Source organism: Erpetoichthys calabaricus, chromosome 14, assembly GCF_900747795.2.
Source record: "Erpetoichthys calabaricus chromosome 14, fErpCal1.3, whole genome shotgun sequence".
In the NCBI taxonomy this organism is placed as follows: Eukaryota; Metazoa; Chordata; class Cladistia; order Polypteriformes; family Polypteridae; genus Erpetoichthys; species Erpetoichthys calabaricus.
The window spans coordinates 90,118,943-90,191,031 of record NC_041407.2 but is presented as its reverse complement, the minus strand read 5'-3'; the positions used below and the strand labels follow the sequence as shown (position 1 = coordinate 90,191,031).

At 42.1% G+C, this 72,089-nt stretch overlaps 2 protein-coding genes across 2 annotated transcripts in view; one reads left to right on the top strand and one right to left on the bottom strand.

Annotated features, from left to right (window-relative positions):
• The window catches only part of rpa2 (replication protein A2), a 20,256-nt gene extending 11,560 nt beyond the window's left edge, over positions 1-8,696 (bottom strand). Inside the window, exons 1-3 of the mRNA XM_028819468.2 lie at positions 8,522-8,696; positions 7,685-7,782; positions 945-1,046 (exon numbers count right to left, since the gene is read on the bottom strand). Coding sequence (XP_028675301.2) covers positions 945-1,046; positions 7,685-7,782; positions 8,522-8,537 — 216 coding nt within the window. The 5' untranslated portion in view covers positions 8,538-8,696. The remainder of the gene's footprint in view (positions 1-944; positions 1,047-7,684; positions 7,783-8,521) is intronic.
• Positions 8,697-19,178: 10,482 nt separating this feature from the next.
• smpdl3b (sphingomyelin phosphodiesterase acid like 3B) lies at positions 19,179-59,956 on the top strand. The gene is made up of 9 exons (XM_028819540.2): positions 19,179-19,326; positions 26,136-26,235; positions 27,758-27,971; positions 35,164-35,261; positions 40,286-40,426; positions 44,062-44,231; positions 52,540-52,720; positions 54,965-55,098; positions 59,519-59,956. The coding sequence occupies exons 2-9, from the start codon at positions 26,169-26,171 to the stop codon at positions 59,876-59,878; spliced, it is 1,365 nt and encodes a 454-aa protein (XP_028675373.2). The 5' UTR covers positions 19,179-19,326; positions 26,136-26,168; the 3' UTR covers positions 59,879-59,956.
• Positions 59,957-72,089: the final 12,133 nt, after the last annotated feature.

Sequence of the window (72,089 nt, the reverse complement as noted above, 5' to 3'; positions counted from 1 at the left end):
TAATCAGGTCCGTCAGATTTATGATTTGCTGTTTTGAGATATATGTTTGAATCAGTGCAAGCAGGAAATATTAGCTGGTTAACAACACATATGGAAAAGCAATATTTAAAGGACAAGTCAAATTAATGGGATGTCTAGCGATTATGGAATTTTTGAAACACCAACTCAGGTTTCACTTAGGAATGACTGTATAAAGCAGTCAGTATCAAACACGTCTGCATTGGTTTTCTTCCTAATCCCTAAAGACATGTATATTAGGTTATTTGCTGCCTCTATATTATTGAACTATGACTAAGTGTGGGTGTGTGAGTGAGTATGCCCTGCAGTGTACAAGTATGCTGATCAAGGTTCCAACCTCTTATCCACCATTGCCAGGACAGGCAGTAGCTCCCCACGACTTTGAACTGGGTAAGTAGGTTAGAAAATGAATGGCCAGATGGATGGACTACTGTAGCCCCGCCAATTACATCCAAGGGAAAAATGCAAACATTAAATTCCCTTATTAGAGCAAGTGATTTAACAAGTTATCTTTTCAATACTCTGTATTAAATGTGAGCTGCTACAAAGTTAATAGCATTATAATTCCCATCTCATTTGTCCCACAACTGGACTCTAAAAGCATGCATGAATCATGCATGTTTATTTCTGTACTCAACCCAATAATGGGATAAAACTGTAATCAGCGACTGCTTTTTTGTCTTTAAAGAGAAGCAAAGTATCTTGTTTAATTAAAAGCTAAAACATGCAGGATTTTGGCAAGATACCTGCAAATCCCATTCTGAAATTGAAGTTCTAAAAATGTAAAAGTATATGAAGAGAAAATAAAGAACTAAGAGTTTCAAACAAACACTTAAAAAAATTAATTCTACTGATTTCTTAAAAAATAATATTTCTGTCACCACTATGTCTGTCTTTTGAATGTACAAATTATATTGGACACTGACCTGTGACAGTTCTACGTCTCCGATTCTGAACACCTCATCAGTCTGGGACGCAGACAGCAACTGGGACACTGTGCAAGGGATAATTTGTTGTGCTCTGGAGCGCTAAAAAACAGAAGCAAGACAGATGAAGTTTATGTAAACCTTCATAGTGGCTTAATTATAAAACAATACATTGACAAAACATGTGGGTCACAAAAGACAAACAGTATTACAAAGTCATTTAAAAAGATGGTTAACCGTCCATATTTACTGAATTACCGGTAATTAACTCGCAGTTAAAATGCAAATAAATAGGTTCTGACATATTCTGACTTGTATATAATTTTAAACAGACAAAACAGTGATCATAAGGTTACGTTAACAAACCAAGACCTCATCTTCAGTACTGAAGTTTTGTTTACTCTGAATAGAAGCTGTAAAAGTAGATCTGCATAACCTAAATACGAATGTGCCAAAATAAAATGCTGGAAATAGAGTTGCAGAAATTGTAAAGAGGATTACTCAATCAGCTATCATTATTACAGGAATTTAAAAATATGGTAATGCTTTGTGTGTCCTGGGTAGTGTGGTGCTGCAGTGATTATCAATTCTGTCTTAGACTCGGGAGATCTGGGTTTGAGGTTGGATCAAACCCAGCCAAACTGTTCAAGTTTCTATATTCTCCCCACATCCATACGATTACGCAGACACTGCCTTTTCCTCACACATTCTCAAAAATGTCTGTCGGGTAAACTGGCATCAATGAGTAATTTCAATCTGTACACAGGTATACTTTGCAAAGGACTCTTATGCTATTCAGAGATGGCTCACACCTTGCTCCAAGAATTGCTATAACAGGTTACTACTTTTGATTAATGTGTCTTTCACTGGAAAAAAGCAGAAATTTCCAGTTTTGTTTAACTTGCTCTAGTTTAGTGCATTCATAAATATTTTCTAAAAGCATTTCATAATGCATTATTTTTCCAACTGATACAGCTACAGCATGTGGTTTTTTTTTCCCCAAACTGTACGAGTACATTTTTTTTTATATCCCTTCAACTTTAAATTTAAAAACTGGAAAACATCATTACAAGTTCAAAAGTAAGAGACACAAAATTCCACTTTTTATATATACAGGTATGTGCCACTTAACGTTTAGGACACATTCTATGAAATATGATGCTATGCAATTTAGACATTGTGTAAACACTATATTACATAAAGTACTTAGTAAAGCTATATGGGATACTGTACTGTACCTGTCTTGACTAAACACAGAGAGAGAATACTATAAAGAGCCAGAGACGCGAGATACACTGGGTGCTGCTGCCAATGAGTCGAAGCTTACATGGTTATAAGTTATAAACTTTTTATTTGTAAGTAGGCAAAGCCCACAATAAAATAATGATTAAAAAGTATAGGAATTGCTTTGCATACAAGGGACATGAGACACACATGTTGCATGAAGGAAGCTCCTCTGTCCCATTCTCCTGATTTTTGAACTCTGTTTCTGAACACTGAGTTGTACGAGGACAAACATAGCCCAAACTGACATTAGTTGGCACATAGCTGTACATTTGTGAAACACTTAGCTTTCTTAGTGTCCCTTAAAATACAGACTTTTTAGATTCTTTAACAGCTCCTCTAAATCCTAGTGGGCTAACTATATATCTAATTAACAAACAATTGATTCTGACAGTTATTAAGCAAGTAGTATGGTTCAGGGGCACATCAGCAAGATCCAGAAGCACTTATTCAAAATATGTTTGTTTAGCTAGAGTTAACAATAATGCTGGAAGCATGTTAAAACTTTTAAGTATCATTAAGATCATATCATAAGATACTGCACTTTAGAACACTCTTAAAATGGACTGTGGAACACAGCAAAGCTATTCACCTTTATATCTCCAGATGAGGAATCTTAATCAAGTGAAACATCAGTCCATAAAGGCCACACTCACATCCACAGTCAATACTTAAAATAATATGCATGCATGTGTGACCTGGGAGGAAAATGGAGCTATTCAGAGAAAAATTACATGAACAGAGTGTGCAAGTGACAGCATCAGAAATCAATTCTAACCTTGAACCTGTCTGACAAAAGTATCATCCATTGTATTTGCTGTCTCTATTCCTTGCTCTCCCATCATTCTACTCCTTTAAGATTTCTCTACTTTCTCACTCTCTGTTCATCAACAGTGCATTATTTTAATAGTGACAATAGCAGCCAAAGATCTTATAGCTATCAGATAGAAAAACCCTGACCTTGTTACTTTCTCTGTCTGAAGACACTTTTACAGCCTAGCTCTGTTAAAATCATCAGCCGCCTGTATCAACAGTGTATCAGCTCAAACTCAGCAAGCAGGAAGACACTATTACTGTAATTAAGTCATTGATGACAGCGAACAGATAGACCAACTTAGTCTGTAAATTTTACTTTTCTCTCGTTCAGCCACACGTGTAGGCCTCCAGGTTTTTCCAGTGACCAGCTTGTTTTATTAATTTACTTTTTACTGCGTTTTCTTTTGTATAATTCCGGGGTGGGTTGAAGGTTCAAATTTATATATGAAAATGTTTTACTTTGGTATCCTCTTCCACTTTTTGAAATTAAGTTAAAAAATTTTTTAAAAAAATCATTGTGTTACCATGCCACCTCAAAAAAACTGTAGAATGAGTATTTTGAAAACAATTCTCTACAATAATAATATATAATAATACAGCAGAACAGAATCGGTGACAAAGGGCAGCCCTGGCGGAGTCCAACTCTCACTGGGAACAGGTTCGACTTACTGCCGGCAATGCGGACCAAGCTCTGACACCGGTTGTACAAGGACCGAACAGCCCTTATCAGGGGGTCTGGTACCCCATACTCCCAAAGCACCCCCCACAGGATTCCCCGACGGACACGGTCGAACGCCTTTTCCAAGTCCACAAAACACATGTAGACTGGCTGGGCGAACTCCCATGCACCCTCCAGGATTCTGCTAAGGGTGTAGAGCTGGTCCACTGTTCCGCGACCAGGATGAAAACCACACTGTTCCTCCTGAATCTGAGGTTCAACTATCCGACGGACCCTCCTCTCCAGAACCCCCGAATAGACTTTTCCAGGGAGGCTGAGGAGTGTGATCCCTCTGTAGTTGGAACACACCCTCCAGTCCCCCTTCTCAAAGAGGGGGACCACCACCCCGGTCTGCCAATCCAGAGGCACTGTCCCTGATGTCCATGCGATGTTGCAGAGGCGTGTCAACCAAGACAGCCCTACAACATCCAGAGCCTTGAGGAACTCCGGGCGTATCTCACCCACCCCCGGGGCCCTGCCACCAAGGAGTTTTTTGACCACCTCAGTGACCTCACCGAGTCCCCAGGCTCTGCTTCCTCATTGGAAGGCATGTTAGTAGGATTGAGGAGATCTTCGAAGTACTCCCCCCCACCAACCCACAACGTCCCGAGTCGAGGTCAGCAGCGCACCATCCCCACCATACACAGTGTTGACACTGCACTGCTTCCCCCTCCTGAGACGCCGGACGGTGGACCAGAATCTCCTCGAAGCCGTCCGAAAGTCGTTCTCCATGGCCTCCCCAAACTCCTCCAATGCCCGAGTTTTTGCCTCAGCAACCACCGAAGCTGCATTCCGCTTGGCTTGCCGGTACCTATTAGCTGCCTCCAGAGTTCCATAGGACAAAAGGGACCGGTAGGACTCCTTCTTCAGCTTGACAGCATCCCTCACCGCCGGTGTCCACCAACGGGTTCAGGGATTGCCGCCACGACAGGCACCGACCACCTTACGGCCACAGCTCCGGTCAGCCGCCTCAACAATAGAGGCACGGAACATGGCCCATTCGGACTCAATGTCCCTCACCTCCCTCGGGATGTGGTCGAAGTTCTGCCGGAGGTGGGAGTTGAAGCTACTTCTGACAGGGGGTTCTGCCAGACGTTCCCAGCAGACCCTCACAACACGTTTGGGCCTACCAGGCCTGACCGGCATCCTCCCCCACCATCGAAGCCAACTCACCACCAGGAGGTGATCAGTTGACAGCTCCGCCCCTCTCTTCACTCGAGTGTCCAAGACATGTGGCCGCAAGTCCGACGACACGACCACAAAGTCGATCATCGAACTCAGGCCTAGGGTGTCCTGGTGCCAAGTGCACATATGAACACCCCTATGCTTGAACATGGTGTTTGTTATGGACAATCCGTGACGAGCACAGAAGTCCAATAACAAAACACCGCTCTGGTTCAGATCGGGGGGGCCATTCCTCCCAATCACGCCCTTTCAGGTTTCACTGTCATTGCCCACGTGAGCATTGAAGTCTCCCAGCAGTACAAGGGAGTCCCCAGAAGGTATGCCGTCTAGCACCCCCTCTAGGGACTCCAAAAAGGGTGGGTACTCCGAACTGCTGTTCGGTGCATACGCACAAAAAACAGTTAGGACCCGTCCCCCCATCCGAAGGCGGAGGGAGGCTACTCTCTCGTCCACCGGGGTAAACCCCAATGTACAGGCTCCAAGTCGGGGGGCAATAAGTATACCCACACCCGCTCGGCGCCTCTCACCGGGGGCAACTCCAGAGTGGTACAGAGTCCAGCCCCTCTCAGGGAGATTGGTTCCTGAGTCCAAGCTGTGCGTTGAGGTGAGCCCGACTATATCTAGCCGGAACCTCTCGACCTCGCGCACAAGCAGGCTCCTTCCCCTTCAGAGAGGTGACATTCCACGTCCCAAGAGCCAGTTTCTGTAGCCGAGGATCGGACCGCCATGGTCCCCGTCCAACTCACACTGCACCCGACCTCCTTGGCCCCTCCCATAGGTGGTGATCCCATGGGAAGGGGGACCTACGTTGCCTCTTCGGGCTGTGCCCGGCCGAGCCCCAGGGGTGCAAGCCTGGCCACCAGGCGCTCGCCATTGAGCCCCACCTCCAGGCCTGGCTCCAGAGGGGGGGGCCCCGGTGACCCGCGTCCGGGCAAGGGAAAACGTCGTCCAAAGTTTTTATTCATCATAGAAGGTTGTTTTGAACCGCACTTTGTCTCATCCCTCACCTAGGACCAGTTTGCCTTGGGTGGCCCTACCCGGGGCATAAAGCCCCAGACAACAGAGCTCCTAGGATAACTGGGACACGCAAACCCCTCCACCACAATAAGGTGGCGGTTCGAGGAGGGGCTTTTATGGACAGAATTTCTAGGGACAGCCATGGTGTTGAGGGGGTCCGGTTTAGTGGCCTCAGGATTGGGTCACTGCTTTTTGCAGATGATGTTGTCCTGTTTGCTTCATCAGGCCGTGATCTTCAGCTCTCTCTGGATCGGTTCGCAGCTGAGTGTGAAGCGGCTGGGATGGGAATCAGCACCTCCAAATCCGACACCATGGTCCTCAGCCGGAAAAAGGTGGAGTGCCCTCTCAGGGTTGGGAGCGAGATCCTGCCTCAAGTGGAGGAGTTTAAGTATCTCGGGGTCTTGTTCACAAGTGAGGGAAGAATGGAGTGTGAGATCGACAGGCGGATCGGTGCGGTGTCCGCAGTGATGCAGGCTCTGCATCGGTCTGTAGTGGTGAAAAAGGAGCTGAGTCATAAGGCAAAGCTCTCAATTTACCAGTCAATCTATGTTCCTACCCTCACCTATGGTCATGAGCTATGAGTAGTGACCGAAAGAACGAGATCGCGAATACAAGCGGCTGAAATGAGTTTTCTCCGCAGGGTGTCTGGGCTCTCCCTTAAAGATAGGGTGAGAAGCTCAGTCATCCGGGAGGGGCTCAGAGTAGAGCCGCTGCTCCTCTGCATCGAGAGGAGTCAGATGAGGTGGCTCAGGCATCTGATCAGGATGTCTCCTGGACGCCTCCGTGGTGAGGTGTTCCGGGCACGTCCAACCGGGAGTAGGCCCCGGGGAAGACCCAGGACACGCTGGAGGGACTATGTCTCCCGGCTGGCCTGGGAACGCCTTGGGATTCTCCCGGAAGAGCTAGAAGAAGTGGCCGGGGAGAGGGAAGTCTGGGCATCTCTGCTCAAGCTGCTGCCCCCGCGACCCGACCTCAGATAAGCGGAAGAGGATGGATGGATGGAATAATACAGCAATAGAAACAATAGTGTCATTTTCATAAACATCATATACACTGTATGCAGAAGACACAGGCACAGTAACAGTAAACAGAAAAGTTGTTTTATTATAAGTGCAGCTTTCTTTGTTTAAATGTCAGGTTTTCTGAAGTTCATGTAATGGGCATTGCTTCAAAGATGCCTTCACCATTTTACCCTTAGGCAGACACCCAATCAGCAAACAGTGTATTAGCTAAAGCTATGGTCTTGAACCTGCAACATGCCAGCTCACTTACTCTGTGACCCTAAGCAAGTCACTTAACTTGTTTATTAATAAAAATATATATATATATCTCAACAGTTAGCTCCAGGCAAAAACATAATATCAATAACAATAATAATAGTAAAGTGATGATGATTCCCAAACTATACCTCACATGGCCAAGTCACCAAACCTGCAACTACCAACAAGAACCTCACAAAAATTCTCTCTAAAAATACACATTGCCACATTCTCCTTTAGGGGAATTATTGAGCATGGGAAAGGCGCTATATAAATAAAAAGTATTATTATTATTATTTAAAACATCTGACCTTACCTATTTTAGGCCTTTCTAAAATGGTTTCCCACCTCACATCTTGCTCAGGATGCGGAGAATATTTAGCAGTTTTTCTGGAGTATTGAATAGCATTACACACTTCTTTATAATCCAGTTGTATTATTTCCCTCCAAGAAATACTCACCGATTTTTTTTCTCCTTGTGTTGCAGCTGGAGATCCGAATCCTCCGGGGGACTGTGTATAGCCTCCGGCCATCGATTCGCTGTAGCCTCCACCAAAACCTTGGGCAGCCAAATACAAAAATTATGGTGCTACTTGTAAAAATTGGCCTTTTCCTCGTAAAATTACAGGCATCTTAATTCCTTACATCAGTCATATTTTTTTTCAATAAGTGGCTGTGTTTTCTGCAAAATAATGGAGGTGTCCCGCCTTGGATTAGTTCTTGTCTAGTACTTCAAAAGTGTCCTCTTTAAAATGTAATAAACGTGCAATACTGCCAAATTCAGGTTTTGTATGCTTTAGTATTTTCATAAAAACCACTTTGCTTGTTAATTACTTAGTTCACAAGTACCGTAAAGATCTCTTGTAAAGATGGCAACGATGCTCCGTCTATTTTTCTTTCTTTCTTTAATTATTTTTGCTTATTACAGTTCACTAATTATTCACTCATGCAAACAAGGTTTATTAGTAAAGTGCTTATTTATTTATCTGCCTAATTCCTGTATGGTTTAAGTGTATCTAGTTATGTAGATGACGCGGCCAAGGACCGTAATTAGGCTGTGATAAAATAGTTATAAAGTATTTCGGTTTTGGTTATTCCTAGACATGTAACGTCAAACAGGTGATTTTAAGTTATCCTGGTAATAACACCTCACATATGCAGAAGAAAAGAATTTTACTTGGACAATTGACAAAGCCCTGCCCCCAAGCGCAGGTATCAAGATACTATTAATATTACGACTATTAATACTAGGATATTAAAGTAGCTATAAAAGCTACTATAACTAGGCATACACTTACCTTCGTTGTTCCACATGTCTGGAATCAATGTGTCCACTCCACCTACTGTGTTTTGTGGATTATTTCTTAAAAAGCATCCAGTGTTTTCAAGTGCACGTTCTTTGCAACTGCACTTTTTTCCGCGCGCTCTGAGGCTGACAGACAGAACCGCCAAGAGACGCAGTCTGAACAGCTAGACCAATCACCGGCCACCATCCTGAACAGTAACAACCAATGAGAATTGCTTATGTTTCGCCATTTTTCGTCGTCATCAAATCGCGCGAACAACACTTGTTCGTAGTAGTAAAGGCCGATCTGCTTTCCCGGGTCGGTTTGTATATTTACAAAAACTTGTAAAAATGTGCGTTGAGCTAAATCAGTTACTCGTCTACTAGTGAAAAAACCTATCATGTTTCACGCGTTATGAGCTGTTGTAGAAAATATTAAAGTACAGGTTCTTTTGTATTGTTTAATGCATTTTGTCTTTGACAGTAACACTAACTTTGATAAGAGAATAATAGTGCGTCAAGCTTGCTTGGGTTAGCTAAATAGCTGGTTTATCACAAAAAGTTAAACTTAAAACCAATAGCAAGCCGATGTTCTGTGTTTACGATGTTGTTTTATAAATCGCATCTATCAGTCTATTTAATGAAGCCTACCCAGTGTATGGTCTTGGAGACATCACTGTGCTCCAGTAACGAATCAGGCTGTCACAGAGCAAATGTACACACGCACTCACACTAAGTTCGAGTCGACCAGTTCAGGACTTAAAAATAATCGGAGCATGTAAGGAAGCCTATCCGAACGTGAAGAATGTAAAAGGTCCACACAGAAGAAAATCCAGTAAGGAAATTCAAAAAGATTATAAATGCCAGAGTAAAGTGGATTGACGTCATTAACCAGCAGTATCTCCAACGGATATGAGAGACTCCCGTTTAGCTCCTGGTCCTGTATGAGACCCTTTATTTGAGAGCCGGAGTACGCTTCGCTGGGTTTATTTTTAGTTACCAGAGAGACAGCTGGACTACACAGCAATGGACGGCAAATTAGGAAAAAAAAAACGAGTAGGGGCCATCCTCACATTATCCAGCGAGGTACGCTCAAGCACGACATTGACCGAGGAAGGGTCAAAATGCTGACAAAAGACCACAAAAGATGGAGACTCCTAGCACTCCAAATGCAGTGGAAAGAAGTAAGACTAAGGTAAACAGTATAATTTTCAGCTACACTCATGTGAAAGATAAGCACACCCCTTTTCATCAAATGTGGACAAGATTTGATCTTCATTTAAACAGTATCTTTAAATAAAAGTGATGCAGCAATGAACATTTGACATTACTCTAATTTATTCAATGAAAAATGAACAGATATGCCATGTCCATCTGTGGAAAAAGACAGTCTTGCCTTGAATGTAATAGCTGATGCTGCCCCCCTCAAGTCAGGTAACTGCCTAGTAGTCTCTGACATTGACTGGATGGAAGTTTCTATTTCTCCTCCATACAGAATTCTTTCAGCTGTGTGATGTCTGAGAGGTGTCTTGTGTGCACATCCCATTTCAAGTCCCCCCACAGTATCTTGATGAGATTCAGAACTCTCCATTTATTTCTTTCAAGCCATTCCTTGGTACATTTAGGGTTATTGTCACATTAAGCTTCAGTCTTCTGACAAATGACCCTCAAGCACCCTGTAGTATAATAAGAAATTCCTAGTGGATTTTATGATGGTGGGCTACCAAAGCCATGATGCAGCAAAGCAGCCACAAACCAGAACATTTCCACCACCATGCTTTACAGTTGGTATCATGTTCTTCTGGTCAAATAGTGTCTTTGGTTTTTTGCCAAACATGTCTTATGACTACTGCAGTCAAATAACTATCGTTGCCTCGTCTGTCCAGAGCACATTGTTCCAGAAGTCATGGTCTTTGGCTAGGTGTTCATGGGCAAACTTTAGTCTTGCCCTGATATTTGTTTCTGTACAGCAAAGATTTCCCCCTGACATACCTTCCATGTATAGTCATGGCCGAAATTATCGGCACCCCTGGAATTTTCCTTGAAAATGCACCATTTCTCCCAGAAAATTGTTGCAGTTACAAATGTTTTGGTATCCACACGTTTATTTCCTTTATGTGCATTGGAACAACACAAAGAAAAAGAGAAAAAAAGCCAAATCTGACATCACGTCACACAAAATTCAAAAACCGGGCTGGACAAAATTATTGGCACCCTCAACTTAATATTTGGTTGCACGCCCTTTGGAAAAAATAACTGAAATCAAGTGCTTCCTATAACCATCAACAAGCTTGTTACACCTCTCAACTGGTATTTTTCGACCACTCTTCTTTTGCAAACTGCTCAAGGTTTCTCAGATTTGAAGGGCACCTTCTCCCAACAGCAATTTTGAGATCTCTCCATAAGTGTTCAATCGGATTTAGATCCGGACTCATTGCTGGCCACTTCAGAACTCTCCAGCGCTTTGTCTTCAACCACTTCTGGGTGCTTTTAGAGGTATGTTTGGGGTCATTGTCCTGCTGGAACACCCATGACCTCTGATGCAGACCCAGCTTTCTGACACTGGGCCCTACATTGCGCCCCAATATCTTTAGGTAGTCTTCAGATTTCATGATGCCTTGCACACAGTCAAGGCATCTAGTGCCAGAGGTAGCAAAACATCCCCAAAACATCATAGAACCTCCACCATGTTTGACTGTAGGTACTGTGTTCTTTTCTTCGTAGGCCTCATTCCGTTTTCTGTAAACAGTAGAATGATGAGCTTTACTAAAAAGCTCTACCTTGGTCTCATCTGTCCACAAGACGTTCACCCAGAAGGATTTTGGTTTCCTCAAGTACATTTTGGCAAACTCCAGTCTGACTTTTTTATGTTTCTGTGTCAGCAGTGGGGTCCTCCTGGCTCTCCTGCCATAGCGTTTCATTTCGTTCAGATGTCGACGGATAGTTCGAGCTGACACTGTTGCACCCTGAGTCTGCAGAACAGCTTGAATATGTTCTGAAGTTGATTGGGGTTGTTTATCCACCATTCAGACTATCCTTCATTGCAGTCTTTTATCAATTTTTCTCTTCCGCCCACGTCCAGGGAGATTAGATACAGTGCCATGTGTTGTGAACTTCTTGATTATGTTGCGCACAGTGGACAAAGGAACATGAAGATCTCTCGAGATGGACTTGTAGCCTTGAGATTGTTGATATTTTTCCACAATTTTTGTTCTCAAGTCCTCAGACAATTCTCTGCTCTTCTTTCTGTTCTCCATGCTTAGTGTGGCACACTCAGACACACAACAGAAAGGTTGAGTCAACTTTTCTCCATTTTAACTGGCTTCAGGTGTGATTGCTATATTGCCAGCACCTGTTTCTTACCACAGGTGAGTTCAAACGAGCATCATATGCTTGAAATAAAACGATTTACCCACAATTTTGAAAGGGTGCCAATAATTTTGTCTGGCCTATTTTTGGAGCTCTGTGTGACATGATGTCAGATTTGGCTTTTTGTCTCTGTTTTTTTGTGTTGTTCCAATGCAAATAAAGGAAATAAACATGTATATACAAAAACATTTGTAATTGCAATAATTTTCTGGGAGAAATGGTGCATTTTCTGGGAAAATTCCAGAGGTGCTGATAATTTCGGCCATGACTGTAGATCTGAATGGTGTAACCTCCATCTAATAATGGTAGACTCGTGCCCTTTGATATCAACAGTGGCAAGAGTTACCTGGAGGTCCCATGTTTAAATTCTGGTCAGTAACTTGTCTTCTGTTCTCAGAAGATCGCTTGCAGTACCGATTTATTTGCTCAAATCCCAGAGACATGCAGAGGGCCGAGGGGAGGGGGGCAGGGTCCTCCTTGAGGTGTGTACCTTACCTCCATTTAGCTAGTGAATGAGAAATCTGCTTAACAGATTTAGATTGGGTTTTTTTTTTCTGTAATTTGCTTGAACATTGCGGTTGATTTTGAGACTTCTCTCATCACCCTAAGAATCATAGTTTGCTTGCAGGAGCGATTTTTCACGCTAATGTGAGACAGAGGCTGCAGGTTGAGGGGAGGGTAAAGCATGACGTCAGGAGTAGGGAGCGGGGCAGGGCCCTCCTCACTGTCCTGTTTCATTACTACATGGGCGAAGCTGCAGGAGATGGCTAGTAACAACATATGTCAGTGGGTTGGGCATGAGCTCATGGGTCGAAATTCCAGGTCGACAATAATGAAAGGAAAGGATAACTAACACAGACAACACTGTTCACTATTCTCTTTCTTCTTCTGATTCTTCTGTCTTTGGTTGGTGGGCTGAATATATAGGAAAACATCATGGAGCCTGCCCTTCAGAGCTGCATACAGACATGAAGAGGTCATTGGTGACAAGCGCCCCCTCTCACTCCGGGGTGGAATTGCTTACCTTGGCAGAGCCCTGAGAGTGCACAGGTGTGACGCATAACATTCTTAAACCCACTTTATCTTATTCCGGTTCACTGGCTGCCACAATTCAGCCCATAATAATGTTCTGTAAAGAACTTACAGCCACTGAGTAATTAATTGCAATGTAATAACTGTAAAAAACAGTATGTTATTGAATGAGCGGCACTATTAAATTTAGTACTCTGAAGACTTTCTCAGTGCCAAAGTGGTTTGTCAGTGGCTGAGACTCAAGTTGCTATTTGTATTTTACATCTCAGCCACTAGTGGGCCACACTGGCCAATTTTTAGTTTTCAAATACTATATGCCTATAGTGGTGAGGAGATCTATGCTTATAAAATGTTTTATGCTAAGTCTGCTGTGTCTGAATTACCTGTTTATAATGTGTTGGTAAATGAAGTATGTGAGTCAAAATTACATTGCTTGCCAAATCATCCAAAGAGTTATATAAACTTGTTTGATTTAACAGTATTGCCTGAGGATGATGCCATAATTGCCTGTCATACATGTCAGTTTTTGATGACATGGCTGTCTAAAGGTGATCTTTATGAAAACACTATTAAAAAATGAGGTCAAAGTTCAGAGCCCTTAAATATACAGCATACAGTATCATGACCTTCAGTTCCCATCTAACCCCACAGAGTTTGAGAGAATAAAAAAAATGAAGAAGTTATTAAAGCAGAACCCTTCAAGAAAAAAAAAAAGGTAGCAATGGCCCCCACTGGAGTGTCAATCAGAGACAGACAGAGAGACAGATGAGGTAAAGGCAACTTTTACATGACTGGAGTCCCATAAATCTCAGCTTTTGTGTAAAGTAGAAGTACCAGAAGACTCAAACCAGCTAGGTAGTCTAACAATGCACAGGTTACCCCGTACACATAAGTGTTTAAGACTGTGGTAATGATGTAGAAATTGTGAGAGAAAATCTGACTCTGAGATCAGTCTTAATTAGTAGATGTCACTTTGTGTATCTGTTGTGATCCTATTTCTCACATCTAAGAGAAACTTTTTTGTCAAAGTTCTGTGTAGTGAGAAATGTGAATAACAGGATAGTTATGGCTCATAGACATGATAGCCATAAATATGAGGGGATGTTGAAAACTAAGGTAACACACTTTGTACACACCTACGGTGGATTCCCAAAGTATTCAGACCCCTTCACTTTCTGCCACTTTATTGTGTTGTAGATTTCATTTTAAATGGATATATTTGCCATTTTTTGCCCATCAATCTACACTCATAATCTACAACCCATAATGACAAAGTGAAAACAAGTTTTCAGAAAGGTTTATAAATGTATTAAATATCAAAAACCAAACTCACTGATTCATATCAGTAATTCGGTACTTTGTAGAAGACCTTTTGGCGGCAGTTCCAACTTAAGTCTTTTTGGGTAAGTCTCTACAATCTTTGTCCACCCAGATTTGGGCAGTTTATCGCATTCTAACAGGCAGATCCTCTCAAGCTCCACAAGATTGGATGAGAAGCGTCTGTAAAAACTTCAGTTCCCTCCACAGATGTTCTTTGGAGTTTATGTCTGGGCCACTCAAGGACAAGTTAGAGAATTGTACCAAACCACTCCATCATTGTCTTGGCTGTATGCTTCAGGTCATTGTGCTGAAAGCTGAACCCTTGCCCAAGTCTGAAGTTGCATACCCTCTGGAGCAGGTTTTCTTTAAGGGCCTCTCTGTATTTGGATTCATTCATCCTTCCCCCAATTTTGATCATTTTTCCAGTCCCTACCAGTGAGAGGTCCCTGCACCTACATTGTAAGATGCTGCCACCACCATGCTTTACTGTAGGGATCGTATTAGGCACGTGGTGAGCACTGCTAGGTCTTCACCAGACATAGTGTTTGGAGTTCTGCCCAAGGAGTTCAGATTTTGTCTTATTGGACCAGAAAATCTTTATCTTCATGCTCTCAAAGTCCATGTGGGCTGTATGGCAGATGGCTGGGACCCTTGCCCAGCCGGGACACCTCAATGATGGAAGGACTGGGAGAGAGACAATACCTCCCCCGGGACATGAGAGGGCAGCCCCCCTGGATTGCTGTGGGGCCATGGGTTTGGAGTTTGTAAGCTCAACCCTGCTGGGGCCCATGGCCACCACCAGGGGGCACCCGAACAGTTGCTGAGCCCTGAACTGCAGCACTTCCACCACACTCGGCAGTGATGCCAGATAACCGAAGAGCACCTGGAGCAATTCTGGGTGCAGTATAAAAGAGGCCACCTCACTCTATTCAGGGAGCCAGAGTCAGGAGGTCAAGGACACCACTTGCTAGGAGAGGAGTGGAGGCGGCAGAAGAAAAAGAGAGAGAAACAAAGAGACTGAGCATTATAGTTGGTGACTTGTGCACGGTGTGCTGGAAAAGACAAAAAAGAAAATAAAACATTGTGCTTTTGGACTTGTGTGTCTCTGAGCCTGTTGGTGTTGGTGTTGACATCCACAGCTGTCATATGTCTTTTATTGAAGAGTGGCATCAGTCTAGACACTCTACAGTAAACATTTGATTGATGAAGTGTTGCTGAGATGATTGTCCTTCCAACGGGTTCTGTCATCTCACCAGAGGACTTCTGAAGGTGACCACTGGGTTCTTGGTCACCTTCCTGACCAAGATCCTTCTTCCTCTTTTACTCAGTTTGGCTGCATGGCCAGCTCTAAGGAGAGTCTTGGTGGTAATAAACGTCTTCCAGTTCACAATAATTGAGGACACTGTGCTCATGGGAACACTCAAAGCTTTACAAATGTTTTTATCCATTTGCCCTGATCTATGCTTCACCACCATTTTAGCACAGAGGTCTACAGAGAGTTCCTTGGACTTCATGGCTTGTTTTTTGTCCTGACATGCAGTGTGAAGTACAGGTACATGAATGCCTTTCTAAATGATGTCCAGTCAGTTCATTTCGGTGGACTCTTGTCAAGTTCTAGAAAAATCTCAAGATGAATTAAAGCAAACTGGATGCACCTGACCACAGTGTGGAGTGCCGTGGCAAAGGGTCTGAATACATACATACAACAACAACAACAACATTTATTTATATAGCACGTTTTCATACAAAAAGTAGCTCAAAGTGCTTTACATAGTGAAGAAAAGAAAAATAAAAGACAAAATAAGAAATTAAAATAAGACAACATTAGTTAACATAGAATAAGAGTAATGTCCGATGGCCAGGGGGAACAGAAAAAACAAAAAAAAACTCCAGGCAGATGGAGAAAAAAATAAAATCTGCAGGGGTTCCAGGCCACGAGACCACCCAGCCCCCTCTGGGCATTCTACCTAACAAAAATGAAATACAGTGATCCCTCGCTATATCGCGCTTCGCCTTTCGCGGCTTCACTCCATCGCGGATTTTATATGTAAGCATATTTAAATATATATCGCGGATTTTTCGCTGCTTCGCGGGTTTCTGCGGACAATAGGTCTTTTAATTTCTGGTACATGCTTCCTCAGTTGGTTTGCCCAGTTGATTTCTTACAAGGGACGCTATTGGCAGATGGCTGAGAAGCTATCCAGCTTACTTTCTCTCTCCCTCTCTCTCTCTCTCTCTCTCTTGCGCTGACGTAGGGGGGTGTGAGCAGGGGGGCTGTGTGCACCTGCTTCCTGAAGGACATGCTGCACGGAGCTTCGCATACTTAAAAGCTCAAAGGGCACGTATTGATTTTTTTTATCTGTCTCTCTATCTCTCTCTCTATCTCTCTCTCTCTCTCTCTGCTCCTGACAGAGGGGGTGTGAGCTGCCGCCTTCAACAGCTTTGTACCGGCGGTGCTTCGCATACTTAAAAGCCAAAAAGCTCTATTGATTTTTTTTTTGACTGCTTGCTTTGCACTCCTTTGAAAAGGAAGATATGTTTGCATTCTTTTAATTGTGAGACAGAACTGTCATCTCTGTCTTGTCATGGAGCACAGTTTAAACTTTTGAAAAAGAGACAAATGTTTGTTTGCAGTGTTTGAATAACGTTCCTGTCTCTCTACAACCTCCTGTGTTTCTGCGCAAATCTGTGACCCAAGCATAACAATATAAAAACAACCATATAAACATATGGTTTCTACTTCGCGGATTTTCCTATTTCGCGGGTGGCTCTGGAACGCAACCCCCGCGATGGAGGAGGGATTACTGTAGTCCTCTTTGTAATTAGGGTTCTCACGGAAGGACTTGATGATGATGGTCATGCAGACTTCTGGCTTTTAATCCATCAATGTTGGAACATCACGGTGCTTTGAGTAGATGGTGGTGGCGCAAGCCGCCACCACAAAGAAACCGGAAAAAGAAACAGAAGAGAGTAGGGGTTAGTACGGATTTTAGAGTCACCATGATTAGTTATTATAATGAATTGGATATACAAAGTATCAGGATTTAAATTACAGTGAAGTTATGAGAAGGCCATGTTAAAGTAATGTGTTTTTAGCAGTTTTTTAAAGTGCTCCACTGTATTAGCCTGGCAAATTCCTACTGGCAGGCTATTCCAGATTTTAGGTGCATAACAGCAGAAGGCCGCCTGCCTCACCACTTCTTTTAAGTTTTGCTCTTGGAATTCTAAGCAGACACTCATTTGAGGATCTGAGATTACGATTTGGAATATAAGGTGTCAGACATTCCGATATATAAGCCGGGGCGAGATTATTTAAGGCTTTATAAACCATAAGCAGAATTTTAAAGTCAATCCTGAATGACACAGATAACCAGTGTAGTGACATCAAAACTGGAGAAATATGCTCGGATTTTCTTTTCCTGGTTAGGATTCTAGCAGCTGCGTTCTGCACTCGTTGCAATCGATTTATGTCTTTTTTGGGTATTCCTGAGAGGATTGCGTTACAGTAATCTAGTCGACTGAAAACAAACACGTGAACTAATTTCTCAGCATCTTTCAGTGATATAAGAGGTCTAACTTTTGCTATGTTTCTTAAGTGAAAAAATGCTGTCCTAGTGATCTGACTAATATGCAATTTAAAATTCAGATTACAGTCAACAGTTACCCCTAAGCTTTTTACCTCCGTCTTGACTTTTAATCCTAATGCATCCAGTTTATTTCTAATAGCCTCATTGTATCCATTATTGCCAATCACTAAGATTTCAGTTTTCTCTTTATTTAGCTTGAGAAAGTTAGTATTCATGGGTGGCACGATGGTGCAGTGGTAGCGCTGCTGCCTCGCAGTTAGGAGACCCAAGTTCGCTTCCCAGATCCTCCCTGCGTGGAGTTTGCATGTTCTCCCCGTGTCTGCGTGGGTTTCCTCCCACAGTCCAAAGACATGCAGGTTAGGTGGATTGGTGATTCTAAATTGGCCCTAGTGTGTGCTTGGTGTGTGGGTGTGTTTGTGTGTGTCCTGCGGTGGGTTGGCACCCTGCCCGGGATTGGTTCCCTGCCTTGTGCCCTGTGTTGGCTGGGATTGGCTCCAGCAGACCCCCGTGACCCTGTGTTCGGATTCAGCGGGTTGGAAAATGGATGGATGGATGAAGTTAGTATTCATCCATTCTGAAATACAAGTCAGACATTGTGTTAGTGAATCAAGAGAATCGGGGTCATCATGTGCTATTGATAAATACAGCTGTATTTTCTCTACAGCTATAGAGAAATGAGAGATTTCAATTTTTAATAAATTTGCAAACCTTTCTGAAAACATGTTTTCACTGTGTCATTATGAGTTAATGGATGGGCAGGAATAGCACGTTTCTCCATTTAAAAAGAAATTTACAACACAAATAACGTATGCAGGAAGTAAAGGGCTCTTCATACTTTTTGAATCCACTGTATACACTTCTGTAAATAGCACAACTAGACACCCAGAGTTATTTGTGTATTTTTAAACAAAATATGCTGTTGTGTAAGCTTAGATATGTCAGTCAGTCAGTCATTTTCCAACCTGCTAGATCCTAACACAGGGTCACGGGGGTCTGCTGGAGCCAGCCCCAGCCAACACAGGGCGCAAAGGCAGGAACAAATCCCGGGCAGGGTGCCAGCCCACCACAGGCTTAGATATGCATATACCTTAAATCAATAAGGATATTTTATTCTCAGTATTTTGAAATAGGTTAAATGAACACCAGTGGAAGAGAAGCAGCATTAACTGCAGAGGTTTTACACCATGGAGACTGCAGTGTTTGTGTGTCACAAGTATAGCAGCTGGTTTGAATCAGAGCACCCCACCCATGCCAGCTGAGCTGTGCCTCCTAACCATATTGGGATAAGTTTCATAAAACCACAAAGGTTATTTTTGGAATAATACTTTCACAACAGCTGAATCAGAGAAATTCAATCAGTTCTTCTTATATACTGTAGATGAAGCCAACCACATAACCTAGCCGTTATTTTTCCTTCATCATAGACACTTGGCTGCTACAGGAGTTTCCTTGGTAAAGACAAGATCATCCTTGAATACGCCTGTAGATGATGGATCTGGAAGGACAGACTGTAAGTGTGTTTGCTTCGCATTTTATGATTTGTTTACTGTTTGGTAGCTTTTCAGTTTTGACCTCCACTTGGCCGGCCAAAGAAAGCTTATTGTTCTTTTCTGCTATAATACAAAATTCTGTTCACATCATTCAGTAACCCTCAAACGCACCTCACTTCGCACTACATCACTTCATATATTTTGCATAAAGGTTACAGTTCCAGTTGTGTGGTGGGAATGTAACACACTAAAGTGGCCAGGCCCAGGGCCTACATCATACACGAACAAATCGGATCCTGAAAGTTCCTGCAGCCTTGTATTTCTGGCAAATGACCTGTGATATACAAATCTTTGCAGTGATAATTAAAACATTTGGTGGCACTTGGGCAGGAGAAAAGGCCATAACCAATGTTTAAGGCTCTGATGTTTTTAACTATGTGCTCCTTTACTTGATTATAGGGCGACACACACATTACTAGGATTATATCCCAGTGTGACAGAGTAGATGTTTGTTTCTCCTCTCACTGCGGACAAGATGGTCAGAATGTGGCTGTCTCTTACCATCAGAAAACTAAGATGAGAGTGGTAAGATAGGCCCTGACTGCTACTAGTCAGTAGCTCCAGCCACAATCAGACAAACACACATAGATTTAACACTGGCACAGGACAGGAGTTTACAAGAGAATCCCAGGCCAGCAGGTGTGAAATGGAATAAACAGAAAAATAAAGAGGAACCCATCAAAAGTGGCCAAAAACTTGCAGCCAAGTGTATAGAGTTGTAGTCATACACTCCTACTCTGAAAAGCTCAGGTTTTTGAACCATTTTAGTTTTGAGCAGAACGTCTTTAACTGTTTCAGGGCTGATGTCGACTTTTGTCAAAAGGAGGAACTGACAATGGTAATTGACTGTAAACTGTGACAAAACCAACCGTTATGTTTTAGTTGGACTCTCGTTGCTAGAAGGAAAGTTAGCTTCATTGGTTTGACAGAGATTTCTTGTGCTCGTGTGAGTATTAAGGCACAAACAAGAGCAAAAATGGCACTGACATCTGGCGAGAGATCAAAGCGAATGGGTAAAGCAAAATGCTCTGTGGACGAAGTTTTGCCAATTATCTCGGAACTGGACTATGACTTGTCGGACTCCGATTCTGATACAAGTTGTAGCGCTGCCACATAAAGATGATATGTTTTGTGCTGTCGATCGGGTGTTGTGGGGAACATTTTTACAGCCAGAGATTGACAGCGGTGCCCCAGAGGTGGAACTTCCGGTTTTACTGTTTTTTTCGGGGAGTGATTTGCATACAGCGCGTCGTTTTAAAGAGAGAAGGAGAAGAGGAGGAAAAAAGTAAAAAAAAAAAAAAAAAAAAGAGCATCGGATAATTAAAAAACAGATCAGCTACTGCACTGGCCATGTAAGAAGTCTAGGAGCTCCTACAGTCCTCTCAGAAGGTGGAAGGTCTTCTTTTGAGCGGGGAATCAAACGTTCCGCTAATTCCTACGGACTCGGGTGATCTATTTCAAAGGACTTACTATACTGTATCATGGCGCAAGACTGAGTGTATGTCTTTCATGACGAAGAGGTGATTGTGCTTGTAGTCCTCAATTTTCAGGACTCCTCGTTTGCCTGCCGGCAGCTGCGGGGCAGAACAGTGGACAAATGTGGATCTATTTATCATCTCTGGAAGGGGAACTGAGGGAATGAATATTGTTATTGTGTATATATATATACCTGTATATGTATATATTTGTGGCGCTGCAATATAAGGGTTATTTAGGGTGGCGGGGGTGCATGTGTAAGGGATTGTATTTTTTTTGTTGTTTATTTGATGTAATGTGATGATAGATATTGACTATAGTTTTGGTGGGCTATAAATGCATTGGTATTAAGGGATTGTTTTGTGTAGAATAAAGGGTATACGGGAAATTTATTGGGGTGTGATATTGGCCTATCCTTTTATTATCTGCCGTCACCTAAGACAGATTAGTGGTAGCAATCGTCTCATGTTAGCGCTTGAGACGAATGGTTACAAAGTGATCGAAAATGATTGTGAGGTTCTAGCTTCAGCTGACTGGTCCCCAGTTAATCTTGGTGCTGAACAGGTTCATGTAGCTGATACGCCTATGGCAATGTTCACCAGGAGGACTGCCACTTAACAATGATAAGAGGTAGAAACCAGATTGCAATGCACTGTGACCGTGACCGCTGCTGCTGCTGCTCCAGCCACGCGAAGACAGCCTGGCAGCAAGCCTGCCGCACATTCTTGGCAAACTGGCAGCCGCAGCATGCAGCAACAGACGTTTTAGGCTGATTTCTGTGTGAAACCATTGTTTTTCAGAAACTATGTTTTTTGGAAAAAAATAGTCAGCCCTCAAAGAGTTAAATATCTCAAAGGCTTGGATAATATTAAAGTACCTGAATTAATTTGACAAAATAGCAAGCAACATACTCAAGATTGATAGTGCTAATTAAAGAAGAGTGCATTTAAGACTGAATTGGGGAAGCACTTCTTTACACAAAGAGTCATTGGAATCTGGAACAAATTAGTCATGGAGTCAAAACAGAAACCTTGACACCTTGGATAAGATATGAGACTAACTTAGCTATACACTAACCTAACAAGCTTTGACAACTGAACGGCCACCTCCTACTTCTCATACTTCCTGTGCTCTTTTTATGTTCTCCCATCAAAATGCAATTGAGAATAAATGTATAATTTATAATAATCTGAATAACTGGGATTGCATACAGTGAACAAATTAATGCCTTTAGCATTTCATCCTCAGGGCTTCTGCAGTCTGTTTCATTTCAGAAAAGAGGAATGAAAGTGAGAATGTAGAGAAAGAGCAAAGATGAGACAAGAGAACAAGACTAGGCACATTTGCAGTGCTTTACTGTCTTGTGAATGCCTTGATCATCATGACATGTCCAGAATTAACATAATTATAATTTGGCATTGAGTGCAATTATGTCTAACCAGCAGGCAGATAATTCTAATAAGTGACTAGATAGATAGATAGATAGATAGATAGATAGATAGATAGATAGATAGATAGATAGATAGATAGATAGATAGATAGATAGATAGATAGATAGATAGATAGATAGATAGATAGATAGATAGATAGATAGATAGATAGATAGATAGATTCTGCATCACTCAGTGGAGACAAGAACTTCATAACAAATTGGAATGCTATACACTTCAAAGCAGAACAGCACTTTGGTTCCATACCATGTCACAATAAAAGACCCCAAGGACAAATAGTTGCTGCTGCAATACAGACTTAGTGACCATAGACTGGCTACTGAAACTGATCATCATCATCAAACGTGGATATCCAGAAAGGAGAGAGAATGTGAGCAAACATCACTTTGTACTTCAGTACACCAAATACAATGCAGTCTAGGGACTCCAACATCACCAAACCATCAGAAACAGTCCCAGAGTTCCTAGCACTGGACAACAACAACAACAACAACAAAAAAGGAAATTCTTCAGGGAGGGTAGACTCAGAAAGCAGAGGGAGCAGCCAGGTACATTTTTTCAAAGCGGAGATGGGCACCCTTAGCTCGAAGAAGGCACTCAGAGTCTCAGGATAGGCAGCAGAATCAGTCTTTATTGTGCAATGCATATACAGACTCAGTTCAGGTGAATTGATCACCCATCGATAGGGCCATCTTAATTTTATTAGAGTACTTATCAAGAGCTTACCTCACTTAGCTCATTTGTCACCCTCATCTGACTCCCAGCATTCCATTGCCTTGCTCCTGCCTCTAATTTGCTCCACCAATATTTTCCAGCCTAATGAGTGTAGCATTCTGTTCTATCCATCATGCCCACTTGACAGGCCCTCTCTCTACATACCTGACCTTGACTTATGAAATATTGGTGGTTTCCAGCTTGCTAAGAAAAATAAAAAATATACAGGCACAGGCCTTTTTGTGATTTAACCCTTGCTTTACTAACATGCACTAAGATATAATGCTTATTTTCATAAATACTCATGATTCTCTTTGAATATATGCAAATCATCAACTTTCAGAATATACAGGGTGTCCCACTCGGGAGTACAACTTTAAAAATGCGAATTACTCTGCAACGCGTGCATGTATCATCATGCAACAAGGTTCAAAACATTCCTTATTTAATGAAGAATTGATTCTGTGTCATAAAGAAGCGGGCACCATAGCGGGCACCGCTATGGGGCAACAGGATGGGGCAACGTGCCATACCTCTCATGCCAGTATGGAAGAGATCCGATCTTTTTTTGGAGACAGGGTGATCTCGAAAGGTTTGTGGCCACCTCGATTGCCCGATTTAACTCCCCCAGATTTTTTTCTATGGGGATATTTAAAGGGCAAGGTTTATGCAAGCAAACCCAGGACCATCGAACAACTGAAAGCAAACATCGAGCGTGAAATTGTTTCCATCGACAGTGACATGTTGCAGAGGACATTCTCAAATATGGAGTGTTGCGTTACCTTGTGCGCGGACGTTGGGGGAGGACATTTTCAGCACCTTTTGTACACTGTAAAAAATGTTTTGTTGGATCAGCCTAAATAAATTACTTCACAAGGTAACAAGCAATTTAATTGATTTCTTAGAGAAAAGCCAAGCAAAATGACACCTTTTATTGGCTAACTAGAAAGATTACAATATGCAAGCTTTCGAGGCAACTGTTAACATTAAAATGTTAACATTACATCTTGCCTGAAGAAGGGGCCTGAGTTGCCTCGAAAGCTTGCATATTGTAATCTTTCTAGTTAGCCAATAAAAGGTGTCATTTTGCTTGGCTTTTCTCTATTAAAGCGCTATATAAATGTAATGAATTATTATTATTATTATTATTACATTCATAATGGCTAACACGGTACAGCACCCTAGTACTATTGATTTCTTACAAATTTTAAAAAGTATTTGAGTAAACTTAATTCATTTGAGTTTGTTTTAACCTTTTCAAAAATTTGAATAAAAGCAAAAAATGTATTTAGCTCAAACTAAATTTCTTTAAAAACTCAAATGAACTGCGGTGGGCTGGCACCCTGCCCGGGGTTTGTTTCCTGCCTTGTGCCCTGTGTTGGCTGGGATTGGCTCCAGCAGACCCCTGTCACCCTGTAGTTAGGATATAGCGGGTTGCATAATGGATGGATGAACTCAAATTAAAATTTTGTCCATTATTGCATTCACTGTAATGCCAACTTAAATTCTATATATATATATTCACAAACTCGAGGCAGAGTCATATAAAGGTTTGGGGCAGCCACCCATATAATTTGGTTTCCTGGCTGCAAAATTGCTTTTCAAAATAATACAGCACTGATGTGCACAAAACGAGTCCAAACAGAACTGAGGGAATAGAGAAAAGGTGGAGGCTTTTAAAGGGGGAGACAGGAAGTGAAGCCAAAGGGGTCGGGCTCATGTAGGTCTTCTGCCATTGGTGCGAGCCCGGACGTGACATCACAGGGGTTGGAGCTGGCAAGGTCTCCAAAGCTATTTTTTTGCTTTAGACTAAATAGAAGAAGTTACATTAAGCGCCAGCAAGGTTTTTCAATTTGAAGTAAAGCAAAAAATTACGTTAGGTGAACAAACATGTTAATATAGTTCATTACAACTACTAAAATTACCTTAAATCAAAAAGAGCCCTTTTCTCTTTTTAGAGTGTAATGTGGACTTGTTTTCCACTAAATACAGGTATGTTCAGTTCTTACAGCTCGCCTTTAAGTTCACGCGTTCGCGAGTAATTCGCATTTTTAAAGTTGTACTCCCGAGTGGGACACCGTGTACTTTTCTATCGTTTCTGCCTACAATAGACTGAAAGAAAGAACCAAAATGGGCCCAAAATAACATGGATATGAATATTTGTATTTAAGTTTTCAGATATACAGTTTTCATATATTACTGTTTAGGGATTCTAGTGAATATGTATATATCATAGCTTTCTTTAAATGTCATTATTGAATTATTGTTCTCCTTTGCCCATTTCTTTATATTTATATCCTCATGTTTGCTATCACTGAAACTGTTTTTCCTCTGGCAAAATATGCTGATTCTTGTAATACCAATAAAGCGACTCTGAGTCTTTGAGTCTGGATGGATATCTTAGGTGAATACCCAACCGACTTTGTCTGCTAGTGCCGTTATTGGCAGCATAGTAGAATGCATTCAGTATGCATGACTCTATTTGGAATGTAACCTGTTGCTGCTAAGTTATGACAGATGTGTTCTGAGATTTTTCAGGTTAGGAAGACAGACGTTTTTAGATAAGGTTGTTATACTCATTAATCAGAGAAAAGTGTTTCACTGTACTCTGTTACATGACAATAATAACCCTATAAATCTGTAGACAGATCACATTTTCTTCCACATTGTGCGCAAATCTCCTTTCACTATTTATTCTCCACATCTTTACATTGCACTTGCCATAAATCCAGATCTGTTACGTGTAGTAATTTTTATCTGTGTACTGATTATATTGTGTTTATCTCATATCATATAAAGTGATACTTCCTCAGAGCTGACAGTGTCTGTCCTTTGGAATGTTCGCTCATAATGCACTGAAAGTTCAGAGTGCAAAAACCTGTGGAGCTCCTTATCCACTCATGACATCGCTAGTTGCTTTAAAATTGTTTAAATATTAATCAAACAGTATCTCACTGTATTTTTGCATGGTATATGTGAAAAAAAAATTGCTAAATGGTTCCATGACTAGACAGTTACTTATTTCCTTAATGCACTAGGATGGTGCTATATTCATTAAAGTTATCTTATCTACTGCTAATTTTTAATGCTCAGTTGGACATTGATCATCGTTTCTTTCATTTTCTAAGGGACAAGCATGAAAGGAGGACTGCTTTAAAGTCATGTCTGGCAGATTGACGATCCTCTTGCTTCTTTTGTATTGGAACCATGGCGCCCTTGCTTTATCAGGTAAGTCTCCTACTGTTATATTGCAGGTCTTCAAACAAAAAATAAATTGTAGCTTGGTTCCACTCAATCCACAGAATATCAGGTAGAATCGCCTCTTTGTGGTAATCACCACATGGTGGCTGAGCAAACATCTGCCTTTCACCTATAGCTGTCAGATTAGGCTTTGACTTCCCTGATAGGATAAAGAATTTAGAGAAATGAAGGTCTGGACCTTGAAACGTTATTGTCACTCCTGTCAGTGATGGAATGATACTTTTTGAACACTGGCTGGCTGTGACTTGCTTTGATGTGTCTTGTCATATTTCTTGTTCTTAGTTGAACTAGCCTCATAATGCATTGTTTAGAAAAACACTTAAATCCTACAGAGCATCAACAAACACAATGTTTAGTTTTATGTTTATTGCTTACTGCTATCCAAGAGACAAGCTTCTTGTTCTGGTTCAGAATTACTCACGAAAATTAGATTCAATCTAAAGTAATATCCAGCATGAATGGATATTCAGGATCTGGTACAAGGAGACTTGGAGGGGAATCTGAAAAGCAACAGCACAAGTCAAGAGATCCAAGACTGGCCAAGGACTGCAACTGAGGTGATGCTGAAGACACCTGAAGTGTTGTTGCATCTGCCTGCAATCTGTATAGAAGCTGGAAGTTCATTTAGCGAGACGTCATCAATGCCTGGTCATCCATTGCAGCTGTACTTTGCTTGCATTTTAGGATCTGCGTCTCTTGCGTTAAGTGGTTTTTAGAACAAGCAAATGGCTCAAATCCACAGCTGTCTGTTTTCCTACAAGTTTTTTTCTTTCCATTTATTTTTATGACTCATGGTTTTGTTCCATGAATGGTTATGAAGAACATTAATGGCTTATGCTCTGAAAGCTAGCATTCATTAAAGCTCTATGAAAGGTTTAGAGTTGAATTTGACACTGCAATGTCTTTCTCCAAGCAACATGCATAAATAAATAAATAAAGAGACAAATAAGATGTTGGGTTATATTGTAAAGACTGTTCAACATAAACCAAAGGATGCAATGCTCTAGTGAGACTGGGTCTGAGCCAAGTGTGAACTTCAGGTCACCATAAAATTAAAAAGTCACAGCAGCTCTAGAAGGTGAACAACCACATGCATCCCCATAATAAAGGTCATGTCCTCCTAAGACTAAGACATCTTTAGTTCCCAGGAAAAAGGCTGCATGGGGATCTAATCCAGATCTTCAATATTCTCAAAGATACCTAATGGGGAAATTAAGAGAAGTCACATTTAAGACATAATTCAGGACGTACTTATCCATACAGAGAGTCACTGGATGTACACATCATGTAGTGGGACTGTAAACCTTGACAACTTCTCAAAAGAATCTAAGTAAGATATTGGGACCACTTAGCTATTATCTAACGAAATGAACCTCATAGAGTAAGAAAAATGTTACCTTCATAATGGGGGTCTTGAAGGGCAAACAATGAACTTGAGCTTGTGAACTTATACTTCATGAAGGGCTATAAAACATCTGTCTCATTTTAGGCTACTTCTGGCACATAAGTGACCTGCATCTGGAACCAGAATACAAGCTTTCAAATGATCTGTACACCATCTGCCCCTCCAGCGGATCGAGCCCAGCACTCAACGCTGGTCCTTATGGTGATTACCATTGTGATTCTCCTTGGGCCCTGATTGAGTCCTCCCTTAAAACTATGAAACAAATTTTTCCAACTCCAGACTTCATCTTCTGGACTGGGTATGTAGCATGGAGTGTAAAGAGTGCAACCTCATCCACAGTGTACATGATTTTGGATCATTTGGGAAGAACCTCTTTTTATTTTAAGGTTGTCACTTTAACAGTGCTTGTTGTGTTTTAATGAACTCAGAATTGTTTGTTCTTGAGGCAGATAGTTAGCCCAACATTCTGGTCATTGTCTGTGTGGAGTTTGCATGTGCTCCCCATGTGTACGTAGGCTTTTTTCAAGGTATTGCAGTTTTACTCAAAGATGTGCACCTTAGCGTAACTGATGAGTGAAAATGTCTCCTCTGTTGGTGTGTGCATAAGTGTGTCTTGTGATGGACATTCACTCAGTGCAGGGTTGGTTCCTTTTTACTGATCTTTTGGTGGTTACTAATTATTTTGCAATTTTATACTATTTTACTATTATATGTGTTAGTTTTAGAAGTTATCTGCCCTGTCTCCTTCATGTGGAGCCCAGGCAGATGCGTCATTAGGGCCACCTAATAGAACAGCTGAGGAACTACACTCAAATCACAGTACAGAAACCGCTTTGGCTAAAGTAGTTATTGGTTTACAACCGTTGGGAATTTTATTGTAAATAATGTGGCTAGAAGATTAAAAGAGCTAAACAGAGGGAGAAACAAGCTCAGAGTGAAGGATATACAGAGGTTAAAACCAATAAAGATGATAAGATCTGCAAACTAAGTAGTTTTGAGGCAAAAAAAGAATCAAAGTCAAAATTCTGAGCAGAATTCGGCAACCAAAGTAACCAAGAAAAAATACCTAACCAAACGTAAACTTGAGCACACGCAGCAAAAATATTGTTATGACTGCAAAGCACTTAATATTTGAGAGTGACTAGGAGAGAGAAGCATAAAAAATCAGGCAATGAGTCAAACCAAAACAAAAGACTAACTCAGAGTCAAAAAGTGATAGCAAAGAGATTCAACATACACAAAGTATTTTCTGTAGCACGATTCAAAAAGGGTTTTATCTGCAGCTCCAGTAGAGCAAGATCATCCTGGAAGATCTTTTATGTCATCACAAGGATCATAACCTTCAAGGACATGCCCATGACAACTAGGGTGCCCTAACGATGGGGACTCAGAATGACGCTGAATATGCGAGACCATAAATAAAGTTCAAAATGGCCCCAAAATAATACGCAATTCCAAACATCTAAAAATATATCTGAAAAAATACCATAAGTACGAATACCCCAAATAGAATTTTTTTTTGAAAAGCCCAAAATTGGATATACAGTCGACCCTTGATATACGACCGGCCTGACATGCGAACAACTTGATTTACGACCAACATCTTGCGTTACAACCCGAATGCGGTCACGTGTATCCGCTTGCGCGATTGTAAATAAACAGCTGAGAGCGTTTGTAAGTGTCAGTCGGAGCCCAGATACATGTGTTTGTGGACGTAATTTCGGTCAGTGCAGTGATTTATATATTTTTTTTCGATAATTGCTAAGGAAGGAAGAGAAGGTAACGAAGGTAAAGAAAGCGATCACAATCGTAACGAAGAAGGAAATTGTGTGAAAATATGAGAGTGGCGTTCGTGTGACCGATCTCGCTAATATGTACAGCATGTCGAATTCCACCATCTCGACAATTTTACAAAGAAAAGATTTGTATAAGGAGGCTCCTTCCAAACAATAACCACCTTCCATTTCATTCTCCTCCTCCTCCCTTCCTGCAGCCCAAAGATGTCAAATTAAATGGTGAGTACAGTATGAAATTGTTGTTTCTGGTAGGCCATGCACTTTTTATAACTTTTTGGTTAGTACATTAGAAAAATTATTGGTGTTTTGGTAAATTATGCACATTATACAACCCTTTTTTATTATGAAAAGGTTAAGTAAGTGTTGCAGTGGGAGGTTCGGAACGCATTACGGGTATTTCCATTATTTCTTATGGGAAAAACAGTCTTGACTTACAACCAACTTGAGTTACAACCAACCCTCGCGAACGAATTGAGTTCATAAGTCAAGGGTCCACTGTATGCTGGTAGTGATGTCACACATCACAAGGTCAGAGTCATATGAGCAAAAACAGTCAATCAAGCCACAAAATAGATGGCCGCTAAAATGGAATATGACTTCAATAAATGGCGACAGCATGATGACTCCATCATAAACAAAAAAAAAAAAACAAACACAAATCAATGCATGAAACTGATAAAAAGAACATGAAAAATAAAAAGATTCGCAACAACAGCTTACTGCTGATAGAACTTACACTATTATAAAGTATGGTATGTTTATTTTTTTTTATCCTTTATTATTAGGAACCTGTATTACTGAGAGTTTCCATCTGGGTTTTTTGAGACATGGAATCTATTTGTACACTAATTCCTTGCTACAATGTTCATTTTAGGGTTTTGTAATTTATTTTAGACCATTTCTGATGCCATTTTGCTTGTGATGGGCTACATCGTTTCCATGTAATCACTGGTAGAACAGAACAGCCTTGTTATTGGGGGTGTAAGTCAGGAGCGTCGTGATCCTGACGCTAACAACGTGACGGATTCAAATATTAAATTAATTCAATTAAAAAACCTCATTGGTGCTTCTTACTGTGAAGATTTTGTCATTTTGATCTTCTAATATTCAACCTTTTGCCATACCTTTTTGACTTCTATCTTTGCTTCTCGATTTAGCTTTGTTAAAGCATCTCATGATATTCCGGTGTGGAACATGGCCCGGACACAGACAGACGGACATCGTTGATTCACCCACAACACGTTTATTTACATACTCCATATTTACAAAAGTGCAGCACACAACCCCTAAACTCCCCCAAAGTCCAGGCCTCACAATGCCTTTTGCCTGTCTTCTTCAGGCCGCCTCCTTTCCTCTCCTCCAAGACCTCCAGCCCCCGAATGGAGGGAGGCGGCCCCTTTTATCCCAACCCGGACGTGCTCCAGGTGCCTCCTGACTATCTTCTGCCAGCACTCCCCAGTGTGGCGGAAGTGCCGGCTGCGCACCTGGAAGCACTCCGGGTGTTCCTGGTCTTCTTCCCCCCAGCACTTCCAGGTGTGGCGGAAGTGCTGAGGGCCAGGGCTCCAAAGGCATTGGGGTGCCCCCTGGCGGTGACCACGGGCCCCTATAGGGTTGAGCTTCCAAGCTCAGTTCCCATGGTCCCCAAAGCCACCAGGGCGGTCGCCCCCACGTGGTCTGGGGGAGGTGTAAGCCCTCCTCCAGTCCTTCGGAGCGTCCCGGCTGGGTACCATCCCCAGCCACCTGTGACACCGGGTTTTGGCTTTTGTTTTTATTTTGACTATATCTGTCTCCACGTCTGTCTCACTATTCTCTCTGCTGTCTTGTATGCATAACAAACACATTGGTTGTTGTTTTATTACATCAGAATGTGCCATTAGAAACCAAAGATCAGTGCATTTTCATTTAGCGGTCTTTCTGATATTGCCTGGTTTTGTATACGTTACCTTGTGTGCCACAGGGACTGAGTCTTAGAACGCTGCTACCCTGAGTCTACTCTACATGCTCAAATTATTTTGAATCACACAGTGAACTATCACAGTTATGCAGAAGACAAGCAGCTTTACTTATGTATTGCAGTAAATGACCCTGATGCTCTATGCCCTCTGATCCGGTATCATGCTAGCATTACAGAATAGATGAGTATTAATTGGAAATGTTAGTGATTGGCAGCAATTCAAAAATAAGGGTATACGAAAAAACAGACTTGGAACCTCGGGCTTTACAAATTAAACCAGAAGTAAAGAATTTAGGCATTATTACAGACTCAGCCTAAATTTCAAATCACATGTTAAGCATATTATTAAAATGGCATTCTTTAACTTAAGAAACACTACAAGAGTTAGATGTCTTATTAGATGCTGACAGATTAATATACACTTTTGTCTTTAGCCCACTAGAATGCGGTAAGGTACCCCTATGAAAACTACCCAAGAAAGACATAAATCAGCAGCAACTAGTTCAAGGTGCAACAACAAGAATCTTAACCAGAAAAAGATAATCTGCACAGGTTACATCAGTCCTAGTATTATTTCTCTGGTTGGCTGTGTCTTTCAGAGATTTTAAAGTGTTCTTGCTTTTTTGTATATATTGGAGTGTCTGTGATCTTCACGGAGTCAATGGAGGCTCTGATTGGGGCGCTCAAGAGACTGAGTGAGGAGTCTGAGTGTCTGGGCTTGCGAGTGACCTGATAAAAACCAAGATGCAGGCCTTGGTTGACCTCTTGGGCACAGCCATCAGCAGTGTGTTTGTTTGCAGAGAGAGTGTTGACCTCATTGAGAGGTTTACTTACCTTGGCAGTGACATTCATATCTCTGGTGACGCTTCCTATGAAGTCAGTCGACAGATTGGGAGAACATGGGGGTAGGGGGTCATGAGGTCGCTAGAAAGGGGTGTGTGATGCTTCTGATATCATTACAAAAGGACAAAGGTCCAAGTCTTTAGAGTCCTGGTGCTTCCTGTCTTGCTATATGGTTATGAGACATGGACACTATCCAGTGACCTGAGACGAAGACTGGACTCCGCTGGTACTGTGTCTCTTCGGAGAATACTTGGGTACCGTTGGTTTGACTTTATGTTGCTCATGGAGTCCCGAATGAGGCACATTACCTGCATTGTGAGGGAGCGTCCGTTACGGCGCTACGGCCATGTGGCGCATTTCCCCGAGGGTGATCCGGCTCGTAAGATCCTCATTGTTGAGGACCCAACTGGCTGGACCAGGCCAAGGGGTCACCCACGTAACACTTGGCTGCGACAGATAGAGGGTCATTTCCAGAGGGTGGGACTGGACCGCGTGTCTGCCTGGGGGGTTGCAAACCGGGATCCCGACTTGTTTCGTCGTGTAGTGGGTGCGGCAACACACTGCACCAGTTCATGCTCCCCAACTTGACTTCACTTAACTTGAATCACTATATTCTGTCGCAGTTGACGCCCCTATCAACCTCTTGAACCCTCAGGTACCACTCCAAACACTGGGTAAAAATCCAATTATTATTTATTTTATAATAATGTGCACAAAGCACCCTCCACTCCACACTACTCGTACAATCAATAATCAATACACTATAGTAACCAATCCTCCTCTCCCAGACGCGTTGCCACCCTTCCACCCAGCTCAGCTCGACGTCTGGGATTTCCCATAGTCCTGTTATAGTCCTTGACCTGGAAGTGTTTTGCCCTCTCTGTCCACGTGACTAGGAACACTTCCAGGTCATATAAAAACTCCACTTCTTCACCCTGGAAGCACGTCGTTCCTTCCGGTCATGTGTTTATGACGCACTTCCGGGTTATAGGGCACGTAGCACTCTGTGAGCCTCCCTGCAGCGACTCCTGGCGGCCCCGACATTATCCAGCAGGGCTGTGTATTAAAATTCCATAGTCCATGATGCCCTGCTGGAACTCGGGGCATCCCTATGTTGCAGGTAGGGCTCCATCCGGCGGCTTGGAGGTGTTGGCCGGAATAAATGGCCAGCAATCCCTCACAATTCTTACATCATTATCTTAGATCCTGTAACACTGGTATGCTGTACATTCACATAGCCAAGCATACAAGAACTGGAGAGGTGGCCTTTTGCAACAAAAATTGAATGCTTCACCACAGAGATAAATAATGGTAATGCTATGGAATTAAAAAAAATTTAAAAAGCTCCCAAAAACCTACTTCTTTATCCTTCCTTAATGTCACCAGTAGTAGATTATATAAGGAGGAGGAGGTTAGGAGCACATGCTGATACAGCGCATTGCCGCACCCACCACATGACAAACCAACTCAGGACCCCAGCTTAGGACCCACCATGCAATGGATGACACCTCAGCACCACACTAGTTCAGATGTAACCAGTGTGAGTTTTTTTATGGTGGGCACAGCAATATTCCGTTCTTAGATAGCGCATTTCACCATCAATCAGTACTGTTCTCAGTTTTCTCTTTCTGCAGTGTCATCCTGTGCCGCTGCCTGGATGCTCTTAACTGTTGATGGGACGCACGGTGGCGCAGTGGGTAGCGCTGCTGCCTCGCAGTTGGGAGATCTGGGGACCTGGGGTCGCTTCCCGGGTCCTCCCTGTGTGGAGTTAGCATGTTCTCCCCGTGTCTGCGTGGGTTTCCTCCGGGCACTCCGGTTTCCTCCCACAGTCCAAAGACATGCAGGTTAGGTGGGTTGGCGATTCTAAATTGGCCCTAGTGTGTGCTTGGTGTGTGGGTGTGTTTGTGTGTGTCCTGCGGTGGGTTGGCACCCTGCCTGGGATTGTTTCCTACCTTGTGCCCTGTGTTGGCTGGGATTGGCTCCAGCAGACCCCCGTGACCCTGTGTTTGGATTCAGCAGGTTGGAAAATGGATGGATGGATGGATGGGACCAGTTACATCAACTCTTGTTGTGTGATGCATCATAATAATAGTGACTTTTTCACATTTCTGTTTTGTAGAATACACAGTTGGCCAGTTATTTGGCCTCAGAGCCCCTTGGGTTTTATTTTCTGGCCAATATCCCTGGAGTTTGTGTTTTCCACTCCTCCTTTGCTGTTTGCCCATAGCATTGTGACTAACTATTAAAAACTTAAGAACTGCATATCATTAATAGTAATTTATGTTTAGTTCTGTTAGAAAGCCTTGCATATTTATTTTACTGTTTTATTTATTTGTATTGTTTATTTATTTCCTTTGTAATTGTAATTTTTTTTCTTAACTTATTGTACAGCACTTAAGCTACACTTTTAGTATGGAAATGTGCTATAGAAATAGATGTTGTTCTTGAATAAATGGATTAGGTGATGGATGGATGGATGGATTAGAATTGATTGTTAGCCATTATAACACATGTTCCTTATTTTTCGTATGCACATTATTCTAGGGCGGCACAGTGGCACAGTGGTAGCGCTGCTGCCTCGCAGTTAGGAGACCCGGGTTCGCTTCCCGGATCCTCCCTGCGTGGAGTTTGCATGTCCTCCCCGTCCAAAGACATTGAGGTTAGGTGGATTGGCGATTCTAAATTGTCCCTAGTGTGTGCTTGGTGTGTGGGTGTGTTTGTGTGTGTCCTGTGGTGGGTTGGCACCCTGCCCAGGATTGGTTCGTGCCTTGTGCCCTGTGTTGGCTGGGATTGGCTCCAGCAGACCCCTGTGATCGGATTCAGTGGGTTGGAAAATGGATGGATGGATGGACATTATTCTAAATAAATGTGATTTAACTTTATTTTTTGCTTCCTAGGGATGACACTCCACATGTGGCAAATAGCAAACTGGGATCTGAAAAAGTTTTGGCTATCATACGAAACCTGACCACCATAATCAAGAACACTTTTCCAGGTATCTGATGATGTTTTCTTACATGCTACAAGCCTACACAATGGAAAATATGATTTCCCCAAGACGTGTGTGACTGATGTCTCCTTGCTCTACTGCTCTTTGTAGTTACTCAACCTAGATTTGTTGAAAATTTTTCATTTTTGTTCATAGTAAAAAAAAAAAATCACTCAGCTCACCTTGGGGTCATATCAAACAGCATCATTCTGATCCCTGTTAGATCTGCATTATCCAATAGGGGGTAGGAGCATATGCTGCCACCATCAGGGGAAAGGCAAGAACCATCTTTGTAGAGGAGGCCAGTCAATCAGTGCACATTTATTCCTGCTGTGTCATATCAGTCTTATATTAGTCTGGCCTGTATGTCTTTGGGATGTGGGAGAACACCCAGAGGAAAAGCCAGGCAGATGTGGAGAGAACGTGCAAACTCTGTTGGGATTCAAAGAACTCTAGAGACATGCAAGTGTGATGCCCTGGGTTGCCTTCAGCCTGGACATCTTCTGTTTCCCAAGACAGAGATAGTCCTGTACCGAGATAGACAAGTACAATGAGGGCACAAACAACTAGATTGGTACAAACTGCTCTGTGCAGTTTATTCACAGTAATCCATGGTAAAAACACTGCTTCTTTCTTTGGAAGTTAAAATCCCAAAATAAGTAAGGCTGATAAACAGGTTGAATAGGTTAAAATCAGGAAGTACTAACCACTATACCACCCATGCTCGTAATCTGATCTGTCTTATTCAGATCACAATACATAACTCAAACCCACTGTAATTCAATTTTCATGGAGGAACCTATCCAGGCAGGATCTGGGATAATCAGGGAAACAACCCTGAACAGAGCCCCAGTTGATTGCAGGGCCCACTCATAATGTGAGCGATTAACCTAATCTTCATGTCTTTGGGTCACAGACAGCAACCAGGCCTAGGATTTGAACCCAGGAAATTGTAGCCATGATGCAGCATCCCAAATAACCATAAGGGCACAATGAAATTCAGCAGTGCAGCCATTGAATTCTAATCACCCCAAAGAGATGGCCATAGCCAGTTGCTGGGCGGGTTAACCTTTTTGTTAATTGAAAATGATTTTTAGTCATATATTGTAGCATGATTGTCAGCTTCATTGTGGAATGCCTTACAAGTATGAAAACTGGCGCAAAAGCAGGTGAAATAGTCCAGGCTGCTAGGAATAGGGTCTACTGATCTAATGTCAGTATATATCAGTGCTCGAAACTCCAAGGATGACTACGCTCTTTTAAGAAATTGGACCTAAACAGAGCGTGTCAGCAGTTATGTGTATCCACTTCAGTCACTGTGTTGGCCTTCTCCAAGTCTAAACCCTATGGAGAGAAATATTTTTCGATGGTAGCGGATGTCCCAGTAGAGTTGTGGTTGGCCTGACTTATTCACAATAAATTAACAAACTAAATTAAGGATGCATTTCTAATCAAATTTATAAACAAACTTGAGCTGAATGTGTTTTACATTAGACATTTTCTAAGCCTAAGGTGAAGTAGTCTACTCAGGGACACATAGTAATTCAGATGTACATTTTAAAAGAAAAACAGAGACAAGATGAAGGGTTGACAGTCCTGGTGGTAAAAACCTGTTTATGTATTCTTTGGTTAGTAGTTATGGAGTTGGACTCCATTTCCTATAGGAATGTTCTTCGTTCCATAGGAAAGGGAGAGGCATTGTCCTTCTTTATGCATGGAGATCTTCCAGTCCATTCTCCTCACAGTACCAAAGCAGCTTTGCTGATGTCTGGTGGTCCCATTTTTTTTTTCTCTCCTAATCTTCTGTCCTGTGTTTGGGCTAGGTTTACCTAACATTACGTTTATACAAAAAGCTGTGGTTAAGGTAAGGGTTTGGGTGGGGGCAGGTGTTAGTGAATAAGAGATTGGGGGAAGCAGAGGGTTAACATTAGGGTTACAGCAGAGGAATTGGTTAAGGTAAGGGTTTTTTGGGTGAGGGCGGACGTCAATAAAAAGGAGACTAAGCCAAGGGTTCACATTAGGATTGCCTTCGAGGTACAAGTTAAAGTAAGGGTTTTGGGTCGGGATGGATGGAGTAAGAGCTGAACTGAGAGGGGGAGCAAGAAAGATTCAGGTTTGGGGAAGGAGGCTAAGTTACACTGCCAGCAGCTGTTATTGCAATGCTGAGATGTTGATCCTTATCAAAGTGAAGGGACAACAGAGCTGTTGGTGGGGTCGTCCACACAACTGACTTGTGAACTGTAGAGGAATCAAACAGATACAGGACGTTATTCTTCTAGTTGTAGACACACCCCTTTCCTTTGGACCCTTTAAAGAGGCCACTGTAAAACCATTGACATGATCACATACTGTACATGGCGGGGTTGAAGTAAATGCTTTGTGCATGAAAGTCTAAAATATAAGTTGATTATTTTCTTTTCTCTTCTTATAAAACATCTTTTCATGTGATAATATGTGAAGAGAAAAACATGAAATCAACTCCAATGACATTGGCGGAGGATGAAGTTATAGTGCACTGTTCAGCTTTCCCCCCTCAGAAACCTGCGTTCACTTCCTGGCTCAGCCTGTGTGGACGGTGCATGTTTTCTTCATTTTGTTACAAGTTTCATCGCAAGGGTGTGAATGAATGGTAAATTTATTATGGTACTTCCAAATCTGAAGTCCCCTCCTGGAAAAGACTGGCTTGCTCTTTTATGGTAAGAGATGAGCAGCTAACTCAAGCAGAGGAGGTCAAGTACCTTGGGATGAGAGTAGGTGCAACCATGAGATGGACAGATGAATCAGCAGCAGCATCTTGAGAGCTAAGTCTTCGGATGAAACTGTTGATTTATTGTTCAGTTTGTGTCCCCATTTTCTCAGGTGTTTTTGAGCTTCTGTACTGTCTGAAAGAAGATCATGATGCCAAAATGAGGTTCCTTTCACAGAGTTACTGGGATAACTGATACGCTGTGGAACTCAGGAGTATGGAAGAACCTTGCCACTGTTTCTCCAAATTAAGAACAGGCAGTTGACATGGTTAAGGCATGAAATTAGGGCATCACCTCCCACCCCTACCCCAGTCCTTCTGGTGCATGGTATACAATATCCACTAGGCATAATAGACCCAGGGCAGTCACTGGGCAATCTTAACAGCATCATAGGCCCCCAGGCAAAGTTGTGCACTGTGGCCCCTGTTTTTATAGCAAAACAGAAGCATACATAGGCATCAGAAAGCCAGTGTCCATTGTGCCCATACATTAAGACGGCCCCGAGGGCAGATCCAAAACATACTGGCATTGGGAGCATTTGGGCACTTCCCAGTATGGGCCACAGCAGGCTGCTAGGAATAATGTCAGTATATATCAGTGTTTGAAACTCCAAGGGGGACTAAACTCTGTTAAGAAATCGGCCTTAAACAGAGCCTGTCAGCAGTTATGTGTATCCACTTCAGTCACTTTGTCGGCCTTCTCTAAGTCTAAACTCTATGGACAGAAAATATTTTTCAACATAAGTGGATGTTCCAGTAGAGTTGCAGCTGGCCTGACTTACTGACAAGAAATTAACTGCCTAAATTGAAGATGCATTTCTAATCACATTAAACCTGAGCTGAAGGTGTTTTAGGAAGTAATTCACACATTTGCTAAGTCTGCTGTAGTCCAAATTTTATTGTTTTATCTTACAACCAGGGTTTATTCCCTGGCTTATATTTATTTCTCTGTTTTATTAATGGTTTTGAATTCTTATTTTTCACTCCTGAATATTGGTGAGTTACCTTAGAGTGGCAAACCACATAGAAATATTAATAATTTTTATGCAGCATGAAGTTATTTCTTTCACTAGACGGCAGCAGAATAGTGTCCTGAGTGTCATTTGGGCTTAAAAATGTAAAGTGGATCGTTACATGTCACCCCGAGTTGGACTCGTGGTTAACCGTAATTGTAATAGAATTCCAAGTCATGCTTAGGGTTAACGCCAAGGAGGTTAGTTCTCTTCCTTAAAGGGAATTTTTCGGTGCTTTGAATATTTAAAGTATTTTTGAACTTTTAAAACCAGTGCCCCTTTTTGGCCAGGTCTGCCTGTTGGGTTTTAAGTTCTGATTGCCTGGAGTTAGGCTAATTTTCTGAGGTTCTGGTCTGGTCTTTTTGTGTTTAAAGCCTTAGCGCCCTTTTTGCCATCTTGTGTCACTGATTCACAACAAATGGTGGCAGGTGTGGCACCCGGCTGGGGTTCATGCCCAGCCGGGATGCCCAGGAGGTCCGGAGGAGGGCTTGTGCCTCCTCCAGAACACGAAGGGGCGACCACCCTGGTTGCTTTGGAAGCCCAACCCTGTAGGGGCCCGTGGTCACCGCCAGGGGGTGCCCCGATGCCTTGGGAGCCCTGGACCTCAGCACTTCCGCCACACCCGGAAGTGCTGGGGGGAAGAGGATTGGGGACACCCGGAGGACTTCCGGGTACACAACCAGAGCTTCCGCCACACAGGGGTGTGTTAACGGAGGCTCCTCGGGAAGCACCTGGAGTCCATCCGGGGTGTATAAAAGGGGCCGCCTCCCTCCAGTCATTGGCAAGAGTCGGGTGGAAGTAGGACGGAGCTCAGAGGAGAGGAGTGGAGGTGGACCAGAGACTGAAGGCATTGTGTTGTGTGGCCAAGGACTTAAGGGGTGATTGGTGCTGTGGCACTGGGATTGTGCACTTTAATAACTGTAAATATGTATAATAAATGTGTGTGTGGTGAAACCAACATGTCTACCTGACTGTGTCCAGGCTGTCCCCCACACAGGGTGTATTGGAAATTCTTGTCATTTACTATGTGCTATGTTATTATGTAACAACTGAGCCTGGAACTGGAACCCAGCCTAGCAAAGATGGCTCTGAGAAGATTGGCTCATTTTGTCCACACGAATACTGTATAAGAAAGCTTGATTCCAGAAGAGACAATATGACTCAGGATTTGTTACACTGTTGTGACATTTTTGTATCACATTTTGTTTTCTTACGCTGAAGCAATTTTACTGCCTCATATTTTTCTAATAGTGTTTTTTTTTCTGATCTAGCGGTTGCAGTGTACTCAACATTGGGCAACCATGATTTCCATCCCAAAAACCAGTTACCCCCTGGATACAATGACTTTTATGTAAAAATTGCTTCATTGTGGGGATCTTGGCTGAATAATGCTCAAGAAAAATTCCAGGATGGTATGTATGTAACTGAACACTTCTAATAGCTTCTGCCCATGTTATTTTGGGACTTGGGCCCATTCCTTTCAATGTGTAACTGTAGATCTGATGTTTTTTTGTTTTTAATTTTTTTTTAAATTTTGATTTACTTTGTTAATTCCCGTGGGGAAACGGTCTTTTCACATAACCTTTGGGGGTCAGAGTGCAGGGTCAGCCATTGTACAGCACCCTTGGAGCAATATTCAGGTTCAGGGCCTTGCTCAAAGGCCCAATGGAGTAGGATCCCTCCTGGCAGTAACAGGAATTGAACCTGCAACCTTCCAGATACCAGTGCAGATCCTTACCCTCAGAGCTACCACTCTGCCTATTTATCAGTTGTACTAGGTTTACTACTTTTTTATTTTCAAATTTTCATCACAGTTTAGTAACATTTCCAATGTTGCAAACACCTCCCTATTCTGCAGTTTGTTACCCACTGTGGAGATTCAGACCCGGACACAGACAAGCAGACACAGAATGTCCCAAAACATGCGTGTTTATTTACAGGCCAACACCACAGTGCACAAAATAACAATAATAGTCTCTCTTCTCGCTCTCTCTCCTGCCGCCTCCAGCTCCTCACTCCCAAGCTCTGTCCTCTTCCACCCAACTCCGGCTCACGAGTGGAAGTGCTCCAGGTGCTTTCCGATTAACATCCGGCAGCACTTCTGGGTGTGGCAGAAATGCTGCATGCCAAGGCTCCGAAGCTGCCCAGGTGCACCCTGGTGGTGGCCACGGACGCTTCAAAGCCCCAATGCAACCCAGGGTGGCACAGCTGTTTATTTCATGTTTCCAGTCACACTTCATACCATCCATCCATCATCCAACCTGCTATATCCTACCCACAGGGTCACTGGGATCTGCTGGAGCCAATCCCAGCAAACACAGGGAACAAGGCAGGAAACAAACCCCGGGAAGGGGCCAGCCCACCACAGGGCGTGCACACACACACACACACCAAACACACACTAGGGACAATTTAGAATCGCCAATCCACCTAACCTGCATGTCTTTGGACTGTGGGAGGAAACCCACGCAGACACGGGGAGAACATGCAAACTCCATGCAGGGAGGACCCGGGAAGTGAACCCAGGTCTCCGTGCTGCGCCACCGTGCCGCCCACACTTCATACCCTATGAGCTTATTATTTCACTTTGTTATTTTCACTTTAATCACACATGGATAAGTCAGGGGACCAAGGAGGCCAATGAATGTCACCAAACCTGGAAATGAGGTGACCAGGGAAGAGAGGGCGAATAACATCCATTGATGCTCTAGCTGTGTGGGCTGTTGCCCCATCCTGTTGAAACCACACATGCCGGATGGGAACACATTTTTGTTGTAATTCAGGTAAAAAGAACTTGTCTATCATCTCAATATAGCGCTCTGAACAATTACTGAGGCCAAGTTCAGAACAATGCTCCCGAGCAGATCGACTTGGACTGCGCAGCAGGGCTAGTCGTACGCTTCCACACTTTCAGGGGTACGTGCCATTCATGTAGCCCCCAGCGATCTTTTGTTCATTAGTGTACCTCGTGTATGAAGTGCTTTAACCCAATGTAGGATAGTGTTACGAGTGGGAACAGCTTTATTTCTGTGGATATTGAAATGGCAACGAAACTCATGCTGAACTGTTAAGACTTCGTGAACCTAACGCCACCTACCGCACATCTGTCACTCCACCTAGTGGTGAGTTCTAGCCATTTCAAAGACGTCCATCCTTTCTGCCTCACCCTGTACAATCGGACTGACTTTTTATTTGAGCGCAGCAAAAGAAAGCTAACCACGTTCTTTGTGGGAAACTGCTAGCGGAGTAACCTGCTTGTACAGTGCAGTGGATCGAGACTATTATTTTAAAATGAGTTCATCAAGAACACGAGGACACACAGTCGGAAACTTGTTAAGGGTAAATTCTACACAAACATTAGGAAGTTCTTCCTTACACAGAGAACCACAGACACGTGGAATAAGCTACCAAGTAGCGTGATAGATAGGAAGACTTTAGGGGCTTTCAAAGCTCGACTTGATGCTTTTTTTTTTAGAAGAATTAGGTGGATAGGACTGGCAAGCTTTGTTGGGCCAAATGGCCTGTTCTCGTCCAGAATGTTCTAATGTTCTCTGTATTGTGATTTTAATAATAAGAATCAATTACATTTATATAGAGCATTTTTTTGCTACTCAAAGCGCTTTGACAGGGGTGAACCATTTCAACCACCACCAATGTGCAGCATCCACCTGGATGATGTGACAGCAGCCATTGTTGCACCAGTACACTCACCACATACAGTGATTCCTCCTCGATCGTGGGGGTTGCGTTCCAGAACCACCCGCAAAAGGTGAAAATCCACAAAGTAAAAATCATATGTTTATATGGTTATTTTTCTATTGTCATGCTTGGGTCACAGATTTGCACAGAAACACAGGAGGTTGTAGAGACAGGAACGTTATTCAAACACTGCAAACAAACATTTGTCTCTTTTTCAAAAGTTTAAACTGTGCTCCATGACAAGACAGAGATGACAGTTCCGTCTCACAATTAAAAGAATGCAAACATATCTTCCTCTTCAAAAGAGTGCGCATCAGGAGCAGAGAATGTCAGAGAGAGACAGAGAGAGAGAAAAGCAAACAATCAAAAATCAACAGGTGCTGTTCGGGCTTTTAAGTATGCAAAGCACCATGCGGGAAGCATATCGCGGGACAAAGCAGCCGCAACTAAGCCCAGCAAGGAAGGAAGAAATGTGAAGGTAGTCTTTCAGCATTTTTTTGAGGAATGTCCATATCCTCTAGGGCAGAGGTCCCCAACCCCCGGCCCGTGGCCCACTACCGGTCCGCAGCCGTCTGACAGCCGGGCCGCGAGAGAACTGCCGGCAATGGCGACTCACTCAGACTTTTCAGAATGCTTGGCGGGCGGGGCTTTGCAGCGGTGCAGAGAGAGGAGAGAGACCGAGGTGAGAGAGTATTACAACAAAGTATTTTTATGGTCCTGACAGTTTCCCCATAGAAATCGCGTTACTACGAAGTACATTCAGCAGATGCTTTCATTACAACGAAGTGACTTTGAAATGCTTGTACGAATCATCCACAGAGCAGTTAGATCTGTGGTCGCAGCTCAGATGTGCATGTTTGCACAACGATCCCCAAACAGAAACATTGTAAAAAAATTTCTTTCTTCGAACTTTCCTCGTACTGTTTTTTTTTTTTTTTTGCTGTTTTTGTTGTCTGTGGTTTTCATTGATTCCTTTTGCTTATTGCTTGTCAACATTTGAAAAACATCCATTGGAATTTAACTCATTGTCACCCTCCTATAGAAACGGCAGACACGAGAAAAAGATAGCAGTGTTAATGTTTGTGATGTGCAATCTGTTGGAATGGCAAATGTAAAGCATATGTCTTTGTTATATGCAAAAAAAGAAGAAAAATCTCAGATTGCAAACGTATGCGAACTGCTTAATAACTTTAATAATAATAGAAATGTTATGTAAATTGTGTATAAAACTGCCCCCCCCAACCAGCAGTATTTTCCACAAAATGTACTGTTGGGCAATAGCTAAAACACAGGGAAGAGTTTTGGGGCAATGGTTTCTGAAACTATCTGTTTTCTCGTTCCTTTTGAGGTGCATACTACAAAATGACACTTCAGGGAAAGAACAAATGTCACATCCTTGTGCTCAACACCAACCTCTATTATGATCAGAATATGGTGACTAACAATTTGGAAGACCCTGGGAATCAGTTCAGATGGCTAGAAAATGAATTAACTGCAGCAGTAAACTCAAAAGATAAGGTAATAAGCTCTAAGAGACACCACACGCTTTCTTTTTGAATTAGTCCACCAAGCTTTGTGTTGTTTAAATGTACAGTACAATGGAATAGCTTATCTCTTTCCACTTTGTCGGTGATGAAAACAGCAGACTGTTTTCTTGAGTCTCTTTGTCAGGTTATCTACAGGTGGTTTAGCACTAGGATTTCCATAAACATGCGGCCTTCTCTCCAATAGTTCATCGCATTAATCTGTCATGGGCAGGGGTGGCAATTGACCATCCCTGGCCCACTGTTACTTTGCAGTTCTAGGGTAACATCAGGTTTGGGTGGCGTTGTCGTAATCCTGCCGATTAGTAGTAGCTCTGTACCATTGACCATACGTCTAAATCTGTGGTTCCACTCATACTGCGCAGACTGAGCAGGAATAAAACTGTGACAACACATCATCAGTGTGCTAAAACTAACCTGTCTCCTGATGAGCTACACCAGGGGTCCTCAGTCACGGTCCTGGAGGACCACCGTGGCTACAAGTTTTTATTCCAATCCAGTTGCTTAATTAGAAAACAATCTTTGCCAATAACAGGTCTTATTTAACATCATGACTTGTTAGTGTTATAACTCTGCAATGTCAGGTCATTCTTAAAATTGTAGATTTTGTTTTTTCCTTTCTAACTAAATTATTTGAAGCCTAAAACAGATGAGTAATTTTCAGTTCCTCACCTTCTCTTCAGTTTTCTTCTGAGAACTTTATTAAACCAAATAGTGCAAGATGAATACACACAGGTGGAAATGGAGACACGCTAGATGGAGAACTACTAGTTCCTTTGTCATTTGCATCTTATTTCTAATAAGGAGCGATTAAAAGCACCGAATGCACCTGTTTCAGACTAAAATACATAGGTAAGTAATTTATTTATAAAGCACCTTTCACAGACATGACATCACAAAGCGCAGTACACCAATAAAGCATATAAAAGTGCAAACCAAATATAACAAAACAGTAAAAAAATAAAATAAAGAGAAAGAATAACAAGAACAAAACATAGAATAAACTAAAATTCACTGGAAAAGGGTGGAGTGCCCTCTCAGGGTTGGTAGCGAGATCCTGCCCCAAGTGGAGGAGTTCAAGTATCTCGGGGTCTTGTTCACGAGTGAGGGAAGAATGGAGCGTGAGATCGACAGGCGGATCGGTGCGGCATCCGCAGTAATGCGGGCTCTGCATCGGTCTGTCGTGGTGAAAAAGGAGCTGAGCCGAAAGGCAAAGCTCTCAATTTACCGGTCGATCTATGTTCCTACCCTCACCTATGGTCATGAGATATGGGTAGTGACCGAAAGAACGAGATCGCGAATACAAGCGGCTGAAATGAGTTTCCTCCGCAGGGTGTCTGGGCTCTCCCTTAAAGATAGGGTGAGAAGCTCAGTCATCCGGGAGGGACTCAGAGTAGAGCCGCTGCTCCTCCGCATCGAGAGGAGTCAGATGAGGTGGCTCGGGCATCTGATCAGGATGCCTCCTGGACGCCTCCCTGGTGAGATGTTCTGGGCACGTCTAACCAGGAGGAGGCCCCGGGGAAGACCCAGGACACGCTGGAGGGACTATGTCTCCCGGCTGGCCTGGGAACGCCTCGGGATTCTCCCGGAAGAGCTAGAAGAAGTGGCCAGGGAAAAGAAAGTCTGGGCATCTCTGCTCAAGCTGCTGCCTCACGCGACCCGACCTCGGATAAGCGGATGGATGGATGGATGGATGGATGGATGGAAGTAAAAGTCCAAGCAGAGGCTACTCAGCTGTGTTCAAAAGCCAGCTTAAACAAAAATGTCTTAAGTTGCTTACTAAAAGAATCAACTGACCCTGCCGTGTGCAATGCTAACAGAAGAGCATTTCACAGCCTTGGCGCCACAGACTGAAGCGTACAATCCACACGTTGCATGAGCCGGGTGCGAGGGATGACACTCTACTAGTCCATACGTACAGTGGGTATAGAAAAGAATCCCCCCCTTCGAAATATTCCCATTTTTTTGCTTTACAGCCTTACTTACTCAATGCAACTGAAAACATCCTAGTGAAAGATATCACGGCTACAGTTCAGAAGAATTTTTAAAAATCAAAAACAATTCATACTGAGATTAATAAAGGATCACCCCCCCAATGTCAATGTCATTTTGTTGAACCACCTTTTGCTTTAATGACACCCCTTGAGTCTGTTGAGATATTTCGCTATCAGCTTTGCACATCTAGATTGAGCTATTAATATTTGCCCCCACTCTTCTTTACAGAACTGTTCAAGTTCGGTCAAATTGGATGATGAGTGTTGGTGGTCTGCTATCTTCAAATCTTTCCACAGATTTTCAATGGGATTTAGGTCTGGGGTCTGACTGGCCACACGAGGACATTCACTTTTTTCCCCTTCACCCACTGTGTGGTCAGTTTTGCTGTGTGCTTCGGGTCGTTGTCGTGTTGAAAGGTGAACATTCTGCCCATCTTCAACTTTCTGGCAGAGGGTAGCAGGTTTTCCTCAAGAATTTGACGGCGTTTTGCCCCATCCATTTTTCCTTCTACCTAACGAGAGCCCCAGGCCCAGCGGCAGAGAAACTCCCCCACAACAGGATGCTGCCACCTCTGTGCTTTACTGTAGGTATGGTGTGTTGTGGATGGTGAGCTGCATTGGTGTACCGTTTGGTATTGAGGCCAAATAGTTCGATTTTGGTCTCATTTGACCATAAGACCTTTTTCCACTTGGCGTCAGAATCTTCAAGATGCATTCTGGCAAAGCTCAAATGAACCTTAATGTGGCCTTTCTTGAGAAGTGGCTTTTTCCTTGCGACCCTACCAAACAAGCCACAATTGTAGAGCACTTGTGAAGTTGTTGTCACATGCACACCATTAATGACCACGCTTTGCCATAAAATCCTGTAACTCCTTCAAAGTGGCCATTGGTAGCCTCTCTTACCAGTTTCCTCCTTGCTCTTCCATCCAGTTTGAAGGGACGGCCGGATCCAGGGAGGGTCCTAGTAGTACTAAACACTTGCCACTTCTTTATTATGGACTTTACTGAGCTCCTTGGGATTGATAAAGCCTTTTGAGATTTATTTTGTATCCATCTCCTGCCTTATGTCTGTCCACCTCTCTATCCCTGAGGTCTTTTGGAAGTGGCTTGCCACCCATAGTCAGTTGTTTGCTGTCAGTTGCACAACCAATCAAGGGAATGAATGCTCCAGAAAGAGCTTCACTAATCACACTCATTACAACTGATCACAGGTGGAAGGACGCCAGTAACCAGGGTCTGCAATGGAAACGGTGGGCACTTACACCTGATTGAGTTTAGGAGGGGGTGATCCTGTATTAATCTCAGGATTTCTTGTTTTTTATTTTTTTAAATTCTTCTGAACTATAGCTGTGATATCTGTCACTTGGAAGTTATAGATTGCATTAAGTAAGTAAAGCTGGAAAAAATATTGGTTTGTGTGTTTTCATTTAAGGCTGTAAAGCAAGAAAAAATGGGAATATTTCGAAGGGGGGATTCTTTTCTATACCCACTGTACCTGGGTATTTCTTAAAACCTAGCTCTCTGCATGCATTTTGGTCTTTTATCCACATGCAAACTGCGTTTTAGGTCCCTGAAAAACTCCTTCTAGGGTGAAGATGTTTAAAAACTCTGTCTTCCCTCTTTACATGTAGACAGGGAGTAAGAGGCCCAGTTGCCCAGACCTTAGCGCCCCTACAGGCTGTATGGCGGTGCAGGAGGCCAGTGATGTACTCAGGGGCTTGTCTGCAGAGAGCGCTATAGTTAAGCACCAAAATTTTAAAACTAATTGCTAAAATAAACCGGAAACCAGTGCAAAGCATACAAGATGTTTGTAACATATGTCCTCCGACTAGATCGGGTTAAAAGCCTAACAGCTACATTTTGAACTAACTGTAGCTGACAGAGGGAGGATTGATTCACACCAGTATAAAGGGCATTACAGTAGTCAGTCAAGATGTGAGGAGATAAAAGCATGTACAGGCATCTCTAATTGGGGTCCTGAGACTACACTCCTCAATTTAGAAAGGTTTCTTAAATTAAAGGGAAAAAAAACGGCTAACAAACTGATTAAGGGTTTGTGGAAGAAAAAAACCCCTGAGAAAGACGGGACAAGTTCAATCAATTAGATTTTTATTCAGTCACTGATGAGTACCTGGATTCTACGTTGCAAGGCAGAACAACAACAACATTTATTTCTATAGCACATTTTCATACAAATGATGAAGCTCAAAGTGCTTTACAAGATGAAGAAAATAGAATTAGGGAACACTAATTAACATAGAATACAAAGTAAGGTCCGATGGTCAGGGAGGACAGGAAAACAAAAAAACTCCAGATGGCTGGAGAAAAACAAAATCTGCAGGGGTTCCGAGGCCACGAGACCACCCAGTCCCCTCTAGGCATTCTACCTAACATAAATGACCTCAATCAGTCCTCATTGTATTCAGGGTTCACATGGAAGAACTTGATGATGATAGCCATGTGGACCTCTGGCCTTCGATCCATCAATGAAGGGACAGCACGGTGCTCTGATCAGGTGATGGGGGGGGGCACAGATCACCACCACAGAAAATGAACAGAAGAGAAAGTAGGGGTTAGTAGGAATTATGGAGCCACCAGGAATGATAATGATAATTAAATGCATATACAGAGTATCAGGATTAAACTAAAATGAGGCTATGAGAAAGCCATGTTAAAGTAATGTGTTTTTAGTAGTTTTTAAAGTGCTCCACTGTATTAGCCTGGCAAATTTCTATCGGTCAGCTATTCCAGATTTTAGGTGCATAACGGCAGAAGGCCACCTCACCATTTCTTTTAAGTTTAGCTCTTGGAATTCTAAGCAGACCCTCATTTGAAGACCTAAGGTTATGATTTGGAGTGTAAGGTGAGAAGCATTTTGAAATATAAGATGGAGCAGATTATTTAAGGCTTTGTAAACCATTAGCAGTATTTTAAAGTCAATTCTAAATGACACGGGTAACCAGTGTAGTGACATCAGGACTGGGGTGATGTGCACGGAATTTCTTTTCCTAGTTAAGATTCTAGTAGCTTCATTCTGCACGAGTTGCCAGCGATTGATGTCTTTGGGTGGTCCTAAGAGGAGTGCGTTACAGTAATCTAGCCAACTAAAAACAAAAGCGTGAACTGATTTTTTTAGCATCTTGCAATGTTATAACAGGTCTAACTATTGCTATATTTCTTAAGTTAAATAATGCTGTCCTAGTAATCTGATTATTATGTGATTTAAAAATCAGGTTAGAGTCAATAGTTACCCCTAAATTCTTTACCTCCGTCTTGTTTATTTCTAATAACCTCATTATATCCATTTTTGCCAAACACTAAAATTTCTATTTTCTCTTTATTTAGAAGAGCAAAGTTACATTTTTTTCTATTGGCTTTTTATAATTTCTTCTTCCTTCCCCTTCCCCTTCCCCTTATTTCTTAAAAATAAACATATCGTTTACTTAAGCCTTTTATTTTAGTACGCTAATGGGCCATCTGTTCTTCTTTTTTTCACTGATCAGATAGACCCTAAAGAAGGAAAGGTCAGCTCTCTTGTGTCAAACTGACGCGTTCCTAAGAAACTGGACATTGTCCTCGGTCAGCTTACTGCACCCTGTCATATGACAGACGCCTGTATGAATAACCTGCCATTATAGCAAAACGGCTTTGTCAGCTATTAACCCTAAGTAGCTTGCAAGCAATTAATTTTTCTTTCACAGGTTCAAAATCTTAATAAGCGAGACACCTAAAAGGAAGCAGAAAAATGTCACTTGAGCAATAAGGGCTTCTAATGAAGCAGTTGAGTTGGTTCAAAAACCTGCAGCCACCATGGTCCTCCAGGACCGTGATTGAGGAACCCTGGTAAACCTAGCTCACACAATCTGATCTACCACTTGGTGAATTCTGATTCCCACTGATAAGAGCTGACATCAAAGGATCAAAAAGTGAGGTCATTATGAATGCTTTGCCACCACAAGCCAGTTCCCCCTGTGGTAACTGCTCTGATAGCCCCCTGCTTAAAACACAAAAAGCCAGAAAGATTCTGAAGCCCAGCCTTCATGCTGTGTACTCATACTGTAAATGGAGATGATTCAAACATTTTCCTTTCTGCTCCACGGGACATTACTGGCTTCCCTTAACTCACTTTAGGACACACCAGTGTTACAGTGTGAAAGGTGTAATGGCCCATGAAACTCCACACCGGCCACTGGCCCTGGAGAGGGTGAGTGAGAATGGATTTCCCATGTTGTCCCACATCCGTTCCCAATCACCACCTCTGCACAGTGCCAGGAGATTGCGTGAGGCTTCACTGACAGCCATTCCTTTGGCCTGTAAATTGCCCTTTTGCCCCCTCCTATCAGTGTCTGTTGATTTGTCTCATTAATCAGGTGGTAGACACATGACAGGAGGGGCCAAAGAGATAAAAGAGGGCTCATGACTAAGGTTTTTAAGTTGAACATTGTGAAATCTGCCTTTGTGAATGCCTTTAGTCTCTCTTCTGCTGTGGTTTTTGAAGTCAGTCTTTTTGACAATCTGACTGTCTTTTTGGATTCTGCTTACTGATCTAATATTTTTAGATTCCTTTGGTGAATATCTGCAGGTTTCACTGCCTCTGCCCAAAGATACCTCACTCACTACAGCACTTTGTTCAACAGTGTTGTAATTCCGTGTGGAGCATCCATGTTCATTTGACTTTGGCTTCAACTAGACCAGGGATGGGCAGCGTCGCTCCTGGATGGCCGCAGTGGCTGCAGGTTTTGTTCCAACACAGTTTCTTAATGAGAAGTCAAATATTGCTGATGACGCACTTATTGCTCAAGTGGCATTTTGACGCTTCATTTTAGTGGTCTCGCTTGTTAAGGTTCCCTACCTTCAATTGCTTATTTCAATCTAAAAGAAAGAAAGACAGACAGACAGACAGACAGACAGACAGACAGACAGACAGACAGACAGACAGACAGACAGACAGACAGACAGATAGATAGATAGATAGATAGATAGATAGATAGATAGATAGATAGATAGATAGATAGATAGATAGATAGATAGATAGATCTTTATTGTCATTGTCACTTTTACGAAGGAACAACGAAATTGAAGGTTCCCCACCTTTAATTGGTTATTTCAGTCTTAAACAGCTGCATTCACTGTTTTTAAATGCACCTTATTAGTATGGTAAAAAAAATAAGGCAGCAGAAAAGAAAAAGGTCTGTGGAGTTGCACACCGTATACTGAAGAAATCAGCAAAATAAAAGAAGCATGTCTTTACAGATCAGAGTTCACAACTCAACTTGAACTAACAGGGTGAATCTGTTCGATAAGTATGGTGGATAGGAGAAAGAGGTGGAGCCAGGGCATCCGGAACAGGGACTGATGTGGCAGGAAGGTGAATTCTGGGTATCGGAAGTGATGTCATCATGGTTGGCCAGACGTGATGTTAGTGGGTGGACCGGTGGTGATGTCACTGAGAGGCAGAGCCATTGGCTGAACTACAGAGGAACAAGAGGAGAGGGGATCAGGTAAGAGTGCCAGCCCCCAGTCTGGCTGATGAATAGCACTGTTTGAGCTTGTAAACTGTCCCCCATGCACACATGTGTGACATTAGCAATAAGATGCAAATGACAAAGGAGCCAGCAGTTCTCCATCTAATTTGTTGCCATTTAGTCCTGTGTGTTTTCATCCTGCACTATTTGGTTTAATAAAACACTTAAAAGAAAAATGTGACAGATTGAAAATTATCCGTTTTAGGCATAAAATCATTTGGATGATTTAATTGGAAAGGAAAAAATCAACGATATATGATGCTAACATTGCAGACTAACAAGCCATTAAATTAAATAAGGTCTGAGACTGGCAAGGATTGGTTTCTAATTAAGCTACTGGGTTGGAACGAAAACCTGCAGCCACTGTGGCCCCACCAGGATCAACTAATAGCAGAGTGCAGCTCTGTGCGTCTTTAAACTACCCATAAGCCATTGCGAATGTGTTGTATTGAATCAGTTTCTATCCATTATGGTTACCGCATAATTTTCAAATTGCCTTTACTTTTTTGATTTACCCTCAAATCTAAAAGAGGATAAAAAATAAAAATAATCATCAAATTAAGAAACAATTCAGGAAGCGCTCTTATAATCACAAGCACATAACCCAAAACGAAGGATTATGACAAAGACTCCCCAGCCCTATCACTGTGAACACACTGTGTCCAGTCGTTTTATTTCCATATTAATGATTTTATTTGATTTGTCTTGACTTGTGCTCCACGGCATGAGATGGCTGATGATAATTTATTTTGGTATCTCATAGGTTTACATCATTGGACACATTCCTCCCGGAATGTTTGAGAAGAGGAGGGACATATTTTGGTTCAGCCCCAATTATAACAAGAAGTACATTGAGATCATTCAGAAGTATCACAGCGCCATTGCAGGGCAGTTCTTTGGGCATCACCACACTGATTCCTTTAGGATGTTCTACGACAACAAAGGTGAGATTTGGTCTCAATAACAGTGGGTTCCCAATTTTTTTCCCTTAATTGTATCTGGAAGGTCCAGCTTGTGCTAAGTCAGTATGGTGGTTTAACCAACACAATGATGACAAAAGAACACTCCACGCAACTCTGTGAAAAGCACAAGTCAGGGAATAAACACAAGAAGATATCCAAGTCACTGAATATCCAGTTAAGAACTGGAAAGAGGATGACACTGTTCTAAATCTGCTAGGTCACCCACAAGAACTGAGCGATCAACAAGAAGAAGATGATAAGTGAGGGAGGCCATCAAGAGACCTCTGAGAACACTGAAGGAGTCACAAGCTACAGTGGCTGAGACTGTGCAGACAATAACTGTGCCTGATCGTCTTCCCCATTCCCATGAGCACACAACACGGTCCCCAAAGCACACCACAGTTCTTAATTGTCTTCTGTTTATCTCCACCACTCCTCTCCGGCAAGCTTCGTCCACTACCACCCGACTCTAGCTCCCGGAATAGTGTCTGCTCATCCCTTATGTCGGTCACCCAGAAGTGCTCCAGGTGCTCCTTGACCTACTTCCGGCAGCACTTCCGGGTTTAGTGGAAGAACCTTCCACATGGGCTTAGGAATAATTGCAGCAAACCCTGGCGTGTGTGTAAAATGTTAACATTATACAAAGTTATTGTCTGTCATACCTGCATTTTTATTACTCTTTAATTTAATATTGTTTTTATCAGTATGCTGCTGCTCGAGTATGTTACTTTCCCCTTGGGATTAATTAAGTATCTATCTATCTATCTGTCATATTGTGCCATCTATCTATCTATCTATCTATCTATCTATCTATCTATCTATCTATCTATCTATCTATCTATCTATCTATCTATCTATCTATCTATCTATCTATCTATCTATCTATCTATCTATCTATTATATTTCAAAGTTTATTATCCCGAATAATGAGTGCTACTGTGAAAAAACGTAAAACTGAAGATGAATGCCGTGTTGTTAACAAGGAATGGACATACAAGTATTTATTTTTTTTAACAAATGTTGAAACTAAAGCAGTGTGCCTAATATGCCATGACAGTCTTACAGTTTTTAGGGGTTAGAGACATTTTCAAACTAAGCACAGTAAGAGAGACGTTGGGAGAACAGTAAATTTGGAAGTAATTTATCAGAAAGTCAATTACAGCAAAAGCTGCTTTCTTTGTGTACCACAGTTTTATAGCTACCAGTAACGGCACACAGCACGTGGATCCACTTGACTTGACCATTCCTTGTTCTCATCCTCTTTTTCTACGTTTAGCATTCATTTGCTCAGAGGTTGATGCACTTGCTGCTTCCTGAGCTCCTCTTTTCTTCATCCTAGGGGTCCACGGCATCTTTTTGTGTTAAAACTGATTACATCAGTGTTTGTGTTGCAATTACTTAGTACGTTTTCTTTAATTTTTCACTTAAGCTGGCACTCAAGTCTTCAATCTGCCTCAAGAATGATTTAGGCTATGAAGAGGTAGAGGAAGTGATGGCGAAAGTGGTGGGGATGAGAACGGCGCCCGTACGCATGCGCCACACGGCCGCCCTGATGGCCGCTGCCGAGAGTTGATTCTACAATAAAATAAAATAAAAGAGGAATAACCTTGGAGGTCAATCATCACCCTGAAGGCGGATAGTAGACGTCACATAGTGTATGTGTACCAAATTTCAGGTTGAACAGTTTGCGACAGGTGATTTAAAATCCTGGACAGACAAACGAACAGCCATGGTAGTGTATTATATATAAAGATATGACCAATAAATGTATTTTTGTGTAAAAATAACATTCATTATTTAGCAAATTTAGATTTTTTGACACTGTGCTAGAGACCTTACAGATGTCTGTGTGACCCTCTGAGAGAGAAACGTTTGCCCACCTCTGCTCTAGAGGACGCATGCAATCTGGCTTCCTTCAACATCTCAGACTCATGCAGGTTAAGTGGATTGGAAACTGTAAACTGAAAAGGTTGACAGTGAGTGTGCCCTGTGAAGAGCTGGCACCCTGCCTGGGTTTAGTTATTGTGTCTGAGATCACAACCTTGTACTGGAGTATTTAGTTTTAAGAAATGAATCGACTCTTCAGCAGATGCAGCCATCTCAAACGCATACAGATAAAGATGAGAGGAGACCAATGTGAAAGAAATAAAAAAGGCAAATGAGGAAAAAACGTACTACAAACAATGAATGCCATTTGTCTTTTTCCTTTTTGCTTTCTAAACACAGGAACTCCAATAAGCACAATGTTTCTTACACCTGCCATCACTCCTTGGAAGACAACTCTGCCTGGTGTGGTAAACGGAGCAAATAACCCAGGCATCCGATTGTTTGAATATGACAAGGACACCCTGCTTGTCAAGGTAGGCCAATTATTGGGATTAGAGGGTCATACTTTTTCTGCTTCTCCTGACATTATTGATACCGAAAGCTGTGAAGGCCTGCAACATGTCAGCAGAGGAGATACAGTAAGAAGAGCAAACTATTTGGTCATCTTCTTCTTCTTCTTCTTTCAGCTGCTCCTGTTAGGGGTCACCACAATGGATCATCTTCTTCCATATCTTTCTGTCCTCGTCATCTTGTTCTGTTACACCCATCACCTGCATGTCCTTTCTCACCACATCCATACATAAACCTTCTCTTAGGCCTTCCTCTTTTCCTCTTTCCTGGCAGCTCTATCCTTAGCATCATTCTCCCAATATACTCAGCATCTCTCCTCTGCACATGTCCAAACCAACGCAATCTCGCCTCTCTGACTTTGTCTCCCAACCGTCCAACTTGAGCTGACCCTCTAATGTCCTCATTTCTAATCCTGTCCGTCCTTGTCACACCCAGTGCAAATCTTAGCATATTTGGTCATCCATCCATCCATTATCCAACCCGCTATATCCTAACTACAGGGTCATGGGGGTCTGCCGGAGCCAATCCCAGCCAACACAGGGAGCAAGGCAGGAAACAAACCCCGGGCAGGGCACCAGCCCACCGCAGATATTTGGTCATTCATTTTCTAAACTTGCTAACTCTATTTTAGGGTTTTCTGGTGACCTGTAGGGAATTCTGACACCCCTTGTTATAAAGCAGGTGGTCCTTCCCTAAATACAGAAATAAAAGCAGACTTCCTCCATGAGGTCTCATCTGTCAAAATGTTAAATTTCACTGTTAGATGCTTAAAAAACAAACACCCTGCCTGCCTCACATTGCATCAGTTTAGAGTCACTAAGCAGCCTAATGGCCAGGATATACTTGACGCTATGCGACACGACATTTACGCTTGCGGATGCTGCTGCTACACAAGCATTGTGCTGGCTATACTTGCACGCATACTTTATGTAAATGTGGAGGACTCCACAAGGTGGCAGTGTGAGATGCTGTTGCGAAGGTGGTATGTGGTATGTGAGGCCTTTAATTGTATCGCGTCACTATGAAGGTGAATATGCAACACTTGTACTGCCTATGCAAAAAATGGATGAAGAAAAGCAAAGGGAACACTTTCATATGTCAGCATTTAAGTTTGATGATTTGCTTCACCACATCAAACTATTCCTCAAACATCGAAGTACACACATTGATCCTGTTGGAGCTGCAATGCGGCTTGATGTCACACTGCATTATCTTGCAATGGCTGAATCCCAATTTTCCGCTTTGCATGGATGTATCTGTCTCGACTTTGCTTTCATTTCATCTTGTAAGTTTCTACATCCACTTTCAAAGAGCTGCTGATTTGATTCTAGCTGTTCTGATGGGCTTGTTTGCCACTATGGAGATGTTGATAGTAAACAACAATGCTGACGTCACGTACCAAAGCACACACACCACCCAAATTTTTGCTGGTACACACGTCGTGTTAATTTCTTATGACATGCTCAGGGTGACGCGTTCAAAGAGCGCAGGGAATGCACGGCAGCCATGATGCATGCATGTCAAGTATATCCTGGCCCTAACACATCCAAGTTTGGGAAGTGAGGTAAGACACAGGAAGAACATGCAGACTTCACCGCGGCCAGGCCAGGATTCAAACCTCTATATCAGGAAATGTGTGGCAGCAGTGCTTGCTTCATGACAGCCTAACGTTCTCAAATGGACTGAATTTAATTTTAAGTCGCAGGAGTCATGGCCTATCCCAGCAGCATAAGGTGGGAGACAATTCTGTCTCAAGGCTCATTCACATGCAGACACCCATAGTCACACTGGGACAGCTCAGGGTCATCCTTTAACCTAACACATACATTTATGGGAAAACTGGAATACCAGGAGAAAATGGCAACACAGATATGAGGGAAAATGTCAGTCAGTCATTTTCTAACTCACTTAGTCCTGAATAGGGTCTCCAGCTGGAGCCTTTCCCAGCTGGCATAGGGCACAAGGCAGGAACAAACCTTGTACAGGGTGCCAGTCAATCAAAGGGATGACACATAGACACACCAACCACACCACTCATTATGGCCAATTTAGTGTCACCAGTCCACCTAACGTGCGTGTCTTTGCACTGTGAGAGGAAACCCATGCAGACACGAGGAGAACATGCAAACTCCATGAAGGGGATGCAAACCTTGTCCTGTTTTCTGCAGAGCTGCCACCATGCCACCCACCAGGGAAAGGTACAAGCTCCAAACAGGCTACAATGAGAATGGCAAAGCTTGGTCGTGATAGATTTTGACCATTAGTCATGGTAGACTCAGTTTCCAAACTTACAAATTATAAACTTGGATGAGGATTTCTGTGAAGTATTTAGGAAGCTACCTTGTGCAGTGACGTGAAACTGTGTGCATACATCTTTGAGAAGTTGGTGGTAAACCTTCACAGACAAAGGGAACACCTACAGACTCCACAAAGACAATGACTGAGCGTGGGATTCAAACTGAGACTGCAAGGTAGCAACATAAACTACTAGGCCTGTTCAGTTTATAACAAGATACAGTATATGTTGAAGATACTTTTTGTTTCTTTCGATATAATGAACTATTATGTATATATGAGGGTAAATCAAAAAGTAAAGGCAATTTGAAAATGACAAAGTAACTGCAACAGATGGAGGCGGATGTATGCAGCACATTTGCAATGGCTTATGGGTAGTTCAAACACGCACAGCCCGACACTCTGCCATTAGTCTAACTGAAGCCAACGTCAAATGGACATGGACGCTCCACTGTTGAACAATGTGCCATAGTGAGATTTCTTTGGGCAGAGGCAGTGAAACCTGCTGAAATTCACCAAAGGATGGTGGTTTGTGCAGATCAGTAATCTGTTTGGGTACCCATCTGGTTCAAACTTTATGATACCCCAGGTCATCTTGCACCATGGCACGCGTAGATCCAAAGCTGTGCAGCAACAGCGGACAACGCAATCAGTAGGTCTGTTGTGATGAAGGCCTTCACCATGTCGATGTGGCCTTGTGTGCGTGATGTTGATGGTCGACCAGCTTGAGCTTCATCAGTTACGCTTGCTCTTCCTGCCTGAAACCTTCCTACCCATTCATAAACTTTTTGTTGAGTTGTAGATGTTTTCATTTCGGTGCTGAGCCAACATCCTTGAGTGAATTTCAGCAGGCTTCACTGCCTCTGCCCAAAGAAATCTCACTATGGCGTAAATCCTGCAGCAGAGCGTCCATGTTCACTGGACCCTGGCTTCAACTAAACCAGGGGTGGGCAATGTCAGTCCTGGCGAGCTGCAGTGGCTACAGGTTTTCATTCCAACCCAACTGCTTAATTAGAAACCAATCCTTGTCAATCTCAGACCTCATTTAATTTTATGGCTCGTTGCTCTGCAATGTAAGGTCTTATATCATAGGATATTCTAAAAATGATTTGAAGCCTAAAAAAGGATAATTTTCAGTCTGTCACATTTTCTGTTAAGTGTTTTATTAACTCTTTGAGGGCTGAATATTTTTCCAAAAAAACATAGTTTCTGAAAAACAATAGGTTCACACAGAAATCAACATAAAACGTCAGTTGCTGCATGCTGTGGCTGCCAGTTTACCAAGAATATGCGTCAGGCTTGCTGCCTGGCTGTCTTTGCGTGGCTGGGACAAAGTCGCAGTGCATTGCAATGTGGTTTCTACCTCTTATCATTGTTAAGTGTCAGTCCTCCCTGGTGAATATTCCCAGTATAACGATTAGCTGGGGACCAATCAGCTGAAGCTGGAACCTCACATTTGTTTTCAATCAAAATCTGAGTCCGACAAGTCATAGTCCAGTTCAGAGATAATAGGCAAAACGTCGTCCACGCAGTGTTTTGCTTTACGCATTCACTTTGATCTCTCGTCAGAGTTAAATCAAACAGAACATGATGAACACACAGAGGTGTAAATGGAAACAAGCTAGATGGTGAACTGCTGACTGCTTTCTCATTTGCATCTTATTGCTAATAAGGAGCCATTAAAACACTGAATGCGGCTGTTTAAGACTGAAATAAGCAATTAAGGGTGGAGAACCTTAACAAACGAGACCACTAAAATGAAGCATCAAAATGTCACTTGAGCAATAAGTGCGTCATCAGCAATAACTGACATCTCATTAAGAAGGTGGGTTGGAACAAAAACCTGCAGCCCTCCAGGACCGACTTTGCCCACCCCTGAACTAGACGTAACGGCAGAGCGCAGCACTGTGCGTGTTCAAATTACCCATAAGCCATCACAAACGCGTTGTATTATGTCAGCTTCTACCTGTTGCAGTCACAGCATAATTTTCAAATCGCCTTTACTTCTTCATTTACTCTCTCATTTAACTTTATTTTTTTCAATATACATAAAGCTAAATCTCTTTTGTAATTTCCTACACATTTTAGGACATGGTGACCTATTACCTGAATCTCACTTACGCCAACCGTAATTTTCCCCGATGGGAGAAGGAGTACCGGCTGACAGAATCCTTTAACGTTCCTGATGGCTCACCCCTCTCCATGCATGAAGTTTTACAGAAGATATCCACCAAGGAATTCTACCTGCAGAAGTACTATAAGCTGAACTCGGTGAATTACGACCTGTCAGAGTGCAACGCCTACTGTAGAGCTGACCACGTGTGTGCAATCAAGGAGGTGGACTTTAGCCGCTATAAAAAGTGCATCCTGGAGAATTCATCCATTCTGATTTCGGTGATGTCTGTTTTTTGGATGCTGCCACTTGTTGTAGTAGGGGAGATGGTATAACAACGGAAACGCCGGTTTTAAACTCACGTCTATATCATTGTTTTGTAGCGTAATAAATCTCGCATTTCTTATATGTGATATTAAGGGTACATTTTCATCATTTGGTAAATCCTCTGGTCAGGTGGTTTGAATCTCATGTGTTATTTGCTTGTTTTCTCAACAGCACCAGTACATTGAAATATTGACGTTTATGGAAACGGCAAAGGTAGGAGAATGTGGATGAGCAAAACAGGACACGTAAGGAGAATCACTAAATTTCACCAGGTGTTACAGAGTGCCAGTACGTCTACCTTTTTGAAAATCAAAGCATTCAGAGTACAAAACACTTAAAAGAAGAAAAGCCAATAAGGTACAGTAGGATCAGTTAGATCAGAGATCTGCCGAAGATCAATAAGGTACTGTAGGTATTCCAGAATAGTCTGGGATTGAGGCTAGGGGGTCACATACAGTTTAGCACGATTTCTTTTTAATGGGAGAGCCATAAGATGGGTGGGCATGTATATAAAAAAAAAAATACAAGAAAATGCAGTAATGGTTTCATCCTTACCGTGGGGGTAAATGTTGCTGTATCATGGATGCTGTGTCCTGGGTTTGAATCCTACACCCAGTAACTTGCTGTGTGGAGATCCAACATTCTACCTGGGTCACTGAGAGTTTTTCCTCTTGAATCCTGAAAGACATACGGTACAGGTCAGCTTAACTGGCCACATGCAAGTCGGCCCTCCTCTGTGATTGTTTCCTACCTTGTGCCAGATGTTGCTGAGGTAGGCTTTGACACCCCACAACCCTGGACTGGATGACGCACTTTGAAGTTCTTCCCTTACTCATTTTTTTTCTTTTCCTCTGGTTTCCTTATAGTTAAGCTAAGTTAACTATAAGTATATATATATTTATTATAATAAAAAAAAATGTTGGGAAGAGAGAGGAGACGTGACTTTTCCAGAGAGACACCTTCACATCCCACAAGACAAGACTTTGTGCCGTGAGATTTAACAAAACCCGGGGCCGGAAATAAAAGATAAAGAGTAAAACATCATAAAGAATTCAAAAACATTGGCGCTATACACATACAGAGCAGGTTAGTGATAATGAAAGTACTAAAATTCGAAAGTCTCAAAAAAATGATAGTAAAGATCGCATTAGCGCAAACAAACGGAAATTATTACTCGGTGAAATAACGGAGCAGCAAAAAGAGATCGAATATATTGTTCGGATTTAAACTTTAAGTCGGAGACTTGTAGATCGTCTAATTCGTGTTGCCATCAGGGAAAAATAGTGTTTCTTCCCAATGAAGAGGCCTATCTGCGAGAATTAAAAGATTTGTTGTTTGGTGAAACTGAAATCCAGCGAGAGAAAATTTCAAGCCCAGCGAGACAAGACTTTATGCAAAAAGATTTGGAAAAGTCCTGCCCACATCTAAAACATTTACAAGCACACACACGGTTCAATCATTCCTCATTTGCGTGAATGCTATTGTCAGATGCAGTTCGTGTTGAGAGAGAGAAACGAAATTCCCTCACGGGCAGTTATACGTTGTGCTGTCACAATGTCATTCCAAACACGGAATCAAATTCAATGTGATGTTGACGAAAAGGTAAAAGCGAAAAGAGATCGAATATATGGACATAGGTGAGATGACAGAAGTATGTACATATTGTTTGGCTTTAAACTTTAAGTCGGAGACTTGTAGATCGTCTAATTCGTGTTGCCATCAGGGAAAAGTAAAGGCCTATCCACGAGAATTAAAAGTTTTGTTGTTTGGTGAAAGTGAAATCCACATACGCGTCCGGCAGAGATGCAAAGTTGCTAACGCGTAGCACAGGCAGGGGGGTTGGCGAATAACGCCTCCTAGTGTGTGTATGTACATATATAGGCCCGTGCTGTAAAAAGCCCAGGGTCCTAGAAACTATTGAAACCGTCAGAAAAAAAAAAATTTAAATGTAGAGATGTCAGGTAATTGAAAGGAACTACTCTGGTCGTTTTGCCGACGTGCTCGCATCGTTTGTGTATTAGCAGCTAAGCGACTGTCTTTCTTCGGAGGTTTCCTTTTGCCGATGTGCTGGCCTCGCTTGTGTATCCTCAGAGGTGAAGCCCTTACCCTGACTCCGTCTCTCACTTCTGGGATGGACAGACACACTCACTTCCATGCATAGACGTTTATATATAAGATATATATAAAACATACATACACATATATATAAGTATACGTAAGTATAAAAAAGTTATTTAATTTAAGCATGTTTTAAGTGTAAGTATATACTAAGTTAAGTATAGTTAAGTTTTCCTTATAGTTGTTATCTTGGGACATCTCTATCTTTTTTTTTTTTTTTTTTTTTGCACAGTTCTTTGCATGGCGGTTGGGTTTCTCAAAGCTGATGTGCATTAGCTGAAGTCTCCATAAGCAGTCTAGGTGAGCGATCATAAACTGAGGTGTGCCATAGTAGACGTAATTATAACGATGCAGGTTCGCTCCACCCTCCCAGAACTGCAGTGGCAGTCTCTTGAACCCGCATCCATCGAGAGTCATAACCGAGTATTGGGCCACGACAAGTGAAGACACACACATGCCGACCGCAATGGACGGGTGTTAAAGTGAAAGAGTTTTTAATCCATAAGTGCTTTTAAGAACAATTCAAAGAAAAACAAAATGATGCATCTTCTCATATTAAATATAGAAATAATTCAATAAATAATTCCTGTGTCCAAGGAGAAATTTAAAAACCAAATAACTAATTCAATAAATAAATTAAAAAACCCAAAGGTAAAACAAAGTCAGGATCTGCATTTTTGTAAAAATCCACAGACGTGAGGTATCCGTGCTGCACCTCTTCCTCTGCTCTGCCGCAGCAACCATCCTTCAGTCAGTCGCCGTCTTGTCTCTCTCGACCTGCTTTATCTCCATCCTCTCCTTTCTTGTCTCCTTCAGCCCAGCACTTATTTCTTTACTGTCTTGCCGACTCGCCTTTCCAGGTCTCGCAACCCGTGGTCCCTTTCAAACACAGCTTAGCCACAACTACCTCCTTTGGCACATCTGCCGTGACTCCCCATGCCATCTTCTCGGATCCCTTGGGAGACCTCCAATCATTCCTTGCTACCCCATTACTGTTCAGCGGGAACAGATCCATCCCAACATCATCGATCACATGTTCATCCATGGGCCTCCTGACTGCTTGGCTCCACTCCTCTGTATGGGCTGACAGAGTATTAACATCACCTTTCTTTCTTTCTTTCTTTCTTTCTTTCTTTCTTTCTTTCTTTCTTTCTTTCTTTCTTTCTTTCTTTCTCTCTCTCTCTCTCTCACAGTTCTTTCTGTTCCCTCTTGGTCAACTCTCCCTTATGTGCCGTATGAAGCCAATGAAGCAATCAAGACAGATCACCACCTCCCACATGCAAGTGTGCCCTGTCTCGATCGCTCCACCAACTCCATACAGCTGAGCGCGAGCCCACACACCCACAGAGATCAAGCCGGCCACTTATTTATTTATCAATCCTAATGACTACTTGCTGCTTAGCTGTGGACCCATTTTACCAGAGTAATAAAATGAAAGGCTCTCTTGTATGTAACATGATCTTCTCAAACTCAATTGTGCAGGACACCATACTCTAATTATTCTGCCCTTGGACAATGGACAAGAAACAGCCTGTTTCTTGTCCATCTCAACCCATGAGTAGAGTCAGGCTACCATTTCATTATACTCTTCTTGATTTAGAATATCAGATGGGCTCCTTTTTTGTTTAAGGCCAACTATAAGGGAACACATGAAGAATGTTTCAGGCGAGTGGGCACTTTGAACCCAACCAATCAGTCAATCATCACCTGAATGCCACGGCCTATGGGAGTATTGCTACTGATCATGTGCATCCCATCATGGCCACAATTTACTCATCGTCTAATGACTACTTCCAGCATGGCAACCCACCACGTGCACAAAGCAGAAGTCGTCTCAAGCTGCTTTCATGAACATGACAATGAGGTTGGTGTCCTCCAGTCACGGCATCTGAGCCCAGTAGAGCACATTTAGGATGAGGTAGATTGGGAGATTCACGGCCTGGTGGTGCAGAAATTGTCTGACGTACTCATGTCAACATTGACCAGAATCGCAAAGGAATGTTTCCAGCATCTTGTGGTGTTATCGTAGGATGAGTAAGACTCAGCACGTTCATCACTGGATTGGTCTACTCTGGCACCTTAAGATTAACACACACACACATCCTAGTCACACAATTACACTTGACTGATATCACACCTTAAGATGAACACACACAGATCCTAGTCACAAAATTATGTATGAGTGATGCCACAATTTAAGATTAGCACACATTTCTAGGCGCAGCCAGGGCATTGAGGGGGTCCGGTTTGGTGGGCTCAGGATTGGGTCACTGCTTTTTGCAGATGATGTTGTCCTGTTTGCTTCATCAGGCCGTGATCTTCAGCTCTCTCTGGATCGGTTCACAGCCGAGTGTGAAGCGGCTGGGATGGGAATCAGCACCTCCAAATCCGAGACCATGGTCCTCAGCCGGAAAAGGGTGGAGTGCCCTCTCAGGGTTGGTAGCGAGATCCTGCCCCAAGTGGAGGAGTTCAAGTATCTCGGGGTCTTGTTCACGAGTGAGGGAAGAATGGAGCGTGAGATCGACAGGCGGATCGGTGCGGCATCCGCAGTAATGCGGGCATTGCATCGGTCTGTCGTGGTGATAAAGGAGCTGAGCCGCAAGGCGAAGCTCTCAATTTACCAGTCGATCTATGTTCCTACCCCCACCTATGGTCATTAGCTATGGGTAGTGACCGAAAGAACGAGATCACGAATACAAGCGGCTGAAATGAGTTTCCTCCGCAGGGTGTCTGGGCTTTCCCTTAAAGATAGGGTGAGAAGCTCAGTCATCCGGGAGGGGCTCAGAGTAGAGCCGCTGCTCCTCCGCATCGAGAGGAGTCAGATGAGGTGGCTCAGGCATCAGATCAGGATGCCTCCTGGACGCCTCCCTGGTGAGGTGTTCCGGGCACGTCCAACCGGGAGGAGGCCCTGGGGAAGACCCAGGACACACTGGAGGGACTATGTCTCCCGGCTGGCCTGGGAACGCCTCAGGATTCTCCCGGAAGAGCTAGAAGAAGTGGCTGGGGAGAGGGAAGTCTGGGCATCTCTGCTCAAGCTGCTGCCCCCGCGACCCGACCTCGGATAAGCGGGAGACAATGGATGGATGGATGGATGGATGGACACACTGATCCTAGTCACACAATTACACTTGACTGATATCACACCTTAAGATGAACACGCAGATGCAGACACACACTCTGATCCTGGTCACACCATTACATATGAGTGATGCCCAGCTACCAGCCACTCCCTAGTACGCCACATTGGATCCCATCCACGTAAGCACCGTATGAATGATTCTTCCACTGCCAATCCCTCCTCAGCACTCTATACTTAGGAACTCGTTATCTTCAGCACTAATGACGTACGGCTGTCTCCGAGACACATGAAGACCCCAACGCCCTTTTGCTTATACGGTTAAGTCCATAATTATTTGGACGCTGATGCAGCTTTTGTCATTTTCTCTCTGTACACTACAATAATGGATTTGAAATTAAGAAACCAAGATGTGGCTTGAAGTGTTGGAGTTTAACAAAGGTATTGTATTAAGCTTTCAGAAATTACAGCCATTTTTCACAGAATCCCTCCATTTTCAGTGGCTCGAAAGTAATATACTATAAAATGTATGTATTGTTTTAATACTTGGATGAAGATCCTTTGCGGTCAATGACTGCCTGACGTCTGGAACCCATGGACATCACCAAATGCCGAGTTTCCTCCCTTGAGATGCTTGTATGCCACTTAATTACTAACCCAGAATGTCTTACTTCTACCTCAGCTGGCCTTCCTATTGGCCTCTCAACTTTGATAACCCTACAGTCTGAAGAAAATGGCAATCCTTCCTATGCCAGGCGCCCTAGTATTTACTTTATTACTCTATCACTGTGGATATAAAGACAAAGAATAAAAATTTAAAAGCAATGTGGTATTTAATGAAGTGTAATAATACCAGTAGAAGAAAGTATGATAGATAATAAAGTCTGAATGTAGATAGTCTTCAAAAGCTTACTTACAATCAGCAGTGTTAAGGGTGGATGTTGTCCTGGGTGGCTTTTTGATTCAGCAGTTGGCGTGAGGCATGAATTACGCTCTCTGGATTCCACATGAAGTGCTCCCTCTCTCTTTCTGACGTGTCGCCCCTCAGACGGCCCATAATTTATGTTAAAAATACACATGAGGTTCCAGACCTTGTGACACACAACTGATTGGCTAGCTATCCTGGTGATGGATGGCTCCGCCCAAAAGCTTTCATGCTTGTTTGTATCTCATTGAATCTTTTCTTTTACCATTAAGTTGTAAACTGTCCATTTTAAACTTGGATAACAAGACGTGTGCATTAAAGTTATAAATTAATGATCTGAAGATGACAGAATGCACATTCACTTATGGAGATGCTTGTCTGCTGCAGGCCCTGGAAGGCTTGCAACAGTAAAATGCATGCAATAAAATTTAGGGAAATCCTGGGGGGAAAACCTGATGCAGTCCGTGAGAAACCTGCACCTTGGGAAAAGATTTGTGAACCAGCAAGACGACAACCATAAGCATAAAAACAAAGATACAAAGGAATGGCTTCAAAACAACAATATTAATGTCCTGCAGTGGCCATCACAGTCCAGATCTCAATCCAAATGAGAATTTGTGGCTGGGCTGGACAAAGGCTGGTCACTCACAGTTTCCATGACACCTGACAAAGCTTGAGCAGTCTGGCAAAGAAGAATGGAGAGAAATGGCAGAGCTGATAGAGAAGAAGAGACCTGAGTGCACGGACTCCAAGCTGCCATGGCTGACAAAGGTGCATCTACTAAATACTAACTTGAATGGAGTGAACTGATGCAATCATCTATTTGGCAATTCATTCAGACCACTTTGCAGAGATGTCTTTACTTTGAAATTAAGGAGTCGTTTTCTTTTTTTTTTTTAATATTTTTATTTTATTAATTTTCATTGTAATCATTCCATACAAACAGATCAATTTATAACCCAACAAATTTGAAGACAAATCAAACCCCACCCCTGAGAAGGAGAGCTTAGCTAAAGGAAAATTGCTTTAAGCTTTTTAATAAGGCAACTTTAGACAAAAGAAGGGGAGAAGTAAATATCTATATAAATAAGAGATGGAGAAGGGAGTTAAATGCAATAATAGTTAATTCTCTTATTCTAAAATAATATTGATTAAATCCTGCCATGTTTTGAAAAAATTTTGTACAGATCCTCTAACTGAAAATTTGATTTTTTCCAATTTCAAATAATATAAAACATCGGTTTCCCACTGACTTATAAGAGGAGAATTAGGATTCTTCCAATTTAACAAAATAAGTCTGCGTGCCAAGAGTGTAGTGAATGCAATCGCCATTTGCTTGTCCTTCTCCAATTCAAGTCCATCTGGAAGGACACCAAACACAGCTGTTAGTGGGTTAGGAGGGATTGTGATACTAAGGCTGTCTGAGAGGCACTTAAAAATTTTTGTCCAAAATGATGTTAGTTTGGTGCAGGCCCAGAACATGTGACCCAGTGAGGCAGGAGCTTGGTTGCAGCGCTCGCAGGTTGGATCCTGGCCTGGAAACATTTTGGACAGTTTTAAGCGAGACAGATGAGCTCGATATATAATTTTTAGTTGAATAATTCTATGCTTTGCGCATATAGAACTCGAGTGAATTCTCTGCTTTGCTACCTTCCACTCCTTTTCTGATATATTGATTAAGAGATCTTCTTCCCAATGTCCTCTTGGATCTTTGAAAGGTAGGGACTCTAATAAGATTTTATATATTGCGGAAATAGTGTTTGTTTCCTCGGAATTGAGCAGTATTTTTTCCAGCATTGTGGAGGGTGCAAGGTGGGGGAAATCGGGCAATTTCTGTTTAACAAAATTTCTAATTTGAAGATAGTAAAAGAAATGTGTAGCTGGGAGGTTAAATTTTGAACGTAATTGTTCAAAAGATGTAAATATGTTGTCTATATAAAGATCTCTGAGAATTTTAATCCCAAAACTTTCCCAGGTATTAAAAACTGGATATACTTGCGAAGGTTGAAAGAGGTGGTTCCCTTGCAGAGGTGCCACTGATAAAAGATTTTCCATCTTAAAATGCTTCCTAATTTGGTTCCATATTCTGAGTGAGTAAAGCACAATTGGGTTATTAGTATATTTGCGATAACTTTCATTTATTGGAGAGCAGAGCAGGGAATATAAAGAAGTACTACAGGATTTTACTTCTATTGCAGACCAAGCCTGTGTATGTGCATTTATTTGTGTCCAGGTTTTTATGGCTTGTATGTTTGCTGCCCAGTAATAAAACTGAAAATTAGGTAAAGCCATGCCACCTTCTGCCTGAGGTCTTTGTAGGGTCGCTCTTCGGATACGTGGGTGTTTTGAGTTCCAAATGAATGAGGTTATTATTGAATCTAACTGTTTAAAAAACGATTTATTGATATATATTGAAATGTTTTGAAATAAAAAGAGAAGTTTAGGAAGGATATTCATCTTAACGATGTTAATTCTTCCGGCTAGAGTGAGATGAAGGGTTGACCATCTATGCAAGTCTTGCTTAATTTTTTCCATACAGACGCCAAAATTTTGTTGATAAAGAGCTTTATGTTTACTTGTGATATTTACCCCTAGGTATTTAAACTGATCTGCTATGGTAAAAGGTAGGGTGTCTAATTTATTATTATATGCTTGTGAGTTCACTGGAAAGAGTATACTTTTATTCAGATTAATTCTAAGACCAGATATCTTTTGAAATTCTGTTAGTGCTGTTAAAACAGCAGGGACAGTGTTTTCTGGGTCCGATATATATAAGACCATATCATCTGCATATAAAGAAATTTTCTGTTCCAGTCCTTCTCTGACAATCCCCTTTATCTGATGAGAATTTCGGCAGTGAACCGCCAGTGGTTCAATAGCGATTGCAAACAACAGTGGCGACAAGGGACATCCTTGTCTGGTACCACGTTCTAGTTTAAAGTAGTCTGAGCAAATTTTATTAATACAAACTGAAGCTTCTGGACTGGTATACAGTAGTTTAATCCAAGCACAAATATTCGGGCCAAACCCAAATTTCTCCGATGCAGTGAAAAGGTAATTCCATTCGATCATGTCAAATGCCTTTTCTGCGTCTAATGATAGTAATATCTCTGGGGTGTTTGATTTTGCTGGTGAATATATAACATTAAACAAGCGTCGGAGATTTGAAGATAGATGTCGGCCTTTAATAAATCCAGTTTGATCTTGTGATATTACCGAGGGCAGCACTTTCTCCATCCTTCTAGCTAGGATTTTTGAGAGTATCTTAACATCATTATTCAGGAGTGAAATTGGTCTATATGATGCACATTGTAACAAGTCCTTATTTTGTTTAGGAAAGACGGTGATTAATGCTTGTCGAAATGTTTGAGGTAGTATTTGGAGGTCTATAGCTTCTGTAAATGTTACCAATAAGAGTGGAGCTAGCTGAGTGGAGAATTTCTTATAAAACTCTACGGGGTAACCATCAGGTCCTGATGATTTCCCGCTTTGTAGTGACTTTATAGCGTCTAGTAATTCTGTTAGCGTTAGAGGTTTATCTAGTTCCTCAGCACTTAAAGCATCTATTTGTGGTATTTGTGAATTATCCAGAAATGCATTAGATTGCGTGTTGTCTTCTTTGGGCTCAGTGGAATATAAAGACTTATAGTAATCTCTAAATGTGTGCATTATTTTATTATGGTCAATGATTTCTTCTCCATTCTTGTTGGTGATTACTGGTATTGCATTGTGAACTTCTTGTTTATGAATTTGTTGAGCTAAAAGCTTATTAGCTTTTTCTCCGTGTTCATAGTAATGCTGTCTAGACTTATAAATAAGTTGTTCAGTTTCTTTAGTTGTTAAGATGTTAAGTTCTGTATGCAGGGCCTGCCTTTTCCTGTGAAGAGCTTCACTTGGACGCCTGGCTTGTTCTTCATCTATTCTAGTAATTTCATTTCTTAGCTCTGACACTTTCTTGGTTTCTAATTTATTTCTATGGGAAAGATATGAAATAATCTGGCCTCTTAGGAAGGCCTTTAAAGTTTCCCAGAGTGTTCCTGCAGAAACCTCTGTAGACGTGTTTGTCTCTAGGAAGAAGCTGATTTGTTTGGATATAAATTCTGTGCAGTTCTCGTCTGCCAATAAAAGAGGGTTAAGACGCCATCTGCGAGGTGAGTACGAGGGGCTTATTGATTTTAGCTCCAAGACTAGAGGGGCATGGTCAGAGATAACAATTGTGTCATATTTGCATGATTTAATTGTAGGCAGGAAATTATTATCTATAAAAAAATAATCAATTCTTGAGTAGCTATAATGCACTGGTGAGTAGAACGAATATGTTCTTGAGTTTGGGTTAAGAAACCTCCAGGGGTCTGATAAGTTGTGATCATTTAAAAACTGTGTAATTATCTTTGCAGTATTAGATGTCGTCCCCCCTGTCACGGGAGTCCTATCTAAGAGTGGATTTAAAACACAATTAAAGTTCCCAGCCATTATAATTTTATGAGTGTTCACATTGGGAATGGATGCAAATAGATTTTGCATGAATTCCTTATCATCAACATTGGGTGCATAAACATTTATCAAAATCATTTTACTGTTATATAAGTTGCCCATGACCATCACATATCTCCCTTCAGGGTCCGACACTACCTCTGATGCTACAAATGGAACTGTTCTATGTATGAGAATTCCCACCCCTCTAGTTTTCTTTATAAAGCTAGAATGGAACATTTGGCCAGTCCAGTCTTTTTGTAATCTGAACTGATCCTTGGTTAGTAAGTGGGTCTCCTGTAAAAATACTATTTTAGCGTTTAAGCCTGTTAGGTGAGAGCATACTTTCTTTCTCTTTAATTCGTGATTCAGGCCTTTAACATTCCAGCTCACAAAGTTAACTGTCCCATCATGGAGACATTGATTCTGAGTTTTTAATGTCATTTTATATAATATGGCAGTTTTAATCTTAGTTTCAAGATTCCCCAGGAGTTGTTGCATGTTAGCCTGTTGCTGCATTGATATTTATAATTATAAGGATTATAAGAATAGATTAAATATAACCTGCTCTCCTTCTCTCCCCCCTTTATCCCTCCACCCCCCCATTTTGCCTCCCCACATGAGGCTAGATCCCACTTCGCGATGTTCCAGTCCTCTGACATACGAAGAGACAGAGCACGTCCAAAACAAAACAAACCCCACCCTGCAGCGGCGTTACAGAATTAAAACAGAGATATCTTTTACAGTTAAATCCTTAATACTATCTGCCGAAAATGTTCTCATTAACAATATTTAAGCTTGAAATAATCTTCAGCGCTTTTAAGTTAAGATATTAAGATTAAAAAAAAAAAAAAAAAAAAACCCTGGGAGTGATTTTAAAAACTAGTCTAGGATAAACCTGGTAATTCATGCTGTAATAGTATAATGGTAATTGTATAAATAGTAGAACAAGCATTAAACCAAGGGTATGAAGTTAAACAGTCTACTTTAAGGTATAGTAAAATAAAAAAAATAAATAAATTAAAAAAAAAAAAAAGGAATAAAAAAATAAATAAATAAAACGAATCCTACTTTAATCACTTCCACATTTTCACACTCACGTCTATAACTCTATAACTCTGATTAAAACATAAACATATAACATATAAAGTCCAGCTAAAAACAAAAAAAAAAAAAAAAAAAAAGAAAATAAGATGTATAATTATAATACCAGTCTCTTTAAACATGGATCCAGCGATCAGATCATAGGTCTTTCCCGTGCCTTGATAGAATACGGCTCTTTAATTTTAATTAACTTTCAAAAAAGTGTCGGAAACAGCTTCTTTAATTCTTTTTCAGCTTCTTCTTTGCTGAAGAAGATATAATGTCCATCTTGAACTTCCACTTTCAGTTTGGCAGGATACAAGAGGCTGTATTTGATATCGACTTCCCGTAGCATCCTTTTAATGTCGTTGTAGGATCTGCGTTTTGCAGCTGTTGATGGTGAGAAGTCGGGAAAAATACGAATAAGATTATTTTCGAATATAATCTCTTGCTTGTGTCTGAGAAGTGCCATCACATCAAGCTTACATCTTAGTCGTTCGAAGCGGACAATAAAAGACCTAGATTTAAAGGCGCTTGGTATCTT

What these genes read in the sequence shown, in the direction of transcription:
- smpdl3b (XM_028819540.2), top strand. Translation starts at nt 26,169, where the DNA reads ATGTCTGGCAGATTGACGATCCTCTTGCTTCTTTTGTATTGGAACCAT. An exon ending in GACTTCATCTTCTGGACTGG is followed by an intron (nt 27,972 to 35,163) that starts GTATGTAGCATG and finishes TTTGCTTCCTAG; the next exon opens with GGATGACACTCCACATGTGG. An exon ending in AATCAAGAACACTTTTCCAG is followed by an intron (nt 35,262 to 40,285) that starts GTATCTGATGAT and finishes TTTCTGATCTAG; the next exon opens with CGGTTGCAGTGTACTCAACA.